The sequence below is a fragment of the Muscardinus avellanarius genome (assembly GCF_963383645.1).
Source record: "Muscardinus avellanarius genome assembly, chromosome: 22".
Classification (NCBI taxonomy): domain Eukaryota; kingdom Metazoa; phylum Chordata; class Mammalia; order Rodentia; family Gliridae; genus Muscardinus; species Muscardinus avellanarius.
This window is the reverse complement of record NC_137808.1, coordinates 5570506-5641941: the sequence shown is the minus strand read 5'-3', so window position 1 is coordinate 5641941 and position 71436 is coordinate 5570506. Positions and strand designations below refer to the sequence as shown.

At 49.7% G+C, this 71436-nt stretch overlaps 2 protein-coding genes across 2 annotated transcripts; one reads left to right on the top strand and one right to left on the bottom strand.

The window, feature by feature from the left end:
• Positions 1–43041: 43041 nt before the first annotated feature.
• CHCHD4 (coiled-coil-helix-coiled-coil-helix domain containing 4) lies at positions 43042–53059 on the bottom strand (the record flags this gene model as incomplete). The annotated part of the gene is made up of 3 exons (XM_080718091.1): positions 43042–43337; positions 47593–47691; positions 53038–53059. 3 exons carry the CDS (start codon positions 53057–53059, stop codon positions 43042–43044), a joined length of 417 nt encoding a protein of 138 aa, XP_080574217.1.
• Positions 53060–53562: 503 nt separating this feature from the next.
• On the top strand, positions 53563–70142 carry TMEM43 (transmembrane protein 43; the record flags this gene model as incomplete). Its single annotated transcript, XM_080718047.1, has 12 exons — positions 53563–53652; positions 58078–58221; positions 60134–60268; positions 61240–61334; positions 62623–62672; positions 62885–62954; positions 64241–64311; positions 65186–65307; positions 65584–65658; positions 66203–66304; positions 67858–67975; positions 69940–70142. 12 exons carry the CDS (start codon positions 53563–53565, stop codon positions 70140–70142), a joined length of 1275 nt encoding a protein of 424 aa, XP_080574173.1.
• Positions 70143–71436: the final 1294 nt, after the last annotated feature.

Sequence of the window (71436 nt, the reverse complement as noted above, 5' to 3'; positions counted from 1 at the left end):
AATCTCCACTAGATGGCAGTCTCTTCCCTGAAATGATCCCCAAAGAAAAGTATACTGCAATATAATAACCTCCACGAGAGGGCAGTCTTGTCGCTGAAATGATCCCCATAGAAATGTACAATGCAATAAAATAATCTCCACGAGAGGGCAGTCGCGTCCCTGAAATGATCCCCATAGAAATGTACAATGCAATACATGAACATCCACGAGAGGGCAGTCGCGTCCCTGAAATGATCCCCAAAGAAAAGTATAGTGCAATATAATAACCTCCACGAGAGGGCAGTCTTGTCGCTGAAATGATCCCCATAGAAATGTACAATGCAATACAGGAACCTCCACGAGAGGCCAGTATCATCCCTGAAATGATCCCCAAAGAAAAGTATACTGCAATATAATAACCTCCACGAGAGGGCAGTCACGTCGCTGAAATGATCCCCAAAGAAAAGTATACTGCAATATAAAAACCTCCACGAGAGGGCAGTCGCATCCCTGAAATGATCCCCATAGAAATGTACAATGCAATATAATAATCTCCACGAGAGGGCAGTCTCGTCGCTGAAATGATCCCCATAGAAATGTACAATGCAATATATGAACCTCCACGAGAGGGCAGTCTCGTCGCTGAAATGATCCCCATAGAAAAGTATAATGCAATATAATAATCTCCACGAGAGGGCAGTCTCGTCCCTGAAATGATCCCCAAAGAAAAGTATAATGCAATATAACCTCCACGAGAGGGCAGTCGCGTCGCTGAAATGATCCCCAAAGAAAAGTATAGTGCAATACATTAACCTCCACGAGAGGGCAGTCTTGTCGCTGAAATAATCCCCAAAGAAAAGTATACTGCAATATAATAACCTCCACGAGAGGGCAGTCTTGTCCCTGAAATGATCCCCAAAGAAAAGTATACTGCAATATAATAACCTCCACGAGAGGGCAGTCGCGTCGCTGAAATGATCCCCAAAGAAAAGTATAATGCAATATAATAATCTCCACGAGAGGGCAGTCTCGTCGCTGAAATGATCCCCATAGAAATGTACAATGCAATACAGGAACCTCCACCAGAGGCCAGTCTCATCCCTGAAATGATCCCCAAAGAAAAGTATAATACAATATAATAACCTCCACGAGAGGGCAGTCTCGTCCCTGAAATGATCCCCAAAGAAAAGTATACTGCAATATAATAACCTCCACGAGAGGGCAGTCTTGTCACTTAAATGATCCCCATAGAAATGTACAATGCAATACATGAACATCCACGAGAGGGCAGTCGCGTCCCTGAAATGATCCCCAAAGAAAAGTATACTGCAATATAATAACCTCCACGAGAGGGCAGTCACGTCGCTGAAATGATCCCCATAGAAATGTACAATGCAATATAATAATCTCCACGAGAGGGCAGTCGCGTCCCTGAAATGATCCCCATAGAAATGTATAATGCAATATAATAACCTCCACGAGAGGGCAGTCGCGTCGCTGAAATGATCCCCAAAGAAAAGTATACTGCAATATAATAACCTCCACGAGAGGGCAGTCTCGTCCCTGAAATGATCCCCAAAGAAAAGTATACTGCAATATAATAACCTCCACGAGAGGGCAGTCTCGTCGCTGAAATGATCCCCAAAGAAAAGTATACTGCAATATAATAACCTCCACGAGAGGGCAGTCGCATCCCTGAAATGATCCCCATAGAAATGTACAATGCAATATAATAATCTCCACGAGAGGGCAGTCTCGTCGCTGAAATGATCCCCATAGAAATGTACAATGCAATACAGGAACCTCCACGATAGGGCAGTCGCGTCCCTGAAATGATCCCCAAAGAAAAGTATATTGCAATACATTAACCTCCACTAGAGGGCAGTCTCTTCCCTGAAATGATCCCCAAAGAAAAGTATAGTGCAATACATTAACCTCCACGAGAGGGCAGTCTCGTCGCTGAAATGATCCCCAAAGAAAAGTATACTGCAATATAATAACCTCCACGAGAGGGCAGTCTCGTCCCTGAAATGATCCCCAAAGAAAAGTATAATGCAATATAATAACCTCCACGAGAGGGCAGTCGCGTCGCTGAAATGATCCCCAAAGAAAAGTATAATGCAATATAATAATCTCCACGAGAGGGCAGTCTCGTCGCTGAAATGATCCCCATAGAAATGTACAATGCAATACAGGAACCTCCACCAGAGGCCAGTCTCATCCCTGAAATGATCCCCAAACAAAAGTATAATGCAATATAATAATCTCCACGAGAGGGCAGTCGCGTCGCTGAAATGATCCCCAAAGAAAAGTATAATGCAATATAATAATCTCCACGAGAGGGCAGTCGCGTCGCTGAAATGATCCCCAAAGAAAAGTATAATGCAATATAATAATCTCCACGAGAGGGCAGTCGCGTCGCTGAAATGATCCCCAAACAAAAGTATACTGCAATATAATAATCTCCACGAGAGGGCAGTCGCGTCGCTGAAATGATCCCCAAAGAAAAGTATACTGCAATATAATAATCTCCACGAGAGGGCAGTCTCGTCGCTGAAATGATCCCCATAGAAATGTACAATGCAATACAGGAACCTCCACGAGAGGCCAGTCTCATCCCTGAAATGATCCCCAAAGAAAAGTATAATGCAATATAATAACCTCCACGAGAGGGCAGGCTTGTCGCTGAAATGATCCCCATACAAATGTACAATGCAATAAAATAATCTCCACGAGAGGGCAGTCGCGTCCCTGAAATGATCCCCATAGAAATGTACAATGCAATACATGAACATCCACGAGAGGGCAGTCGCGTCCCTGAAATGATCCCCAAAGAAAAGTATACTGCAATATAATAACCACCACGAGAGGGCAGTCTTGTCCCTGAAATGATCCCCAAACAAAAGTATAATGCAATATAATAATCTCCACGAGAGGGCAGTCGCGTCGCTGAAATGATCCCCAAAGAAAAGTATAATGCAATATAATAATCTCCACGAGAGGGCAGTCGCGTCGCTGAAATGATCCCCAAAGAAAAGTATACTGCAATATAATAATCTCCACGAAAGGGCAGTCTCGTCGCTGAAATGATCCCCATAGAAATGTACAATGCAATACAGGAACCTCCACGAGAGGCCAGTCTCATCCCTGAAAAGATCCCCAAAGAAAAGTATAATGCAATATAATAACCTCCACGAGAGGGCAGTCTTGTCGCTGAAATGATCCCCATAGAAATGTACAATGCAATAAAATAATCTCCACGAGAGGGCAGTCGCGTCCCTGAAATGATCCCCATAGAAATGTACAATGCAATACATGAACATCCACGAGAGGGCAGTCGCGTCCCTGAAATGATCCCCAAAGAAAAGTATAGTGCAATATAATAACCTCCACGAGAGGGCAGTCTTGTCGCTGAAATGATCCCCATAGAAATGTACAATGCAATACAGGAACCTCCACGAGAGGCCAGTCTCATCCCTGAAATGATCCCCAAAGAAAAGTATACTGCAATATAATAACCACCACGAGAGGGCAGTCACGTCGCTGAAATGATCCCCAAAGAAAAGTATACTGCAATATAAAAACCTCCACGAGAGGGCAGTCGCATCCCTGAAATGATCCCCATAGAAATGTACAATGCAATATAATAATCTCCACGAGAGGGCAGTCGCGTCCCTGAAATGATCCCCATAGAAATGTACAATGCAATATATGAACCTCCACGAGAGGGCAGTCTCGTCGCTGAAATGATCCCCATAGAAAAGTATAATGCAATATAATAATCTCCACGAGAGGGCAGTCTCGTCCCTGAAATGATCCCCAAAGAAAAGTATAATGCAATATAACCTCCACGAGAGGGCAGTCGCGTCGCTGAAATGATCCCCAAAGAAAAGTATAGTGCAATACATTAACCTCCACGAGAGGGCAGTCGCGTCGCTGAAATGATCCCCAAAGAAAAGTATACTGCAATATAATAACCTCCACGAGAGGGCAGTCTCGTCCCTGAAATGATCCCCAAAGAAAAGTATAATGCAATATAATAACCTCCACGAGAGGGCAGTCGCGTCGCTGAAATGATCCCCAAAGAAAAGTATAATGCAATATAATAATCTCCACGAGAGGGCAGTCTCGTCGCTGAAATGATCCCCATAGAAATGTACAATGCAATACAGGAACCTCCACCAGAGGCCAGTCTCATCCCTGAAATGATCCCCAAACAAAAGTATAATGCAATATAATAATCTCCACGAGAGGGCAGTCGCGTCGCTGAAATGATCCCCAAAGAAAAGTATAATGCAATATAATAATCTCCACGAGAGGGCAGTCGCGTCGCTGAAATGATCCCCAAAGAAAAGTATAATGCAATATAATAATCTCCACGAGAGGGCAGTCGCGTCGCTGAAATGATCCCCAAACAAAAGTATACTGCAATATAATAATCTCCACGAGAGGGCAGTCGCGTCGCTGAAATGATCCCCAAAGAAAAGTATACTGCAATATAATAATCTCCACGAGAGGGCAGTCTCGTCGCTGAAATGATCCCCATAGAAATGTACAATGCAATACAGGAACCTCCACGAGAGGCCAGTCTCATCCCTGAAATGATCCCCAAAGAAAAGTATAATGCAATATAATAACCTCCACGAGAGGGCAGTCTTGTCGCTGAAATGATCCCCATAGAAATGTACAATGCAATAAAATAATCTCCACGAGAGGGCAGTCGCGTCCCTGAAATGATCCCCATAGAAATGTACAATGCAATACCTGAACATCCACGAGAGGGCAGTCGCGTCCCTGAAATGATCCCCAAAGAAAAGTATAGTGCAATATAATAACCTCCACGAGAGGGCAGTCTTGTCGCTGAAATGATCCCCATATAAATGTACAATGCAATACAGGAACCTCCACGAGAGGCCAGTATCATCCCTGAAATGATCCCCAAAGAAAAGTATACTGCAATATAATAACCTCCACGAGAGGGCAGTCACGTCGCTGAAATGATCCCCAAAGAAAAGTATACTGCAATATAAAAACCTCCACGAGAGGGCAGTCGCATCCCTGAAATGATCCCCATAGAAATGTACAATGCAATATAATAATCTCCACGAGAGGGCAGTCTCGTCGCTGAAATGATCCCCATAGAAATGTACAATGCAATATATGAACCTCCACGAGAGGGCAGTCTCGTCGCTGAAATGATCCCCATAGAAAAGTATAATGCAATATAATAATCTCCACGAGAGGGCAGTCTCGTCCCTGAAATGATCCCCAAAGAAAAGTATAATGCAATATAACCTCCACGAGAGGTCAGTCGCGTCGCTGAAATGATCCCCAAAGAAAAGTATAGTGCAATACATTAACCTCCACGAGAGGGCAGTCTTGTCGCTGAAATAATCCCCAAAGAAAAATATACTGCAATATAATAACCTCCACGAGAGGGCAGTCTTGTCCCTGAAATGATCCCCAAAGAAAAGTATACTGCAATATAATAACCTCCACGAGAGGGCAGTCGCGTCGCTGAAATGATCCCCAAAGAAAAGTATAATGCAATATAATAATCTCCACGAGAGGGCAGTCTCGTCGCTGAAATGATCCCCATAGAAATGTACAATGCAATACAGGAACCTCCACCAGAGGCCAGTCTCATCCCTGAAATGATCCCCAAAGAAAAGTATAATGCAATATAATAACCTCCACGAGAGGGCAGTCTCGTCCCTGAAATGATCCCCAAAGAAAAGTATACTGCAATATAATAACCTCCACGAGAGGGCAGTCTTGTCACTTAAATGATCCCCATAGAAATGTACAATGCAATACATGAACATCCACGAGAGGGCAGTCGCGTCCCTGAAATGATCCCCAAAGAAAAGTATACTGCAATATAATAACCTCCACGAGAGGGCAGTCACGTCGCTGAAATGATCCCCATAGAAATGTACAATGCAATATAATAATCTCCACGAGAGGGCAGTCGCGTCCCTGAAATGATCCCCATAGAAATGTATAATGCAATATAATAACCTCCACGAGAGGGCAGTCGCGTCGCTGAAATGATCCCCAAAGAAAAGTATACTGCAATATAATAACCTCCACGAGAGGGCAGTCTCGTCCCTGAAATGATCCCCAAAGAAAAGTATACTGCAATATAATAACCTCCACGAGAGGGCAGTCTCGTCGCTGAAATGATCCTCATAGAAATGTACAATGCAATACATGAACATCCACGAGAGGGCAGTCTCGTCGCTGAAATGATCCCCAAAGAAAAGTATACTGCAATATAATAACCTCCACGAGAGGGCAGTCGCATCCCTGAAATGATCCCCATAGAAATGTACAATGCAATATAATAATCTCCACGAGAGGGCAGTCTCGTCGCTGAAATGATCCCCATAGAAATGTACAATGCAATACAGGAACCTCCACGATAGGGCAGTCGCGTCCCTGAAATGATCCCCAAAGAAAAGTATATTGCAATACATTAACCTCCACTAGAGGGCAGTCTCTTCCCTGAAATGATCCCCAAAGAAAAGTATAGTGCAATACATTAATCTCCACGAGAGGGCAGTCTCGTCGCTGAAATGATCCCCAAAGAAAAGTATACTGCAATATAATAACCTCCACGAGAGGGCAGTCTCGTCCCTGAAATGATCCCCAAAGAAAAGTATAATGCAATATAATAACCTCCACGAGAGGGCAGTCGCGTCGCTGAAATGATCCCCAAAGAAAAGTATAATGCAATATAATAATCTCCACGAGAGGGCAGTCTCGTCGCTGAAATGATCCCCATAGAAATGTACAATGCAATACAGGAACCTCCACCAGAGGCCAGTCTCATCCCTGAAATGATCCCCAAACAAAAGTATAATGCAATATAATAATCTCCACGAGAGGGCAGTCGCGTCGCTGAAATGATCCCCAAAGAAAAGTATACTGCAATATAATAATCTCCACGAGAGGGCAGTCGCGTCGCTGAAATGATCCCCAAAGAAAAGTATAATGCAATATAATAATCTCCACGAGAGGGCAGTCGCGTCGCTGAAATGATCCCCAAACAAAAGTATACTGCAATATAATAATCTCCACGAGAGGGCAGTCGCGTCGCTGAAATGATCCCCAAAGAAAAGTATACTGCAATATAATAATCTCCACGAGAGGGCAGTCTCGTCGCTGAAATGATCCCCATAGAAATGTACAATGCAATACAGGAACCTCCACGAGAGGCCAGTCTCATCCCTGAAATGATCCCCAAAGAAAAGTAAAATGCAATATAATAACCTCCACGAGAGGGCAGTCTTGTCGCTGAAATGATCCCCATAGAAATGTACAATGCAATAAAATAATCTCCACGAGAGGGCAGTCGCGTCCCTGAAATGATCCCCATAGAAATGTACAATGCAATACATGAACATCCACGAGAGGGCAGTCGCGTCCCTGAAATGATCCCCAAAGAAAAGTATAGTGCAATATAATAACCTCCACGAGAGGGCAGTCTTGTCGCTGAAATGATCCCCATAGAAATGTACAATGCAATACAGGAACCTCCACGAGAGGCCAGTATCATCCCTGAAATGATCCCCAAAGAAAAGTATACTGCAATATAATAACCTCCACGAGAGGGCAGTCACGTCGCTGAAATGATCCCCAAAGAAAAGTATACTGCAATATAAAAACCTCCACGAGAGGGCAGTCGCATCCCTGAAATGATCCCCATAGAAATGTACAATGCAATATAATAATCTCCACGAGAGGGCAGTCTCGTCGCTGAAATGATCCCCATAGAAATGTACAATGCAATATATGAACCTCCACGAGAGGGCAGTCTCGTCGCTGAAATGATCCCCATAGAAAAGTATAATGCAATATAATAATCTCCACGAGAGGGCAGTCTCGTCCCTGAAATGATCCCCAAAGAAAAGTATAATGCAATATAACCTCCACGAGAGGGCAGTCGCGTCGCTGAAATGATCCCCAAAGAAAAGTATAGTGCAATACATTAACCTCCACGAGAGGGCAGTCTTGTCGCTGAAATAATCCCCAAAGAAAAGTATACTGCAATATAATAACCTCCACGAGAGGGCAGTCTTGTCCCTGAAATGATCCCCAAAGAAAAGTATACTGCAATATAATAACCTCCACGAGAGGGCAGTCGCGTCGCTGAAATGATCCCCAAAGAAAAGTATAATGCAATATAATAATCTCCACGAGAGGGCAGTCTCGTCGCTGAAATGATCCCCATAGAAATGTACAATGCAATACAGGAACCTCCACCAGAGGCCAGTCTCATCCCTGAAATGATCCCCAAAGAAAAGTATAATGCAATATAATAACCTCCACGAGAGGGCAGTCTCGTCCCTGAAATGATCCCCAAAGAAAAGTATACTGCAATATAATAACCTCCACGAGAGGGCAGTCTTGTCACTTAAATGATCCCCATAGAAATGTACAATGCAATACATGAACATCCACGAGAGGGCAGTCGCGTCCCTGAAATGATCCCCAAAGAAAAGTATACTGCAATATAATAACCTCCACGAGAGGGCAGTCACGTCGCTGAAATGATCCCCATAGAAATGTACAATGCAATATAATAATCTCCACGAGAGGGCAGTCGCGTCCCTGAAATGATCCCCATAGAAATGTATAATGCAATATAATAACCTCCACGAGAGGGCAGTCGCGTCGCTGAAATGATCCCCAAAGAAAAGTATACTGCAATATAATAACCTCCACGAGAGGGCAGTCTCGTCCCTGAAATGATCCCCAAAGAAAAGTATACTGCAATATAATAACCTCCACGAGAGGGCAGTCTCGTCGCTGAAATGATCCTCATAGAAATGTACAATGCAATACATGAACATCCACGAGAGGGCAGTCTCGTCGCTGAAATGATCCCCAAAGAAAAGTATACTGCAATATAATAACCTCCACGAGAGGGCAGTCGCATCCCTGAAATGATCCCCATAGAAATGTACAATGCAATATAATAATCTCCACGAGAGGGCAGTCTCGTCGCTGAAATGATCCCCATAGAAATGTACAATGCAATACAGGAACCTCCACGATAGGGCAGTCGCGTCCCTGAAATGATCCCCAAAGAAAAGTATATTGCAATACATTAACCTCCACTAGAGGGCAGTCTCTTCCCTGAAATGATCCCCAAAGAAAAGTATAGTGCAATACATTAACCTCCACGAGAGGGCAGTCTCGTCGCTGAAATGATCCCCCAAAAAAGTATACTGCAATATAATAACCTCCACGAGAGGGCAGTCTCGTCCCTGAAATGATCCCCAAAGAAAAGTATAATGCAATATAATAACCTCCACGAGAGGGCAGTCGCGTCGCTGAAATGATCCCCAAAGAAAAGTATAATGCAATATAATAATCTCCACGAGAGGGCAGTCTCGTCGCTGAAATGATCCCCATAGAAATGTACAATGCAATACAGGAACCTCCACCAGAGGCCAGTCTCATCCCTGAAATGATCCCCAAACAAAAGTATAATGCAATATAATAATCTCCACGAGAGGGCAGTCGCGTCGCTGAAATGATCCCCAAAGAAAAGTATAATGCAATATAATAATCTCCACGAGAGGGCAGTCGCGTCGCTGAAATGATCCCCAAAGAAAAGTATACTGCAATATAATAATCTCCACGAGAGGGCAGTCGCGTCGCTGAAATGATCCCCAAAGAAAAGTATACTGCAATATAATAATCTCCACGAGAGGGCAGTCTCGTCGCTGAAATGATCCCCATAGAAATGTACAATGCAATACAGGAACCTCCACGAGAGGCCAGTCTCATCCCTGAAATGATCCCCAAAGAAAAGTATAATGCAATATAATAACCTCCACGAGAGGGCAGTCTTGTCGCTGAAATGATCCCCATAGAAATGTACAATGCAATAAAATAATCTCCACGAGAGGGCAGTCGCGTCCCTGAAATGATCCCCATAGAAATGTACAATGCAATACATGAACATCCACGAGAGGGCAGTCGCGTCCCTGAAATGATCCCCAAAGAAAAGTATAGTGCAATATAATAACCTCCACGAGAGGGCAGTCTTGTCGCTGAAATGATCCCCATAGAAATGTACAATGCAATACAGGAACCTCCACGAGAGGCCAGTATCATCCCTGAAATGATCCCCAAAGAAAAGTATACTGCAATATAATAACCTCCACGAGAGGGCAGTCACGTCGCTGAAATGATCCCCAAAGAAAAGTATACTGCAATATAAAAACCTCCACGAGAGGGCAGTCGCATCCCTGAAATGATCCCCATAGAAATGTACAATGCAATATAATAATCTCCACGAGAGGGCAGTCTCGTCGCTGAAATGATCCCCATAGAAATGTACAATGCAATATATGAACCTCCACGAGAGGGCAGTCTCGTCGCTGAAATGATCCCCATAGAAAAGTATAATGCAATATAATAATCTCCACGAGAGGGCAGTCTCGTCCCTGAAATGATCCCCAAAGAAAAGTATAATGCAATATAACCTCCACGAGAGGGCAGTCGCGTCGCTGAAATGATCCCCAAAGAAAAGTATAGTGCAATACATTAACCTCCACGAGAGGGCAGTCTTGTCGCTGAAATAATCCCCAAAGAAAAGTATACTGCAATATAATAACCTCCACGAGAGGGCAGTCTTGTCCCTGAAATGATCCCCAAAGAAAAGTATACTGCAATATAATAACCTCCACGAGAGGGCAGTCGCGTCGCTGAAATGATCCCCAAAGAAAAGTATAATGCAATATAATAATCTCCACGAGAGGGCAGTCTCGTCGCTGAAATGATCCCCATAGAAATGTACAATGCAATACAGGAACCTCCACCAGAGGCCAGTCTCATCCCTGAAATGATCCCCAAAGAAAAGTATAATGCAATATAATAACCTCCACGAGAGGGCAGTCTCGTCCCTGAAATGATCCCCAAAGAAAAGTATACTGCAATATAATAACCTCCACGAGAGGGCAGTCTTGTCACTTAAATGATCCCCATAGAAATGTACAATGCAATACATGAACATCCACGAGAGGGCAGTCGCGTCCCTGAAATGATCCCCAAAGAAAAGTATACTGCAATATAATAACCTCCACGAGAGGGCAGTCACGTCGCTGAAATGATCCCCATAGAAATGTACAATGCAATATAATAATCTCCACGAGAGGGCAGTCGCGTCCCTGAAATGATCCCCATAGAAATGTATAATGCAATATAATAACCTCCACGAGAGGGCAGTCGCGTCGCTGAAATGATCCCCAAAGAAAAGTATACTGCAATATAATAACCTCCACGAGAGGGCAGTCTCGTCCCTGAAATGATCCCCAAAGAAAAGTATACTGCAATATAATAACCTCCACGAGAGGGCAGTCTCGTCGCTGAAATGATCCTCATAGAAATGTACAATGCAATACATGAACATCCACGAGAGGGCAGTCGCGTCCCTGAAATGATCCCCAAAGAAAAGTATACTGCAATATAATAACCACCACGAGAGGGCAGTCTTGTCCCTGAAATGATCCCCAAACAAAAGTATAATGCAATATAATAATCTCCACGAGAGGGCAGTCTCGTCGCTGAAATGATCCCCATAGAAATGTACAATGCAATACAGGAACCTCCACGAGAGGCCAGTCTCATCCCTGAAATGATCCCCAAAGAAAAGTATAATGCAATATAATAACCTCCACGAGAGGGTAGTCTCGTCCCTGAAATGATCCCCATAGAAATGTACAATGCAATATATTAACATCCTCGAGAGGGCAGTCGCGTTCCTGAAATGATCCCCAAAGAAAAGTATACTGCAATATAATAACCTCCACGAGAGGGCAGTCTTGTCGCTGAAATGATCCCCATAGAAATGTACAATGCAATAATGAACATCCACGAGAGGGCAGTCGCGTCCCTGAAATGATCCCCAAAGAAAAGTATACTGCATTATAATAACCACCACGAGAGGGCAGTCTTGTCCCTGAAATGATCCCCAAACAAAAGTATAATGCAATATAATAATCTCCACGAGAGGGCAGTCGCGTCGCTGAAATGATCCCCAAAGAAAAGTATAATGCAATATAATAATCTCCACGAGAGGGCAGTCTCGTCGCTGAAATGATCCCCAAAGAAAAGTATACTGCAATATAATAATCTCCACGAGAGGGCAGTCTCGTCGCTGAAATGATCCCCATAGAAAAGTATACTGCAATACAGGAACCTCCACGAGAGGCCAGTCTCATCCCTGAAATGATCCCCAAAGAAAAGTATAATGCAATATAATAACCTCCACGAGAGGGCAGTCTTGTCGCTGAAATGATCCCCATAGAAATGTACAATGCAATACATGAACATCCACGAGAGGGCAGTCGCGTCCCTGAAATGATCCCCAAAGAAAAGTATACTGCAATATAATAACCTCCACGAGAGGGCAGTCTCGTCCCTGAAATGATCCCCAAAGAAAAGTATACTGCAATATAATAATCTCCACGAGAGGGCAGTCACGTCGCTGAAATGATCCCCAAAGAAAAGTATACTGCAATATAATAACCTCCACGAGAGGGCAGTCTCGTCCCTGAAATGATCCCCAAAGAAAAGTATACTGCAATATAATAACCTCCACGAGAGGGCAGTCACGTCGCTGAAATGATCCCCATAGAAATGTACAATGCAATACATGAACATCCACGAGAGGGCAGTCGCGTCCCTGAAATGATCCCCAAAGAAAAGTATACTGCAATATAATAACCACCACGAGAGGGCAGTCTTGTCCCTGAAATGATCCCCAAACAAAAGTATAATGCAATATAATAATCTCCACGAGAGGGCAGTCGCGTCGCTGAAATGATCCCCAAAGAAAAGTATAATGCAATATAATAATCTCCACGAGAGGGCAGTCGCGTCGCTGAAATGATCCCCAAACAAAAGTATAATGCAATATAATAATCTCCACGAGAGGGCAGTCTCGTCGCTGAAATGATCCCCATAGAAATGTACAATGCAATACAGGAACCTCCACGAGAGGCCAGTCTCATCCCTGAAATGATCCCCAAAGAAAAGTATAATGCAATATAATAACCTCCACGAGAGGGTAGTCTCGTCCCTGAAATGATCCCCATAGAAATGTACAATGCAATATATTAACATCCTCGAGAGGGCAGTCGCGTTCCTGAAATGATCCCCAAAGAAAAGTATACTGCAATATAATAACCTCCACGAGAGGGCAGTCTTGTCGCTGAAATGATCCCCATAGAAATGTACAATGCAATAATGAACATCCACGAGAGGGCAGTCGCGTCCCTGAAATGATCCCCAAAGAAAAGTATACTGCATTATAATAACCACCACGAGAGGGCAGTCTTGTCCCTGAAATGATCCCCAAACAAAAGTATAATGCAATATAATAATCTCCACGAGAGGGCAGTCGCGTCGCTGAAATGATCCCCAAAGAAAAGTATAATGCAATATAATAATCTCCACGAGAGGGCAGTCTCGTCGCTGAAATGATCCCCAAAGAAAAGTATACTGCAATATAATAATCTCCACGAGAGGGCAGTCTCGTCGCTGAAATGATCCCCATAGAAAAGTATACTGCAATACAGGAACCTCCACGAGAGGCCAGTCTCATCCCTGAAATGATCCCCAAAGAAAAGTATAATGCAATATAATAACCTCCACGAGAGGGCAGTCTTGTCGCTGAAATGATCCCCATAGAAATGTACAATGCAATACATGAACATCCACGAGAGGGCAGTCGCGTCCCTGAAATGATCCCCAAAGAAAAGTATACTGCAATATAATAACCTCCACGAGAGGGCAGTCTCGTCCCTGAAATGATCCCCAAAGAAAAGTATACTGCAATATAATAATCTCCACGAGAGGGCAGTCACGTCGCTGAAATGATCCCCAAAGAAAAGTATACTGCAATATAATAACCTCCACGAGAGGGCAGTCTCGTCCCTGAAATGATCCCCAAAGAAAAGTATACTGCAATATAATAACCTCCACGAGAGGGCAGTCACGTCGCTGAAATGATCCCCATAGAAATGTACAATGCAATACATGAACATCCACGAGAGGGCAGTCGCGTCCCTGAAATGATCCCCAAAGAAAAGTATACTGCAATATAATAACCACCACGAGAGGGCAGTCTTGTCCCTGAAATGATCCCCAAACAAAAGTATAATGCAATATAATAATCTCCACGAGAGGGCAGTCGCGTCGCTGAAATGATCCCCAAAGAAAAGTATAATGCAATATAATAATCTCCACGAGAGGGCAGTCGCGTCGCTGAAATGATCCCCAAACAAAAGTATAATGCAATATAATAATCTCCACGAGAGGGCAGTCTCGTCGCTGAAATGATCCCCAAAGAAAAGTATACTGCAATACAGGAACCTCCACGAGAGGCCAGTCTCATCCCTGAAATGATCCCCAAAGAAAAGTATAATGCAATATAATAACCTCCACGAGAGGGCAGTCTTGTCGCTGAAATGATCCCCATAGAAATGTACAATGCAATACATGAACATCCACGAGAGGGCAGTCGCGTCCCTGAAATGATCCCCAAAGAAAAGTATACTGCAATATAATAACCTCCACGAGAGGGCAGTCTCGTCCCTGAAATGATCCCCAAAGAAAAGTATACTGCAATATAATAATCTCCACGAGAGGGCAGTCTCGTCGCTGAAATGATCCCCATAGAAATGTACAATGCAATATAATAATCTCCACGAGAGGGCAGTCTCGTCGCTGAAATGATCCCCATAGAAATGTACAATGCAATACAGGAACCTCCACGAGAGGCCAGTCTCATCCCTGAAATGATCCCCAAAGAAATGTATAATGCAATATAATAACCTCCACGAGAGGGCAGTCTCGTCCCTGAAATGATCCCCAAAGAAAAGTATACTGCAATATAATAATCTCCACGAGAGGGCAGTCTCGTCCCTGAAATGATCCCCATAGAAATGTACAATGCAATATAATAATCTCCACGAGAGGGCAGTCTCGTCGCTGAAATGATCCCCATAGAAATGTACAATGCAATACAGGAACCTCCACGAGAGGCCAGTCTCATCCCTGAAATGATCCCCAAAGAAAAGTATAATGCAATATAATAATCTCCACGAGAGGGCAGTCTCGTCCCTGAAATGATCCCCAAAGAAAAGTATACTGCAATATAATAACCTCCACGAGAGGGCAGTCGCATCCCTGAAATGATCCCCATAGAAATGTACAATGCTATATAATAATCTCCACGAGAGGGCAGTCTCGTCGCTGAAATGATCCCCATAGAAATGTACAATGCAATACATGAACATCCACGAGAGGGCAGTCGCGTCCCTGAAATGATCCCCAAAGAAAAGTATAGTGCAATACCTTAACCTGCACTAGAGGGCAGTCTCGTCGCTGAAATGATCCCCAAAGAAAAGTATAATGCAAGATAATAACCTCCACTAGAGGGTAGTCTTGTAATCATCAGTGAGCAATGATCCATGAGCTACACACACAGACACACACACACACACACACACACACACACACACACACACACACACAAGCTTAAAGGGACAAAACTTGAAAACAAGCAAGAAAAAGATGAATAACATTCCCCAAAGACTGAAAATCCCTCCTCAGGATTAGAATGGAGGGAAATGCTTATGCCCCAGGCTCTATTGCTGGACCAATTACATGCAAGGTATTGGGCAAGAGATGAGACCCAGTAACTACTTCAGACAACAAAGCTCATAAAGATAAAAATAACAATCAAAAACAAAAAACAAAAAGTCCAAATGAAGTGCTTTCGATTGTCCACAGAGGACTCGATACCCGTGTCCCCCAAAACAAGAGATCATTTCAAATCCAGAGCAGAGCAAACCATCTCCCGAGGAGGGTCCTGAGGCAGAGATGATTAGCAGACACAGGCCACCTGCACGGGAGATCTTGACGGTCCTCGGGAATTCCAGTGAGGCTCTTGGATCATCGCTCCTGGAAGTCCTTCTACCTCCGAGCACTACCAGACCTATTTTATGCTTTTTTATTTTTGGAAAGGAGTGGTGATAGTGAGCATCCTTGTCTTGTTCCTGACCTTAGAGGAAATTCTTGCAGTTTTTCCCCATTTAGTATAATGTTGGCTTTGGGTTTACAGTATATTGCCTTCATGATATTGAAGTACTTTCCTTCTATCCCAATTTTCTGCAGTGTTTTTAACATAAATGGGTGTTGGGCCGGGCGTGGTGGCGCACGCTTGTCATCCCCGCGCTTGGGAGGCAGAGACAGGAGGATCACGCAGGTTCGAAGCCAGCCGCGCGTGCTGACTTAAGGAGACCCTGTTTCCAAATAAAAAAATGTAAAAATAGGTCTGGGAGTATAGCCCGGAGGTACAAGGGCTTCCAGGAACCCCAGTACCACACACACAAAAAAAAAATGGGTGTTGGATTTTGTCGAATGCTTTTTCAGCATCTATTGCTATGATGATGTGGTTTTTGTTCTTAGTTCTATTTATGTGGCGAATAACATATTGATTTGCGTATGTTGAACCAGCCTTGTTTTTCTGGGATGAAACCGACTTGGTCATGATGTATTATTCTCTTGATATAGTTTTGAATGTGTATAGCTAGTATTTTGTTTAGAATTTTTGCCTCTATGTTCATTAAGGATATTGGTCTGTAGTTTTCCTTTCTTGAAGTATCTTTATTTGGTTTGGGGATTAATGTGATACTGGCCTCATAGAAGGAATTTGGGAGAGTTCCATCTCTTTCGATTTCCCAGAACAAGTTCTGAAGTATTGGTATTAGTTGTTCACTGAAGGTTTTGTAGAATTCAGCTGGAAACCCATCTGAGCCTGGGCTTTACTTTGGTGGAAGAATTTTTATTGCTGTTTCTATTTCTTTGGTTGCTATTGGTTGGTTTAGGCTTGCTATATCCTCTTGGCTGAGTGTAGGTAGGTTAACTGTGCTTAGAAATTATCAATTTCTTCCATGTTTTCAAGTCTATTGAAGTATAAATTTTTTAAGTAGTTTCTAATAATCTTTTGAATTTCTTCACTATCTGTGGTGATATCTCCTTTTTCATTTCTAATTTTGATGATTTGAGTTGATTCTCTTTTTCTTTTGGTTAGGTTGGCCAGGGGTTTATCAATTCTATTAATCTTTTCAAAGAACCAACTTTTTGTTTTATTGATTCTTTGAATTGTTTTTTGTTCTCTATTTCATTTATTTCTGTTCTAATTTTTATAATTTCTTGCCTTCTGCTGGCTTTGGGAATAGACTGTTGCAGACTTTCTAGGTCCTTGAGTTGTGTTATTAGGTTCTTTACTTGGTGGTTCTCTGTCCTTCTTATGTGGGCACTCAATGCAATAAACTTTCCTCTTAGTACTGCCTTCATGATGTCCCATAGATTTTGGTAGGTTGTGTCTCTGTTTTCATTTGTTTCCAAAAATTTCTTTATTTCTTCCCTAATTTCTACTCTTACCCATTCATTATTCAATAGTGTATCATTCTTTTTTGCCGTTGGGCAGGGGAGTGGGAGGTGGGCTGTCTCTACCCTCCTGCAGCCTGCACAGGGGAATAGTAGGCAGGCTGTGTCTCCTGCCCCATTCTGCCCTGACTCTGTGCCCTCCATGGCCAGGGAATGTCAGAGAGCAGGAACAGGGAGGCAGGAAGGGAATTCTCACTGGCTCTCCAATTTGGAGACAGTGAAGGCAGAAGTATCTGTGGGTATGGAGGTGGCCCAACCCCTGATGCTTCCACCTAACCTGGAGTGCATCTCGGTCACCCCATTGGCAACATCTGGTAAGTAGCCACGGTGAGGTCAAATATTCTTTGGACACAGAGCCAGGTCCAGTGTGGGCTGTACTCCAGATAACATATGACCCTCAAGATCCTGGGGTTCAGGTGTATCAAAGCAGCTCATGAGAACTTGATGAATACTCACCCTGGCTGAGCCACAGGTGAGCAGGATGGGTTTAGTCGATGGCCTCTGGTTTGAGTCTACAGTGAACATCTGATAGATGATGTTTTGTGCAAAGGGAAAGGCGAGTGGGCACCTTGTATCTCCCTGCAGGGCCTGCTCCTTCAGCTCCTTGGAATTTGTGAGCAAACAGTGGAGGAGGACACCCAGAATCCAGATGTCCATCCCAGAACCTTTGTTGGTCCTGGCAGAACTCAGGATACAAAGTGGAGAGCACCACAGGAGGACTGCAGCTGCTGCCCAGCGGTGATCTTGTGACTCAGCCCAAAGTCCATGAGTTGGAGAATCTCACTCTAGCTGCTATTTGTCGGAGTCCACTGTGGTCAAAGGCAGGGTCCAGGGAACTGAGAAATAGGGTAATTAGAAGAAATTAGTCATCCCACAGTGACAGAGTTATCTAAACCATCACACGACAACCCAGAGAAGCATCCAATTGTGACATCATTGAAAGTGACATAAAACAGGCATATATGAAAGAAAATGCTAGAGTGCAGTATCTGCTTGGTGTCCATCTCAGCATCCTGCTTTCACTGAGACACCTTGTAAGTATGGAATACTTAATATTCAGCTCAGATGGGTTTGGCTGATGGCTTCTGGGTCTGGTCTATAGTGAACGTGCGATCGGTGATGTTTTGTGCATTGGTGGAGAGGTGAGCGGGCACCCCATAGCTCCCTGCAGAGCCTGCTCCTTCAGCAGGGAGGGAGTTTGTGAGCCAACATTGGAGGAGGAAGCCCAGGCCCCAGGAGTCCATCTTGGAGCCTTATGCTTGGTCCTGGTAGATCTCAGGGAGCAGAGTGGAGAGCGCCACACGAGGACTGCAGCTGTTGCCCAGCCGTGATCTTGCAGCTCAGCCCAAAGTGATGTGTTGGAGCTTCTCACTCTAGCTGGTATCTTTCAAGTCCACTGTAGTCAAAGTTAGGGCCCAGGGAGCTGAGAGATATGATAATAAGAAGTTAGTCATCCCACGGTGTACAGAGTTATCAAAGCATCACACTAAACCCCAGAGGTGCATACAATTATGACTTATCTTTTGAAAATGACATAATTATATATATAAGAAGACGCTGGAGTGCACTACCTGTTGGTGTCCCTCTCAGCAACTGCTTTCACTGGAGACTCCTTATAAGCATATAAGACAAGGCACTTCTGTTTCCTTTATACTGGATCTTTGGGGCCAGCAGGTAACAACAAGAGGTCCTTATGATCTGGGTCACAATTCTCCAGGTTACCTGCTTCCAGCCCTGATTGTTTTCCATGGTGGTGGCCACAGGTGCACAACAGGGTTAGGAAGTCTTTTTGTACCAATAGCTCCTGAGAATAGAAGTGGCCTGGGGGTGCAGAAAGGCTGTGCTGAAGGGCCAAGCTGGGAGTGGGGGTGCTCTAATTGGGACCTCACAGAGGAATAGCTGGCAGGCTCTGTCTATTCTTCTCCAAGCTATGCAGGAGAATGACAGGCAGGCTCTCTGTAGTCTCCTCTGGATGGAGCTGGAGAAAGGAGGTGAACTGGCTGTGTCTTTGCTCCCCAAATTCTCCATTAAAAACAAGACAGGTTCTCTCCTTTCCCCTTTTTGAGTCACACACAATGCTAGACAGTGAGTCTCCTCCAGCCTGGGCAGGGGAGTGACAGGCGAGCTATGGCTACCTTCCTCAACTGTACAGAGAAGGGGCGGCAGGCTGTGTCTCCTGCCCCCCTTTATCCCTGATTCTGTGTCCTCTTTGGGCAGTGAATACTCAGAGAGCAAGAATGGGGAGGCAAGAAGGGAATGCTCACTGGATCTCTGCACTAGGGAGAGAAGGAAGAAGTATCTGTGGGGATGGAGGCGGCCCAATGCCCTGATGCTCCTGCCTAACCTGCAGTGCACCCTGGCTCACCCCATTTGCACTATCTGCTATGTGATCACTGGGTAATCAATCATCTTTTGGACATAGGTAGCACTTCTGCTGTGGGCTGTACACTAGGCAACACATGGCCCTCAAGATCTGAGGTTCAGGTGTTTGGGGAGCAGCTCATGAAGAATCGGTGGATACTCACACAGACTAAGCCAGGGATGCCCAGATAAGTTTAGCCAATGGCCTCTGGATCTGGTCTCCATGAACATCTGATCAATGAGGTTTTCTGCATCAGTAGAAAGGTGAGCGGGCACTTCGTAGCTCCCTGCAGGGCCTGCTCCTTCAGCTCCTGAAGGAGAGGGAGTTTGTGAGCAAATGGTAGGGGAGGACACCCAGGACCCAGATGTCCATCTTGGAGCTTTATGCTTGGTCCTGGGAGAACTCAGGGTGCAGAGTGGAGCGCGCCACACGAGGACTGCGGCTGCTGCCCAGCGGTGATCGTGTAGCTCTGCCCATAGTCATGAGTTGGAGCATCTCACTCTAGCTGCTCTCTGAGTCCAAGTCCATTGTGGTCAAAGTCAGGGCTCAGGGAGCTGGGAAATATGATAACTAGGAGAAGTTAGTCCTCCCACAGTGTACAGAGCTATCTAGCCATCACAAACCCACAGATGCATCCAATTGTGATTTATCAATTGAAACAACATAATACAGACATGAATGAAAGAAAATGCTGGAGTGCATTTCCTGTTGGTGTCCATCTCAGTGGCCTGCTTTTGCTGGAGATAACTTGTATGTGTAAAATACAGGGTACTTCTGTTTCCTTTTCAATGGATCTACTTGGGTGGATCTGAGGCAAATCTTTGGGGCCAGCTGGTAACAGCAGGTCCTTATGATCTGGGTCAAATTCTCCAAGTTACCTGCTTCCATCCCTGATTGTTGTCCATGGTGGTGGCCACAGGTGCACAACAGGGTTGCCTGGTGGAGTGGAAATATTTTTGTGCCAATAGCACCTGGAAGGACAAGCTGGATTTGGGACTTAAGGCCATGCTTATAGCGGGGTGTGCTCACTGGGGCCTCACAGAGGAACAGATGCAGGCTCTGTCTACTCTCCAGGAGAATGACAGGCAGATTCTCTGCAGTCTCCTCTGGGTAGGGCTGGAGGAAGAAGGGGGCCTGGATGTATCTTTGTTCTCAAAGTCTCTCCTGGGGAACAGCAGGCAGGTTCTCTGTACTCTACTTCAGGGTTGGCAAGGTAGTGGCAGGCAGGCTGTCTCTACCCTCCTACAGACTGTCCAGGGAAATGGAAGGCAGGCTGTATCCCCTGACACCCTTCTTCCCTGATTCTGTGACCTCCTTGGTGAGGGAATGCTCAGAGAGCAGGAAGGAGGATTCAAGAAGGGAGTGCTCACTGGCTCTCCACATTGGAGGGAGAGTGAAGGCAGAAGTATCTGTGGGGATGGAGATGGCCAGATGCCATGATGCTCCTGTCTAACCTGCAGTGCACCCTGGCTCACCGGGTTTCACACTCTGGTAGGTGGCCAGTGGGTAGCCACTCATTCTTTTGGACATAGGTAGCCATTCTGGTGTGGCTTGTACCCCAGGCAATGCATGACCCTCAATATCCTGAGGTTCAGGTGTTTAGGGAGTGGCTCATAAAGAACTGGGGAATACTCACTCAGGCTAAACCAGGGATGCCCCAGGTGGGTTTGGATGATGGCCTCTGAATCTGGTCTACAATAAACATTTGATAAATGAAGTTTTCTGCATCAGTGGAAAGGTGAGCTGACACCTTGTAGCTCCCTGCAGGGTCTTCTCCTTACGTTGTTTGTGAGCAAATAGTGGAGGAGGAGGCACAGACCATAGATTTCTATCTTGGAGCCTTATGCTTGGTCCTGGTAGAACTCGGGGTGCAGAGTGGAGAGCACACAGGAGGATGGCAGCTGCTGCCCAGCGGTGATCGTGTAGCTCAGCCCAGTTATGAGTTGGAGCATCTCACTCTAGCTGCTGTCTGTCAGAGTCCACTGTGGTCAAAGTCAGGGCGCAGGGAGCTGAGAATACATTAATTAGGAGAAGTTAGTCATTCCACAGTATACAGAGCTATCTAACCATCATACTACAACCCGCAGATACATCCAATAGTGATTTATTATTTGAAAATCACATAAGTATACATGAAAGAAAACCCTGGAGCATTACCTGTTGGTGTCCATCTCAGCAGCCTACTTTCGTTGGAGACACCATATAATTATATAATATGGGGCATTTCCATTTCTTTTTTACTGGATGTTCCTGGATGGATGAAGAGCAAATCTTTGGGGCCCACAGGTAACAGCAACAGGTCCTTATTATCTCAGTCACAACTCTCCAGGTTACCTGTTTCTGCCACCATTGTTGTTATGGTAGTGGTCACAGGTTCACAACAGGGTTGCCTGGTGGATGGAGAGTCCTTTTCTGGCAATCACTCCTAGGAAGACAAGCTGGCTTTTAGGCCTCAGAGTCATGCTGTAGGGCCATGCTGGGAGTGGGGGTGATCTCATTGGGGCCTCACGGAGGAACAGTTGGCAGTCTCTGTCTACTCTCCCCCAAGATGTACAGGAGAATGACAGGCAGGCTCTCGGCAGGCTCCTCTGGGTGAGGCTAGAGAAAGAAGGGGCCTGTCTGTGTCACTGGGGAACAGCACATGGGCTCTCTCTACTCTCCCACAGACTGCCCAGGGGAATGGCAGGCAGGCTGTCTCTACCCTCCTGCAGACTGCCCAAAGGAATGGCAGGCAGGATGTGCCTTCTGCCCCATTCTGTTCTGATTCTGTGTCCTCCATGGCCAGGGAATGCTCAGAGAGAAAGAAGGGGGAGGTCAGAAGGGAACCCTCAGTTGCTCTCCACTTTGGGGGGACAGAAAATGCAGAAAGATCTGCTGGGGATGGAGCTGGCCTGATGGTTCCCCTAAACTGGAGTGCACCCGGGCTCACCAAGTTTGCACTATCTGGCAGGCATGGCCTAATAGTCTGAGTGTCCTGATATTCTGGTGACACAAACAGCCAGGTTCTATGCGTGACGTACCCCAAGCAAGGTGTGACTCTCATCATCGTGGGGTTTGGTTATTGGGGAGCGGCTCTGAGGAATTCATGAATGCTCACCTGGGTTCGCCCCCTCAGGAGTCGCAGGACTGGTTTGTCTGATGACTTCTGTGTCGTGTAGATGATGGCTTGCACATCTGCAGAAGGTCGAGCGGGCACCTCACAGCTCCCTGCAGGGCCCGCTCCTTCAGCTCCTCCCAGGTGGTGTCTTGAGGAGACAGTGTTTTTGAGCAAAAGTGGGGGAGGACCCCAGGCTCTCCATGTCCATCTCAGAGAGTTATGCTTGGTCCTGGTAGAGTTCAGGGTGCAGAGTGGGGAGCGCTACTGGAGGACGGCAGCTGCCGCCCAGCGGTGATCTTATGGCTCAGCTCAAAGTCATGAGTTGGAGCATCTCACTCTAGCTGCTGCTATCAGAGTCCACTGTGGTCAAAGTCAGGGTCCAGGGAGCTGAGACATACTAATTAGGAGGTTAGACATCCCACAGTGTGCAGAGTTATCTATCACACATACCCACAGATGCATCTAATTGTGATTTATCAATTGAAAGCAACAAAATACAGGCATACATGAAAGAAAACTCTGCAGTGCATTACCTGGTGGTGTCTATTTCAGTAGCCTGCTTTTGCTGAAGATACCAGGTAAGTGTATAAAACAGGGCACTTCTGTTTCCTTTTTACTGGATCTACTTGGGTGGATCCAGGTTGAATCTTTGGGGCCAGAAGGCAACAGCAAGCAGTCCTCATGATCTGGTCACAGTTCTCTGGGTTACCTGCTTCCAGCCCTAATTGTTGTCCATGGTGGTGGCCACAGGTGCATTTCATGGTTGCCTGGCAGAGGGTGAGTCTTTTTCTGCAATTTCTCCTCAGAGGCCTCAAGGTCATGCTGGAGGGCCATGCGAGGATTGGGGTGCTCTCACTGGGGCCTCACAGAGGGACAGCAGGCAGGCTCTGTCTACTCTGCTCGATGCCTCGGAGCTGCGCAGGAGAATGACAGGCAGGCTCTCTGCAGTCTCCTCTGGGTCAGGCTGGAAAAATAGGGAGCCTGGCTGTGTCTTTGTTCCCGAGGTCTCCACTGGGGAACAGTAAGCAGGTTCTCTCTACTTTCCTCCAGGCTGGGCAGGGGAGTAGCTGATGGGCTCTGTCTCCTGCTCCCCTTCAGCCCTGATTCTGTGTCCTCCCTGACCAGGGAATGCTCAGAGAGCGAGGAGGAGGCGGGAAGTGAATGCTCACTGGCTCTCCACTTTGGGGGAGAGATGAGGCAGAGGTATCTATGGGCATGGAGGTTGCTTGACGCCTTGATGCTCCTGCCTCACCTGGACTGCACCCTGGCTCACCCTGTTGTACTCTCTGGTAGGTGGCCATTGTGAGGTCAAATATTCTGGTGGACACAGCCAGGTCGGGATTGGGTCATACTCTAGGCGACACATGACTCTCATGATCAAGGGGTTTGGTTTTGGGGAGTGGCATATGAGAAATTGGTGAATACTCACGCTGGCTCAACCACGGGTGACCCAGGATTGGTTGGGCTGACGGCCTCTGGGTTGCGTCTACAGTGAACATGTGGTGGATGATGTTTTGCACATCTGTGGAAAGGTGAGGGGGCATCTCATAGCTCCCTGCAGGGCCTGCTCCTTCAGCTCCTCAAGGTGGTGTCTTGAGGAGAGGGAGCTCATGAGCAAAGAGTGGAAGATGATGCCCAGGTCCCGATGTCTGTCTCAGAGCCATATCATGGTCCTGGTAGAAGTCAGGGTGCAGAGATGGAGAACGTCACGGGAGGACCGCAGCTGCTGCCCGGTAGAGATCTTGCTGCTCAGCCCCATGCCACGGCCTTGTCTCCCTTGGAGTCTCCGTGCGTGACCCTGCACGCATGACGCGGCACAAACCTCAAGGAGGCAAGCCCTGAGGAAGCATGGTTCCTGGTCAGACTACTCTGTTCTTGAATGTTCTTTCATAGCTATTGTTCTTTTGGTAATGATTCTATTAACTTTCCACACAAATGGCTCCGGTGATATAAAACCAGGACTGTTGGAGAAACTGATTCCGTGGAAGATAAATTTTCTGGTAAAATGTTTGAGCTCAGACGCCCCTTGCCTTGCTCTGAGCTATAATAAAATTGGCTAGAGAAGACAGACGGGGGAAATGTACCAGTATTGGAAAGAGGCATCAAATATATTAATGTGCTGGTACTGGAGAATTGCTCTGACAATTTCCAAAATGTAAACTCTAGTTAGAGCTTAGGTGCTGGGCGAGCATTCAGGCAGGAAGTGATTACTCTAATCATTAACCTATAGTAAAAGCCTTAAGAGTCAGCTGAAGCCATTAGCCCTAAAACTACAATAGAGCAACCGGTGCCTCCTCTCCTCTGGGATTGGGCCTGGATATAAGAAAGATAAACTTTGTGTGTGACTTCAAAGCACCCTAGTTGATGAGCAACCAGTACTGCCCAATACAATAGAGCCAAGGGCCAGGTAGATTCATGACCTTTGCACTTAGTATGTGTACTGCCCCGAGACAAAGAGGCACCACCTGGCTAAGGAATAAGTATGTCAGAGACAAAAGCCTATCGCTTGTGTATTCCCAAGAAAACTCTCCCTCAGATACATTGGGGAGAGATAATTCTTTAAAACTGGCTTCAAGGTCATTAATCAGAAAACAGTTACAGGAATCAACTCGCCTGTGTCTTCTTCTCATGTTGCTTTTTGGCCCTGTCTGCTAAAATGTTGTGAGTGTTGTCTCATAGGATTGAAGCTTTCAAACATTAGACGGTGTTACAGACAGAACCAGACAGACATCTATCGAAGCCCTTTGGATGGCCACAGAGACGTACTCACTCATCTGACTCCCTCACCACCCATCTGCATGCCTGTACCCTAAAAGCCGGAGCCCCCAACTTCGTCCCCGTTGAGCTCAAAGACTCGGCGCCCTTGCTAAGGGGTGTCAGGAAGTTACTAGACAGAGGACATGGATAAAGCCTAAGGAACGGAAGCTTCTGAAAGAGTTAAAGGAGATTCTATGAGACTCTGGGTGTGACTCCTGTCCTTTCCAGAATTTTCCCTCTAAGGCCCACCTGTGAAGCCAGAGATCTGACTTTAATCACAAGGTCTGGGGCGGATCTTGATCACAAGACAAGTGATATCTCGGGTCTTCCTTTGGTCTTGTTTTAATAGCTCACTATTGTTCTTTGGTGTTTACACTTTTCTACTAGGAATTTCACTGGGGAAGGATATAAGAGTCTTGATTTTGGAAAATAAACTTTGTCAGTTGCATGAGAGGCAACTGTCCGGGTCAGTCATTTTCAGATTTAGTGCCATGAACAGGGACTTGAAGGAGGTATTTCATTAAGAGGGAGGAATCGCTGCAGAAAAAGCCGCTGCAGAACTAAGCCGAATCCTTGCCTATCTTCCAAGAACCCTGTCCCCAACAGTCCCAGTGTTCCGGCCGAGCTGGTCCGTTGCAGCCCAAAGTCAATGAGTTGGAGCATCTCACCTCAGCTGCTGTCTGTCGGGGTCCACTGTGGTCCAAGTCAGGGTCCATGAGCTGAGAGATATGTTAAGTATGAAGAGTTAGTCACCCACAGTGTACAGTTTTCATATAATTTCATAGAATTCATATAATTATGATTAATTCAAAATGACAAAATACAAACATAAGCAAAAGAAAACACTGTAGTGTGCCACCTACTAGTTGTGGTCCATCGCAGCAGCTGCTTTCACTGGAGACACCTCGTAAGTCTATACTACAGGGCCCTTCTGCTCCCCTTTGGCTAGATCTACTTGGGTGGACCCAGGGCAAATCTTTGGGGCCGGCAGGCAACCGCAACATGTCCTTGTGATCTGGGTCACTATGCTCTGGGTTACCTGTTTCCAGCCGTGACTGTTGTCCATGGTGGTGGTCACAGGTTCCCAACAGGGTTGCTGCATGCAGTGGGTGTCTTGTTCTGTCAGTCGCTCCTGAGAGGACAAGCTGGCTTGGTGGACCTCAAGGCCATGGTGCTGGGAGTGGGGTGCTCTCACTGGGGCCTCACAGAGGAACAGCAGGCAGGCTGTGTCTCCTCTCCTCTGAGCTGTGAGGAAGAATGGCAGGCCTACTCTCTGCATCTCCCCTGGGTGGGGCAGGGACAGCAGGAACCTGGCTGTGTCTTTGCTCCCAGAGTCCCTCCCCTCCTCCCGGCTTGGCTGGGGAGGGGCAGACGGGCTGCCCAGGGGAATGGCAAGCAGCCTGTACCTCCTGCTCCCTTCTGCCCTGACTCCATGCCCTACATGCTTGGTGGTTTCCACCTGCTTTCGCTGGAGACACCTTATTACCAAGCAGTCCAGGGCACTTCTGCTCGCCTTTCTCTTCAGCTCCTTGGGTGCATCCAGTCTGGACCTTTGGGCCATCAGGCAACTGCAGAGGCTCTCGTGATCCTGGTCCCAATTCTGCAGCTCACTCACCGCACGTGTGGTCAGGGGTGGTGGCTGCAGACTCAACGGGGTTGCCAGGTTGGGGCAGAGTCAGCCTCTGCCAATAGTTCCTGGGAGCACAGCTGGGCTGGGGCAGCTCAGTCTGTGCTGGGTGCCATGATGGGAGTGGGCGTCCTCTCACCGGTCTGCACAGAGGAACAGCAGCTGGGCTCTGTCCACTCTGCTGCGGGGGACTCAGGTAAATCACCACACAGAGGAACAGCAGCCGGGCTCTGTCCACTCTGCTGTGGGGTGAGTAGGTAAATCACCGCACAGAGGAACAGCAGCCGGGCTCTGTCCACTCTGCTGTGAGGTGAGTAGGTAAATCACTGCACAGAGGAACAGCAGCCGGGCTCTGTCCACTCTGCTGTGAGGTGAGTAGGTAAATCACCGCACAGAGGAACAGCAGCCGGGCTCTGTTCACTCTGCTGTGGGGTGTGCAAGTAAATCACTGCACAGAGGAACAGCAGCCGGGCTCTGTCCACTCTGCTGTGGGGTGAGTAGGTAAATCACCAGAGGAACAGCAGCCGGGCTCTGTCCACTCTGCTGTGGGGTGAGTAAAGGAACAGCAGCCGGGCTCTGTCCACTCTGCTGTGGGGTGCGCAGGTAAATCACCACACAGAGGAACAGCAGCCGGGCGGTCTCTGTCCATTCTGCTGCGGAGTGCACAGGTAAATCATCGCACAGAGGACAGCAGCCGGGCTCTGTCCACTCTGCTGCGGGGTGAGTAGGTAAATCACCGCACAGAGGAACAGCATCCGGGCTCTGTCCACTCTGCTGCGGGGTGAGTAGGTAAATCACCGCACAGAGGAACAGCAGCCGGGCTCTGTCCACTCTGCTGTGGGGTGAGTTGAGGAACAGCAGCCGGGCTCTGTCCACTCTGCTGTGGGGTGCGCAGGTAAATCACCGCACAGAGGAACAGCAGCCGGGCTCTGTCCACTCTGCTGTGGGGTGAGTAGGTAAATCACCAGAGGAACAGCAGCCGGGCTCTGTCCACTCTGCTGCGGGGTGAGTAGGTAAATCACCACAGAATGACAGCAGCCAGGCTCTGTCCACTCTGCTGTGGGGTGAGTAGGTAAATCACCAGAGGAACAGCAGCCGGGCTCTGTCCACTCTGCTGTGGGGTGAGTAGGTAAATCACCAGAGGAACAGCAGCCGGGCTCTGTCCACTCTGCTGTGGGGTGAGTTGAGGAACAGCAGCCGGGCTCTGTCCACTCTGCTGTGGGGTGAGTTGAGGAACAGCAGCCGGGCTCTGTCCACTCTGCTGTGGGGTGCGCAGGTAAATCACCACACAGAGGAACAGCAGCCAGGCTCTGTCCACTCTGCTGTGGGGTGAGTCCGGGCTCTGTCCACTCTGCTGTGGGGTGAGTAGGTAAATCACCAGAGGAACAGCAGCCGGGCTCTGTCCACTCTGCTGTGGGGTGAGTAGAGGAACAGCAGCCGGGCTCTGTCCACTCTGCTGAAGGGGGCTCAGATAAATCACTGCAGAGGAACAGCAGCCGGGCTCTGTCCACTCTGCTGTGGGGTGCGCAGGTAAATCATCGCACAGAGGACAGCAGCCGGGCTCTGTCCACTCTGCTGCGGGGTGAGTAGGTAAATTACTGCACAAAGGAACAGCAGCCGGGCTCTGTCCACTCTGCTGTGGGGTGCGTAGGTAAATCACTGCACAGAGGAACAGCAGCCGGGCTCTGTCCACTCTGCTGCGGGGTGAGTAGGTAAATCATCACAGAGGAACAGCAGCCAGGCTCTGTCCACTCTGCTGCAGAGTACATAGGTAAATTGCCAGCAGGTTCTTCACGTTCTTCTCTGCGATGGTCGGCAGAAGGGGGACTGGGCTGTGTCTTTGCTCCCTATGTCTCTGATGTGGAGCAGCAGGTGGGCTCTGCTGGGCAGGCTCTCGCTGGGCAGGCTCTTGCTGGGCAGGCTCTCGCTGGGCATGGTGTTGCTGGGCAGCTTTTGCTGGGCAGGCTGTTGGACTCTCCTCCATGCTGGGTAGTGGGGTGGCAGGTGGGCTGTAATGCTCAGGGGAACAGCTGGCGGGTTGTGTCTTCTGCACCCCTAGGTGTTTCTCACTGGCCTGTGTTAGATGGAGACACCTTAGCTCTGAATCTCTTAGGGCACCTCTTTGCTTCTTGGCTGGATCCAGGGCGAATCTTCTTGGCCATCAGGCAGCAGCAGCAGGCTCTCATGATGCTGCCCAGAAATCTCTTGCCAGCCTGCCTCCAGCCCTGGGTGACATCAGGAGATGCAGCCTCAAGGTCGTGCGGGGTTGCCATGCTGGGAGTGGGGGTCTTCCCGCTGATGCTGCACGGGCTCTGTTCACGCTGCTCAGGGGTGCAGACCTCAGGCACTGACACATCCTCCTCTCTCTCTGCGATGGTCGGCAGGGAGGGGGCCCAGCTGTCTTCTTTTTCCTGGCTCCAGAGCTGAGTAGTAGGGAGCCTGTGCCTTCTCAACTTCGGGCTCAGCAGGTGAACGCTGGGCAGGTTCTCCCTGAGCAGGATCTTGCTGGGTGGGCTTTTTCTGGGCAGGCATTCTTCTCTCCCCTTCAGGCTGAGCTGGCTCTCGCTTGGCAAGTTGTAGGCACTCTCCATCAGGCTGGCACAACTCCCTCCCACGCTGCCCAGGGGAATGTGTGGCAGGCTGTGTCTTCTGTCCCCCTTCTGCCCTGACTCTGAGTCCTCCTGGTCCAGGGAATGCCCAGAGAGCAACGGGCTGGTGGGACGGGCAGGCTCGCTAGCTCTCCGCGCTGGTGGGAGAGTGGAAGGGTGTGCTGGTGTTGGAGGCGGCACCCTGCCCTGATGATGTTTCTGCCTCACCTGGACTGCACCCTGGCTCATCCTCCATTGTACAATGAGGTAGGTGGCACACAGATGATCAAATCGTCTGTCTGACACAGACATCCAGGTGAGGTTTGGGTCATAACCCAGGCAACGCATCACCCTTAAAACCAAGGCGTTGGGCTCCTTGGGGAGAGGCTTGGGAGGAGGTGGTATGTCTTCGCCCTGGACCAGCCATGGGTGCCCTAGAATCTCATCAGCTGTCGGCCTCTGGGCTGGGTCTAATGTCAGCAGCTGCCTGATAATATCCTGAGCCTCCAGGGAAAGGCTAGTGAGCTCCTTGTAGCCTCCCTGCACGACCTTCTCCTGGATCTCCTCTTTGGTTTTACCCTTAAAGGGGAGAGTCTTTGTCAACATAAGGTAAAGGAGAACGCCCAGAGCCCAGATGTCCACCTTGGGGCCATATGCACGATTCTGGTAGAGCTCAGGGGCACAGAATTGGCGAGTGCCACAAAACATTTTTAGCTTCTGCCAAGGCTTGATTTTGCGGCTCAGCCCGAAATCAATGAGTTTCACTTTGCCCTCCTGGTCCAGCAGGATGTTGTCTGGCTTCAGGTCCCTGTGGACGATGCCTTTTTGATGGCAATAGCGCACCGCCCACAGGATCTGCCTGAACAGCCTCCGGGCCTCCTCCTCCCTCAGGCCGAATGGCAGTTGGCCCCCACTCACGAACTCCATGATAATATACATTGTGTTCGGTGTCTCCACCATCTCATAGAGCTGGACCACGTGTTGATGTTCCGCCGTCTTCATTATCTCCACCTCCTGCATAATGTAGGTGCGCTGACGCCTTGATTTTTCTAAAATTTTTATTGCCACCTCTGTCCCAGTGAGGATATGGCAGGCCAGGTGGATGCTGCCAAATGCGCCCTTGCTGATTTCCCTCACAATGGTATATTTGCCCTTGAGGTCCTCCTCCCAAGGATTGTTGGTGGAGACGCCTGGACTCGCCTCCCTCCTTTCTTCCTTACCAGCCATATTAAAGACAAAGCCAAAGTCCGAAATTCAAAGTCCTGAGTCAAAATTCAAACCTAAAGTCAAAAATCCAAATGTCCCCAATCCAAAGTTCCAACACTAAATCCAAATTCCAGAAGTCCAAAGTCAGAAATCAAAGTGAAGCCGAATCCAAATCCACACAAGCACCAAGATGCAGTCCGACAGGTCACCACACACGAGCTCCCTGTACTCAACGGACAAATGCCCAGTAACTGCCAGGCCCTTATATAGCCCGTGCCTGACGCCTCACAGAGGCTCTTTGTGAGGTCACGGCTAGCATGGGCCAATCAGGGTGAGGCACGGCCTGCTGGGGCTGTCTTACCTTTGGCCTCCAAGACCTTTCCTACTTTAATAACAAGAATGAGAAACTCTAGAAACTTCTTTGCCTCTATGTGTTATGGAGACTAACTTGTTTAGAAGTTAAAATTTAGAGTGTTTCAATGGCTTTTTCAATTTAAGTAAAAACAATTTGTAAGTGTTGGCTTTTAATCATAATTCGGTCATGGTGGCTCACACCTACATCTCAGTACTTGGAAGACTAAAACAGGAGGTTCACAGGTTGGACACGTACCTCAGCAAATAGTGAGACTCTCATCAACCTACTGAGATTCTATTTGAAGATAAAAGTTTAAAAAGGACTGGGGGTGTAGCTCAGAGGCAGAATGCCCTGGATTCAATCCCCAGTAATACACACACACACACACACACACACACACACACACACACACACACACAAATACAATGTTCATATCTACACTCAATGTATTCAATTTCTTTTTCTTTCACCTTGGGTCATTGGTATGAAAAGGATAGTAAGCCAGACATGGTGGCGAATGCTTGTAATCCCAGTACTTGGGAGGCTGAGACAGGAGGATTGCAGATTCGTAGCCAGCCTCAGATTCTTAGTGAGGTTCTCCACAACTTAGTGACATCCTGTTTCAAAATAAGGAATAAAAAGTAGGGCTGAGGGTGTAACTTGGAGCTAGAATGCCCTTGGGCTCCATCTCCAGTACTGCAAGAAAAAAAGTTCATTATGTTTCCTATTTTCTCTCTTCCACACATGAAAAAAAAATGTACAACCCTTGACTTTCTGAGACTGGCTGACCTCACTTAGCATCATAGTCTAGTTCCATCCATCTTCCTGCAGATGACATAATTTTTTCTTCCACATAGCTGAATAAAACTTCACTATAGGCAGACATCACATTTTCTTTATCCATTTATCTGTGGATGGACACCTAAGTTAGTTCCCTAATTTGGCTATTGTAAGTTAAACTGTCATGCATGTGGATACACATGTATTACACTAGTATTCTAACTTGAATTCTTTGGGAAAGATACCAAGGGCTGGTATAGGTGGGTTATATGGTAGTTCAATTCCTAGTCTAATTTAAAATCCCACCAATAGTCCTATTTTCCCCACATCCTTGCCAGCATGTATGATCGTATTTTTTTTTTTTTTTTTTGGCAGTACTGGGAATGGAACCCAGGGACATTATGCCCCTGAGCTACACTACCAGCCCTATTTTTTATCCTTATTTTGAAACAGGATGTCACTGAATTGCAGAGGGCCTCACCAAGTAGCTGAGGCTGTCCACGAACCTCCATCCTCCTGTCTCAGCTTCCTGAATTCTGGGATTACAAGTGTGTGCCACCACGCCCGGCTTGTATGATTAGATTCCTGATGACTGTCATCCTACCTGGCGTTAGACAGAGCTCAGTGTAGTCATTTTGATTTGCATTTCTCCCGATTGCTAATGTTTGTTGAAAATTATTCATATATCTATTGGCCATTTGTATTTCTTCCTCTGGAAAATGTTTATTCGTTTTTAATTTTATTTTTTGTCCTGGGGATTGAACCTAGATGATTTTTGCCTGTGAACTACACCTCAGCCTTATTTTATTCTTATTTTTTGAAACAAGGTCTCAGTAGGTTGATGATAATCTCACTACTTGTTAAGGCTGTCCTCGAACCTATGATCCTCCCATCTCAGCCTCTCAAATGCTGGGATTACAAGTGTGTGCCACCATGCCTAGCTGAGAAGTGTCCATTCATTTCAGTGGCCCATTTTGACTGTGTATGTACGTGCATGCATGTGTGTGTATGCGTGAACATGCATGTGTGTTTAGCATTCTTTTGAGTTCTTTGTATATTATAGCTCTTAGTCCTCTATGAGAGAAGTAGCTGCAAAGATTGTCTCCCATTCTGTTGGCTCTCTCTTCAGACTCTTGTTTCCTTTGTTTCCTGGAGTTTTTAAATTTGAGGGTTTTCTTGTAGTCTCTACTAGTGCCCATATATATTGAAGAGTTAGTCCTATGTTTTCTTTTGTAATTGCAAAGTTTCTGATCTAATTTCTAGGTCTTTGATCCATCTTGATTTTTGTGTGGGGTAAGAGATGAAATCTAATTTTATTCCTTTCTCTCTGGACATCCAGTGTCCCCAGCATCATATGTTGAAAAGGCTATCCTGTCTCTAGCACATGTTTTGGGCATCTGTGTCAAGAATCAACTGGCTCTAAGTGTGTGGATTCATCTCTGTGTCTACTATTCTGCTCCACTGGTCTGCATGTTTGTTTTCATGCCAATATCCTGCTGTTTCATTCCTACAGCTCTGTAGTATAATTAAAAATTAGGTATTGCGATGGCTCCAGCATGATTCTTCTTGTTCAGTGTTGCTTTGACTGTTCTGAGGCTTTTGTTCTTCCATATGAATTTTAGAACTGTTTTCTCTAGCTCTGTGCAGAATGCCACTGGTATTTTGACAGGAATGTCATCGAATCTGTATGTGGCCTTCAGTAGTCAGGCCATTTTGACAATATTTATTCCTCCTAGCCAAGAACATGGAAGGTGTTTCCATCTTCTAAGGCCTTCTTCAGTTTCTTTCTTTGGTGTTCTATGCTTTTCACTATACAGGTCTTTTGCCTCTTTGGTTAAATTTATTACTGAGTAGTTTTCTTTTTAAGGCTATTAAGAATGAAATTGTTTTCCAGATTTCTTTTTCAGTGGATTAGTGCTTGTGGCATAGAAAAATTATTGATTTTTATAAGTTGATTTAATATCTGGATACTTTAGTGCTGCATTTATCAGCCATAAGGTCCTCGTCACATTTCTCATCAGAAACCCTAAAACCCAGGAGGCAATAGGTCGATATAATTAAAGTGATGAATCCTTTGGCCATCAAAAGTGTCCTTTCCATATGAGGGGGGAATGGAGGTGTTCCAGATGCCTTGATTCTTTCATGCTGCTCTAACAAAATATCATAGGCTGGGTAATTGATTAAGAACAAGAGTCGATTTCTTGAAGTTCTGGAGGTAAGGGCAAGGACATTCAGCATGTGGAAAGGGAGAGTGGCTAGAACTCACCATATTAAGCTTTTTCTTTTCCCTTTCTCTTTTTTTGGCAGTCCTTGGGATTCTACCCAGTCTACCACTGAGCTACAACCCCAGACTTTATATTTTATTTTGAGACAGGGTCTCACTAAGATGCCAAGGCTGGCCTCAAACTTGCAGTGCTCCTGCATCCACCTCCTGACTAGCTGGGATTGCAGGCTTGTGTCACCATGAGAGTTTAGTAAATTTATTTTATGTGCATGAGTGTGTGTGTGTGGGGGGGGGGGTGTGTATGTTTAGTCCTGGAGTTCAAACTGGGGCCTTGTACATGCTCACTCTTTTTCTTTTTTTGGTGGTACTGGGGTTCCTGGAAGCCCTTATACCTCCGGGCTACACTCCCAGACCTATTTTTATATTTTTTAAAATTTGGAATCAGAGTCTCTTAAGCCAGCAAGGCTGGCTTCAAACCAGCGAATCCTCCTGTCTCCACTTCCCAAGTGCGGGGATTACAAGCATGCACTACCACACCTGGCATGCTCACTCTTTTTCTAAACGTATACATCCTGTCCAGGAAATTGGAGCTTCATAGCCTAACCCCTCCTGAAGGCCCCTCTCAACACTGATGCACTGGGGTTGAGTCCTCAACTGGAATGCCGGGGACACACACGCTCAAACCACAGCAGCAGATAAGCAAGAGCCGAGGGAGTTGGTCACTAGACCTGTCCTGTGTGAGAGAAGTTTTTTGGGTTGAACTGAAGGACATTAAACAGGACTCATAGCTGGATGAAGACACAGAGATCTCTGATAAAGCCAATACCATGACAGTTGGAAAAGTTAGTGTGAAGTCTGGCATAGTGGCATACCCTTTTTATCCCAGTACTTGGAGGGTAAGACCAGAGGATCTCAGGTTCAAAGCCAGCCTCATACATTCACTGAGGCCCTCTGCAATTTACTGAGACCCTGTTTCCAATAAGCAATAAAAATTGGGTTGATGTATAGCTCAGAGGTAGAATGCAAAACTCCAGGAATCACCTTTTGAACCTCCCTTTCTTCCCTCGGTGTGTATATGGGGAGGGCACTGGAGATTAAACCTAGAAACACTGTACCTCTGAGCTACACTCCCAGCCTTTTTTATTTTGAAAGAAGTAAAATAAGTTGTATGGCATGAATTTTTAGTTTCTGCACAGTAAAGGAAACAGTCAAGAGTCTGAAGACAGAGCCTATGGAATGGGAGACCATCTTTGTTGGCCACTCTTCTGATAGAGGACTAGTGTCTAGAATATACAAAGAACATAAAAGCCTCAACACTGACCCACCCAAAATAAAAATAGAAAATGGGCAACTGCCCTGAGGATGGTGGTGCACGCTTGTGATGCCAGCACTTGGGAAAGTGAGATAGGATTGAAGATTTCAGGCCAGCCGCAGCAGCTTAGTGAGACAGTTTCCAAATAATAAAACTGGGCTAGGGGTGTAGCTCAGAGGTAGAACATCCCTGGTTCAATCACCAGTAACACACACACACACACACACACACACACACACACACACACACAGAGTAAAAAACTTGTACTCACTGAAATACTGCAAATTCATAGGAAATTTTATAAATATCTCTATGCTAGGCATGGTGGTGCATGCCTGTAGGCCCAGCACTTGGGAAGCTGAAACAGGAGGTTCACAGGTTCATGGCCAGCCTCAGCTGTTTAGTGAGGTCCTCTGAAACTTATTTTCTTCTCAAACTATGACATTTAAAAATCAAATCTTAATAGTGGCTTATGCTTGTAATCCCACCATTTGGTAGGTGAGACAGGAGGATTGGGGTTTGCAGCCAGCCTCAGCTACTTAGTGAGGCCCTCCGCAACTTAGTGAGACCCTGTTTCAAAATAAAGAATAAAAAACAAGGCTGGGGGTGTGGCTCGGAGGTAGAATACCCCTGGGTTCTACCCCTAGGACCACACGCAAAAAAGAGAAATCAAATCTTAAGCATGGTGGTACACACTTGTCATCCCAGTACTTGGGAGGCTGAGACAGTAGGATCACAGGTTCAAGGACAGCCTCAGCAATTAGGGAGACCCTCAACAACCTAGGGAGACCCTGTTTCTAAATAAAAACATTTTTTAAAAAAAGGGCTAGTTTAAGCTCAAAGACCAACCTCCGCTCATACTTTTTTACTCACAGGTAACATAAGATAGCTTTCGTACTTCATTTTTTTATGCCAGGCTCTACCCATCTGGGATTAATGTGAGGCCTTATATTTGTTTGTTATAGTTGGTGTGTAAAGAACAACCCTGCTCATTAACCCTTGGAAAATGAGAAAAGTTTTCATCCAGATATGGATCGCTTAACCATTGTCTGTGATGAAAGAAATCTCTTCCTTTTTCTCTGGGGACCCCTTCTCTCTCTACTGTATGACAGGCACTGTCCCACTCAGATGCAACACACAGATCATCCATCCACGGAGAGCTGAGCTAAGGCCTCCTTCCCCCATCACTTTATCTTGGTTGCTTCAACTTGGATCTGAAGGAGAGGCGACAGAGGCAGCTCCTGGGTAGGCTTTGGAAGAAAGCATAGAAAAATAACTTGGCTGGGCGTGGTGGCATACGCTTGTAATCCCAGCATTTGGGAGGCTGAGACCGGAGGATTCCATTTTGCGGACAGCCTCAGCTACTTGGTGAGGCCCTCTGCAATTCAGTGAGACCTGGTTTCAAAATAAAGAATAAAACATAGGGCAGGGGTGTAGTTCAGAGGTCGAATGCCCCTGGCTTCCATCTCTAGACCCACAAAAACAAAAAGAAAAGAAAAAAAAAAAAAAGAAAAATATCTTGGAGCCAGGTGTGGTGGTGCACGCTTGTCATCCCAGCATTTGGGAGGCTGAGACCAGAGGATCGCAGTTCGTGGCCAGCCTCAGCTACTTAGGCCCTCTACAACTTAGTGAGACCCTGTTTCAAAGTGAAGAATAAAAAATAGGGCAGAGGATATAGCTCAGAGGTTGAATGACCCTAGGTTCCATTCCCAGACGTGCAAAAAAAAAAAAAAAAAAAAGAAAAAAAATATCTTGAACAATGACTCAAAATTCAGCTCTACAAGGTACCCTTAAACCGGCAAGACGTATTTTAAAAGGTCAAATTTGCAAATAAAGAATGTTATATAAGCCGTCATGGTGACCTCTGCTTGTAATCCCAGTACTTGAGAGGCTGAGCCAAGGAGGATTGTGGGTTCTCAGCCAGCCTCAGCTTCTTAGTGAGGACCTCTGCAACTTTGTGAGACCCTGTTTCAAAATAAAGAATAAAAAGTAGGGAAGGTATAGCTCAGATGTAGAATGCTCCTGGGTTCAATCCCCAGTACCTCAAAAAAAAAAGAAAAAAGAATGCTACAAATAGTTACGTATTCATAAGTAATTTATGATCTAAGCAAAGATAAACTTTAATTTTTTTTATTTTTATTTTTATTTTTGGTGGTACTGAGGGTGGAACCCAGAGGCTTTCTACCTCTGGGCTATACTCCCAGACCTATTTTATATTCTATTTGGAAACAGGGTCTCACTGAGTTGCTGAGAGCCTCACTAAGTAGCTGAGGCTGGCTTCGAACCCGTGTGATCCTCCTGTCTCAGCCTCCCAAGTGCGGGGATTACAAGCGTGCGCCACAGGAGCATTCTACCTCTGAGATACGCCCCAGCCCTTCTTATTTTTTGCTTTTGAAACAGGACTGCATTGGTTGCTGAACGTCTCGCTATGTTGCTAAGACTGTTCTCTAACCTGGGATTCTTCTCTTTCAGCCTGTCAAGTGCTGGAATTATAAGCAAGCATCACCGTGCCCAGGCAGAGGTCAGTGTCCTGAAATCCACCACATTCTATACGAACCATGTAAATAAACTCTGCCCAGGGTGAGATGGAGCTGGATGTTACAAAACCCTCTCATCTAGATTAATGGCACCGCTTTTATCTTTACCTGTTGACCTGCATTCCCAACTGTTGTGTGTGTATGTATTTTTTGTAGTACTAGGGTGTAGAACCCAGGGGCTTTCTACCTCCAGACCTATTTTATATCTTATTTGTAAACAGGGTCTAAGTTGCTGACAGCCTCACTAAGTAGCTGAGTCTGTTTTCAAACCTGTGTGATCCTCCTGTCTCAGCCTCCTAAGCGCTGGAATTACAAGCGTGCGCCATTACACCCGGCTTTTTTTCCCCCAATACTAGAGATGCAATCCAGTAACATTCTACCTCCGAGGTACACCCCCAGACCCACTTTTTTATTCTTTATTTTGAAACAGAGTCTGAGTTGCAAAGGGCCCCACTAAGTAGCTGGGGCTGTCCGCAAACCTCTATCCTCCTGTCTCAGCCTTCCAAATGCTAGAATTACAATTGTGCACCACCATGCCCGGTTCTCAGCTATGAGCCTTTAAGGTACTACATTAACTCTCCCAATCCAAAGTTAGAAGGGATAAATAAAAAATAATTAACATTTCTATTGTGTTTTATATATCAAGCATTTTCTAAATGTTTTTCATTTGTTCACTCCAACAATGTTACAGAAAAGAACTATCATTGTTGGGCACCTGGCACATGCCTGTAATCATAGTATTAGGGAGGGAGAGACAAGAGGATCACAGGTTTGAGGCCAGCCTCAGCAACATAGTAAGATGGTGTTTTGAAACAAAAAGGACCAGGGATGTAGCTTAGAGGCAGAGTGCCCCTAGGTTCAATCCCCAGTACCAAAAAAGAAAAAAAGGCTCTAGTTTTCTTCCTTTTACTCATGATGTTAACTGAGACCAAAGTAGTTCACTGAGTGCGGAATGCTCCCCAACTACTGAGTGGTGAAATCTGGTCTAAACATCGGCTACAGCAGGCTGTTGGGATTGTTTACCTAGAAGATTCTTAGTTCCACTTGTTCAAATTTTACATAAAGGTGAACAAATTATTTTTTATACTGGGGAATCAAACCCAGAGAGGCATTCTACCTCCAAGCTACACATCAAGCCAAGCTACATCTCAAGCCCTTTTTATTTTCTTATTTGAGACAGGGTCAAGAGCCGGACGTGGTGGCGCACGCCTGTAATCCCTGCGTGTAGGAGGCTGAGACAGGAGGATCACACAGGTTCGAAACCAGCCTCAGTTACTTAGTGAGGAGGCTCTCAGCAACTTAGTGAGACCCTGTTTCCAAATAAAGTATAAAATAGGTCTGGGAGTATAGCTCAGAGGTAGAAAAGCCCCTGAGAGTTTCATAGGTTCAAGGCCAGCCTAGGCAACTTAGTGAGATCTTATTTCCTAATAAAAATAAAATCAGGCTGGGGATATAGCTCAGAGGTAGAATGTCCCTGGTTCCATCTCCAGCACCACAAGCACACACACAGGAATAAGATCTGCTCGTGTTTATAGATAATTACTTTGGTTAAAATGATGATTCTAAAGTAAGGCATACTGGCTCACACCTGTAATCCCAGTACTTGGGAGGCTGTGTCAGGAGGATGGTAGGTTCATAGCTAACCTCAGCAACTTCATGAGGCCCTCCACAACTGACAGAGATCCTGCTTCGAAATAATAACATTGGGCTGGGGGTATGTTCCTTTCTGCCCATGAGCTGCATCCACAGGGAACTGTTTCTCACCGGATGACCTTCAGAGATCTCTTCTTCGTGGGGCTTATGGCTCTGGCCAGTGCTTCCATGATAATTGTCTTGCATGGGCATAAGCAGCGCTCCCAGCACCTGCACAGCTTGAAGGTCTAAGAAGCGCCGCAGAAAAGAGGGCCACCCAGAGCACTGTCCTGCTCTCCAGCTGCTTTGTGATCCTCTACTGTGCAGACACCAGCACCTCATTCTTCTCCATCAGCATGAAGGGACCAACAGCTCGGCCCTGGCATGCGCTCAGATGCGTGTAGCCAATGGGAATAGCTCGGTCAGTCCTCTGGTGCTCCTCGGGGCCGACACACAGGGAACAGCAACTCTGCAGATCGTGTAGGGGCAGAAAGGCCAGCGCTTGACAGAACTGATGCAAAGAATTTTCTCCACTCCTTTCTTTTCTTTTTTACTAGAGGTTGAAGCCAGAGGCATTCTATTCTGAGCTACAACCCCAGCCTTATTTTATTTTGGAAACAGGATCTCACTAAGTTCCTGAGGGGCCTCGTGTTGCCGAGGCTGGCCGTGAACCCGTGGCCCTCCTGTCCCGCCTCACTGATGGCCACCTCTTCCGCTTCCACTACTACTTTTCCCAGCACCAATGACATCACTTGGGCCTCTGGATCCACACCTGCCACCGTATGCCAAGGCCTTTGGCCGCCTGCACCTACCTCTCCCCTCGAGCAGCCCAGCACCGGCGCCACCCACCCCAGGAGCAGCAGGACCAGGCTGGAGCGGCGGTGGAGGAGATGGCAAGGAAGGCCTGAAACATGGCTCACAGGGGAGCTGCTGCACCCCTGGCTCCCTTAGTGCGGAGCCCCTTGAGTCCGAGGCGGCACAAGCAGATGCCCGGCGGCCCAGGTGAGAGCCGAGTTGGTGCTGGCAGCAGGAGGGGACACAGGTCCTGCTCCAGGCAGACTGACGCTGCTGAGCCTCCGCTACTCAAGCCTTCACACCAAGGGCGAGCTCAAAGGACACTGTGTCTGCACCTGAGGGTGAAAAGAAGGAAGAGGGGACCCACAGGTACCCTTTTGTGCGGACAAGGCCTTGGGTGGACAGAGCTCAGGGAAAGGGCCGGAGGGGGCTCAGGGGTGCATGCGGACAGGGTGCCTTGGAAGGGTGAAGAGGAGGCTGGGCGCGGGAGGTGCCCCACGCCAGGAGCCAGGCTTCTGGTGCTCAGAGCGCCGCCCAGGTTTCTGGCACCTGATGCATGGTGGCAGTGAAGCATGAAACCTTGGGGCCCCACCGTCCAGTGCGTGTGCTGCCAGCTTCAGGAGTTTGAGCAGCCAGCCAGCCAGCCAGGCCCGCCATGAGCACCCGCCCAGCACTGGTGCCTGTGCTGCCCAGGCACTCCTCCCATGTCTGCCCCTCCTGCGCCACCAGCTGCCAGGGCACACCACGAGGAACTGGACAGGACCCTCAGGCCCAGGCTGCAGCTGCCAACCCAACATTAAATTTTTAATTTACTTATTTTTATTTTCTTGCAGTACTGGGGATGGAACCTAGGGGCATTCTTCCTCTGAGCTATACCCCAGCCCTACATTATTTTTGAAACTTGCTGAGTCTGTCCTTAAACTTGTGATATTTTTGTCTCAGCCTCCCAGGTACCGTGATTACAGGATGCACCACCATGCCTGGTGTCAAGCTGCTAAGTTTTTGTTTGTTTGTTTGTTTGTTTGTTTTTGGGTGGTACTGGGGTTCCTGGAAGCCCTTCTACCTCCGGCCTACACTCCCAGACCTATTTTTACATTTTTATTTGGAAACAGGGTCTCCTAAGCCGGTGCATGCGGCTGGCTTCGAACCTGCTCGATCCTCTTGTCTCTGCCTCCCAAGCGCAGGGATTACAAGCGTGCGCCACCACGCCCGGCAAGCTGCTAAGTTTGAAGGTAATTTTTTTACACAGGAACAACCAATAAACTTGGGTCATATGTAGCATTACTATCCACCACAGCCTGAAAACAGCAGTTACCTGAACAAAGGGCTTCGTCAGTCCTTTTCTTCAAATGGGAAGAACTTTCCCCACCTGGCAGTTAAACTGCAATGTCTCTAAGGAAGGCATCTGTTCACAAAGAAAAACGACCTTGCTTTGAACTCAAATTGACAGATGCAAACTGATTTACCAAGAGGAATTTCCATGAAATTTCTCATAACTTTAAATTTTCCTTACATCGAGTGCATTTCAAACTTGTAAAAACAAAAGACACATTCAAATCAGGTAGAAATCACACGTTTTTATTGAGAACTTCATTCACACCGTTTCCTCTCTTGGCTGCTGCTCTGGCAACGCAGGTGCAACCTCTGGAGAACATGACATTGGACCAGACATGAGAGCCAGAGTGAACGCGGCCCCAAACCGGGCTTTCAGAATTCCTACACCTGCCAGGAACTGGACAGTCCAGTCTCCACCTTCTCAGTGTAGACAACCTGGAGCCCAGTGCGAACCTGGGAACAAGATGCACCAGAATGGGCTACGGTGCCCCTCTTCTGCACAGGGCAAGATGGATCAGGAAACCCAGATCTGACCACCGGCCTCCCACGCCATTGCTTCAGAAGGAAGAGGCTTTGCTTCTGTTTACCAAAAAGGAATCAAGTCTGCTAAAAGGGACACAATGGATCAGAATAAATCATCTCACTCACAAGAAACATTTCTCGATGATTTCTGGTTGCTGAGAATATCCAGCACATTGTGTCAAAGTGGCAAAATTCCAGACAATCTAATAAAAGAAAATTCACAGGTGGCAGCTGCGTTCACTGGTAGGTTCATGTAGGACATGATTCCTACACACCCCCATTTTTTCAGTGTATATGGAAAGGGCCAAGACCCCGATCATCAGAATAAGTTATTTGGTACATTACAGTGCACAGAATGATAGAAGGATAGACACTTTCTCGAAGGTGATTAAAAGGCTGTCTACCAAAGGTCCACGTCACTCTGGAAGGACTGCAGCCCAGGGCACAGGCCCTCATCAGCTCGGCCTCTCCTCCTCTTTGGTGGCGGTGGCCTCCGTGGGCACGGCTTCCTCTGCGTGTTCTGCTGGCTTCTCCTCGTCCTCCTCGTCGTCTTGTGGATAGAGGTCCGGGTATTTCTGCATGCATTCCTGCATGGCCCGGAACTGGTCGACACAGTCTGAGCCCTTGATTTCCTCTGTGCTATAGTGGAAGCAGGAAAAGGCCGACTTGAATTGTTCCCCACAGGGGCCGCTGGCCATTCCCCCCAGGCACGGGCAGTTCCAGTTTATGTCTCCATTTGGCAGTATCAACCCTGTTATAGGAAGATAGGCAGAGAGATGTTCTAAATGGGCACGGTGGCACAGGCCTGTAATGCTAGTACTGGAACACAGTCCAGTTGCCACAGAGCCCGGCAGGTCCTCCCCTGTGGACCTACCTCTGGATCTGGATCTGGGTCAAACACCTGGTACACACGCAGCATTCCTTGGCCAGGATGGACGGCAATGGCCACTGGCATCCTTCCCTGTGTGCTACACTGACCTATGTGCTAAGCTTCCCTCCGGTGCTATGGAGCTCTGCTCTGAGAATTAACTACTGGAAGCTATTTAATCCAAAGAACTAGTGGCATATCACAGCGCAACTGCATTCTTTAAAAATAAAGTATGATAGCTGGGCGTGGTGGCGCACGCTTGTAATCCCCGCGCTTGGGAGGCAGAGACAGGAGGATCGCGCAGGTTCGAAGCCAGCCGCGTGCGCTGGCTTAGGAGACCCTGTTTCCAAATATAAAATGTAAAAAGAGGTCTGGGAGTGTAGCCCGGAGGTAGAAGGGCTTCCAGGAACCCCAGTACCACCAAAAAAAAATAAATAAATAAAATAAAAATAAAAATAAAGTATGATAGCCGGGCATGGTGGCGCACGCTTGTAATCCCCGCGCTTGGGAGGCTGAGACAGGAGGATCGCACAGGTTCGAAGCCAGCCTCAGCTACTTAGTGAGGCTCTCAGCAACTTAGTGAGACCCTGTTTCCAAATCAAATATAAAATAGATCTGGGGGTGTAGCCCGGAGGTAGAAAGCCTCTGGGTTCCACCCCCAGTATCACCAAAAAATAAATAAAAATAAAAATAAAATATGAGGGCTGAGTTCAGTGAGAGAAGGCTGGCTCAGTATACACGAGGCCCTGGGTCTATCCAAGCCGTGTCACAAATAAATAAATAAACCACTAACCAAACTACTATGTGTATATATGAACTGGGAAGGAAATAAGGCTATACATAGGTTTTCATTTTCAATTACATGAGCCTCTTTTTAACTTTCGTTCTTTATAATCCTTGACTTTTGTTCACATCTAAATATATCCTGGTTTTCCAAAAACCCTGTTAAGATGGCATCTTCATTTTCAGAAGTTTCTTTTCTCTCTTTTCTTTCTCTCTCTCCCTCTCCCTCCCCCCACCCCTCTCTCTTTGGTACTGGGGAAAGGAGCCAGGGGTAGTCTACCTCTGACCTATACCCCTAGCTCTTTTGTCTTTCCTTTGGAAATAGGGTCTCGCGAAGTTGACGCCGCATACAGAGGTCAGAAGTCTCCCACATGTGTCCTCTGTGGAGATGGAGCGCACTCTGCAAGGGCCTCTAAAATCGCACACGCTCCTCAATGCCGGCGAGGCGCTCTGTGCTGCTATCTAAGGTCCTGCGCGGAATCCCTCCTACTCCGCCTTAGGAAGCTCACTGATCCACAATCTCCTGTTGCTGCCCCTCATCTTAAAAGTGGGATCACAGTGGAGTGCCAACTGGTGCCGGCCCCTGGCAGGCAGCTCGCCACCACCATCCACAGCTGCACAGCGAGCTTGCGCACCCAGCCCCACCTGCGCCTTGAGAAATCCTTCTGCCAGCCTTCTGTCGGCCGGACTAACTCCTGTGACGCTTGCAGCTTCTGGGTTCATGGGGTCTAAGTCAGGACCCCAGCCAGGGCCCACGGATCTGAGCCAAGCCCTTCCCCCACATCTCAGAGACCTGTGCTCAGAACAACTTGTGCAAATGCTGACCCCTGGAGGTTCAAATCTGTAAGCAGCCTGCAGTTTACCGAAGAAATACTGCAGCCGTCTAAAGATTATGGCTCAGTCTGCATAAGTTCTTTCATTATTTCCAGGGGACAGGGAGCTGGAAGGAGACAGGGCCTGACAGTGATGGTGCCAATGTGCATCTCAGGCACACAGTGTAAACCAACCTGGATGGATTGAACCCAGGGCATTCTACTTCTGAGCTACACCCCCAGCCCTATTTTATTATTATTTTTTATTTTGAAACAGGGTCTATGTTGCTGAAGGCCTCACTAAGTTGCTGAGGCTGGCTTTAAACCAGTGATTCTTGTCTTAGCCCCTCAAGCACTAGAATTACAGGTGTGCACCCCTCACCATGCCCAGATAGATGGATGCATTTTATTTAATTTTATTTATTCATTTATTTATTGCAGGTCTGGGGATGGAACCCAGGGGCATTTGACCTCCGAGCTACAACCCCTGCCCTACTTTTTATTCTTTATTTTGAAACTGGGTCTCACTGAGTTGTGGAGGGTCTCACTAAACAGCCGAGGCTGTCTGCGAACCGTGTTTCTCTGGTCTCAACCTCCCGAATGCTGGATAACAAGCGTGTGCCACCATGCCCGGCTAGATGGATGTATTTTAAACACTGAGAGGCAAACAAGACAAAGTGATTTGTTCTGCAGCTCTCCAGAATCCATCAATTAACAATATATGCTTAATTAATTTAGACTTAGAGGCAAAGTACTCAAATTTAGTTTTCTTTTATTATTCTTTATTATTATTCTTTCTCTATTAATAATAATAAAGATTATTCCTATAGCTGTCCTCAGAATGCTAATACTTTGTATGTCGTCTGTGCATTTTGCTGGACATGGTGGTACACGTCTGTAATCCCAGTATTTGAGAGGCTGAGACAGAAAAATTGCAGGTTGGAGGACAGCCTCAGAAACGTAGTAAAACAGAAATTTAGAAATGGGCTAACTTTGGGGTGTAGCTTATAAGCAGAATGTCCCTGGGAACAATCCCCAACACCAAAGTAAGTAAATAAATAAACCTGTACTCTCCACTGTTCCCAAGAGGGTAATACATATGCACCCTTGCTTTCCTCTAAGTAAAGGAAATAGTAAGGATAACAACTAAGGTTTCCTGCCAAGGAATTGATTTTTGTGCATGTGGCACTAGGGATTGAACCCAAGGGCATTCTGCCTCTGAGCTCCACCCCAGACCTATTTTGTTTTAATCTGGAAATGGTCACACTAAGTTTCTGTGGTCTTGCTAAGTTGCGAGGGCTGGCCCCAAGCCTGCGACCCTCTGCTCAGCCTCCCAGGTGGTGGGATGACAAGTGTGCCTCCACGCCTAGTTGGGACATACACTTTAGACAGTGTTAAATCCCAGCCTGGAGCCCTCACTCCAATGGCGCCTGCTCCAAGCTCTTAACACACTTATCACCAACTAGCACCCAGTCTTTCTTAGTTATCATCATGGCCACCAGAAGCAGATTTTGAGCTGGGCATGGTAATGCAGCCTGTAATCCCAGTACTTAAGAGGATGAGACTGGAGGATGACAGGTTCAAGGCCAGCGTCAGTGACCTAGACCTAGTGAGACTCTCGGCAATTCAGCTCGACCTATTTCCAAAATGAAAATTTAAAATAGCTAGGGGTATAGCTCAGAGGTAGAATGCCCTGGGGTTTAATCTCCAGTACCAAAAAAAAAAAAAAAGGCTTTTGATTGGAGAACCAGGTAAGTCTCTGATGAGTCTTGTAGAACAAAACCTTTAGAAACTATGTCGAGCCGGGCGTGGTGGCGCACGCTTGTAATCCCCGCGCTTGGGAGGCTGAGACAGGAGGATCACGCAGGTTCGAAGCCAGCCTCAGCAAATTAGTGAGGCTCTCAGCAACTTAAGTGAGACCCTGTTTCCAAATAAAATATTAAAAAATGGGTCTGAGAGTATAGCCCGGAGGTAGAAAGCCTCTGGGTTCCACCTCCAGTACCACCAAAAAAAAAAAAAAAAAAAAAAACCAACCTATGTCGAGTGAATTTTTTTGCGTATTAGGTGATTGGTGATTGTAGAGCACTTAAAAGGAGAGAGCGGGGACACCAGCAACCTCACAGGACAATCCACACGACTGCCACGGCCTGCTTGGTAACCGAAGTGGATGTCGCAGAATTTGGTTTTGGAACCTGACTGTGCAGATGGATTACTGTCCCCTTAACCTACCTGTGACTGCCGGAATCCTCAAAGTCACCCTTCCAACTTAATCTCTATGATAGGTTAACCCATGGCTTAGGTCAATGAAGACTCAGGAGAGAAGAGGCAGAAGGGTTTCAACAAGGAGAAACTGCCCTGCCCAAAGGCTCAGCCCAGCCTTAATAATACTTTGGAGGGAGATAAGACTCACCGTATGCAGAGAAGACCCATGGCTGATGCCGCCTCAGACCCAGCCTTGGCTGAGACAAAGTAGGGAAGGAATCGCAACTCCGAGCCTCCCCCAGGATGCGTCTGTGGGTGCAGGGGAGGCCCGGGCCACTCACCGTGCTCTTCATAAGGATCACTGGGGTCGTCAGCCACCAGCTCTGCATTGCTGGGAGTTTCGTGATCTTCTTTGGTCACAAATATGATTCGATCCTTCCCTAGTGTTTGGAGAACAGAGAAAACACTTCCTTTGAGAACAGTGAACAGCCTTCAGCCCCAACGGTCACAAAAACCCATTGTGAAGACTGTCCCCCACACAGGCCCCCAGTGAGGGGATCTGCCGACCGCTCCCCCCAGCTCACTCTGCAGGAGGGTCTGGCAGCCACGCATGCTCAACACCTACAGCCAGATCAAGTCCTGCACTGGGGTCGTGTGCCAGGAGGAAGCCTCACACCCCGCCTTCCAAGTGTGTCCTCCAATGGAGCCTCCAGGTAGGAGATGAGGGGAGAGCCCCAGAAAAGTGTGACCCCAAATTTGCTAAGAGTCCTCGAATGCCAGTCTTTTCCTTGGCTCATCAAGAAACAGCACCAGAGAGAGAAAGGAAGGGCACGGTCCCTTCTCAGAACTCCCACCACCTCTTGCCCTGCCTCCCAGGGACCCGCCGGGATCTCAGTCTTTAGATCAGCCTTGAGAATGGAGCGGTGGGGATGCTCCACTGTGACCTGAGCTCCCGCTCTCGTCACACGGCTGCTCTCCTGTGTGAAGCGTGAGCCTAACGAAGGATGCATTCTCGTGTCCTCAGGATTTACCCACGGGGCTCAGAATGCAGAAAAAGTCTAAGACTGAGAGCTGGGAGGCTTGAGGGCACAGTGATAGGGGGCGCCACCTTCAGTGCACACCGCGAAGCAGTAACTGGGTCTCTGGGAGCAGAAGATGTGGGCAGGACGAGACTTAGGAGGAGGTCTAAGATGGCCGCCAGAGTGCCCCCAACTCTAACTTCATTAACTCACGACTCTTCTGCCCTTCATTATTCCCTACGTTTATTGTTTACTTTGAAACAGGGTCTCACTAGGTTGCAGAGGGCCTAAGTAGCTGAGGCTGGCCACAAACCTGCAATCCTGTCTCAGCCTCCCAAGTGCTGGGATTACAAGCGTGTGCTACCACAACTGGCCCTACAGCCCTTTTAAAAATGTTATCTATTCATTGTTTTTTTGGCACTAGGAAATGAACCCAGGGGCATTCTACTTTCAAGCTTAGGAAGGGAAGGAGGTAATCAAACACTGTGGGAGTTTCTTGGGCAAAGCTGGAAGGCAAAGGTGGTTCTTTGGGGTCATGACATTCTGAAAAAGGTTTTGGCAAAGTAGCACTTGAAAGGGTCTCTTAAAGCCAGGGAGGCATTCTGACCCTGCAGAGACTTCCGTTATGTTACCCTAGTGTTTTCTTCAAATTACCTGTTCAAGTTTATAATTGTCCATTAGCAGGGTGCGGTGGTGCGTGCCTATAATCCCATACTTGGGAGGCTGAGACAAGAGGATCACAGGGTCAAAGCCAGCCTCAGCTACTTACCCAGACTCTCAGTAACCTAACAAAACTGTTTCAAGAAAATAAAATCAACGAGGCTGGAGGTGTAGCTCAGAGTTAGACTGCCCCAGGGTTCAATCCCTGGGACCACAAAGACAAATAAATTATCCATTCATCTGGTAATATTTGGAAAACAAATAACAGCAACAGCATGATATTGACAGCGAAGTGTGGGAAGCCCAAGGCCAGAGACTGAGGCTAAGCCCACACTTCAATGCCAGACTGTGGCCTTTAACCTGAAGGCCGGGTGGGGGAGGACCTCTCAAGTAAATGTGTATAAGAGTGATTCACTGGGAACAAGGGCAGGCATGTGCATGGCTTCACTCCATAAGGACCTGGCGCCTACTGTAACACGGGCCTTGTGCTAGTCCTCGGCAGGTGATAGATGACAAAAACTAAACATGGCAATTTCCGAAAATTTAGCATGTGAAAGGCACAAAGGATCCTGGGAGGCCTTTCTGAGGTCACGTTTGAACTGGATCTTAAAGGAACAGAGAGTCGACAAGAAGAGCTAGGAGGAAGCAGTTGGTAAAGGGAATAAGCCAAGAGGCCTCAGGGGCTGAGCAGTGGCATGTGGGAAAAGAGGCTTTCAGCTATTCCTCAGTGAGGCCCTCTGCAACTCAGTAAGACCCTGTTTCAAAATAAAGAATAAAAAATAGGGCAGGGGGTGTGGCTCGGAGGTAGAATGCCCCTGGGTTCCAGGCTGGAGGGCCCAGCAGGTGTGATCACCTACATTCTCATCTAGCACGGAGTCTGTGCTCATTTTCCTATGTGTGTGGCACTGGGGATTGAATCCAGAGGCATTCTACCCCCAAGCTTCACCCTCAGCCCAATTTTACTTACTTGGAAACGGTCTCACTAAGTTGCTGAGAGCCTAAGTTGCCGAGGCTGGCTGTGAACCTGCGATCCTCCAGTCTCAGCCTCCCAAGTACTGGAATCACAAGCATGCCGCCAGCGCACCTGGCTAAAAGTTGGAATTTTTTTTTTTTTTTTTGCAGGTCTGGGGATGGAACCCAGAGTAAAAGTTGGAATTTTTTTTTTTTTTTTGGTGGTACTGGAGGTGGAACCCAGAGGCTTTCTACCTCCGGGCTATACTCCCAGACCTATTTTTTGGAAACAGGGTCTCACTAGGTTGCTGAGAGCCTCACTAAGTAGCTGAGGCTGGCTTCGAACCTGCGCGATCCTCCTGTCTCAGCCTCCCAAGCGCGGGGATTACAAGCGTGCGCCACCACGTCCGAAAAAGTTGGAATTTTTAAGGGTACGGAAAAGACAAAAACTAAGGAAAGCGTAAAAGCGAGTGTTTTCACTTGCCATCTCATCTAGGAAAGGGAGAGATTTTTTGAACCAGGAAGAGACTAGATGCCAGGCAGTGGTGGCAGATGGATGCAGCCATTTTCCCTGAGAACCAAAGGTGGCTGATCTGTACTCATTACTCCACAAAGCTCAGAATGCATTTACTAAAGGAGTAAATTAGAGGCCCAGAGACAGAAAACAAAAACACAGGATGAGAGACCTACTGTCTAACACAGTGGCAGAAACAGTTGTTTATAGCACACAATAAGTAGTAATCATGTAAACCGTACTTACTAGAGACATCAGGGAGTTATGACCTAGGGAAGGAGGCGTTCTAGAGGGAGGCTGTGGAGTGGGAAAAAGGCTCGGCATTTTAGACTGAACGCTAACTGATGTTTGATCTTGGGAGGCTGAGAAAGGAGGATGGCAGGTTCAAGGCCAGCCTCAGCCACTTAGGCCCTCTGCAACTTAGTGAGACCCTGTTTCAAAATAAAGAATAAAATAGGCTAGGGTGTAACTTGGAGGCAATAAAGGCCCTGGGTTCCATCTCTAGCACTAGGGCCTCGGAGGGGTTAAGTGGCAGCTTAGTGGCACTTAGAGCCCATGAGAGAGAGGGGAGCCCGCCACAGACCTGCAGCCTGCATTCTTCTAAGTGGCTGGGTAGAGGTAACAACAGGGAAACAGAAGTGGTGGAGCCCAACTTTGCTGGGGAGGGAAGAGGGAAGTCCTTCTCAGCGGGGGCTCCGGAGTCAAGACTGCCATGTTTTGGGTTATTAATCAGTTAATGTTGTGGTACTGGAGATTGGACCCAGAGGTATTCTCAGACCTATACTCGCAGCCCTAGTTTATTTTGGAACAAGGTCTCCAGAGCTGTAAAGCTGGAAGCCGGGCAGAGCGGCGCACACTTGTAATCCCAGTACTTGGGAGGCTGAGACAGGAGGATGGCGGTTTGTGGCCAACCTCAGCTACTACTTAGTGAGGCCCTTGGCAATTCAGTGAAACCTTGTTTCAAAATAAAAAATAGGGCAGAGGGTGTAGCTCAGAGGTAGAATGCCCCTGGGTTCCAGCCCCAGACCTGCAAAAATAAACTAGGGCTAGGAGTGTAGCTTGGAGGTAGAATGCCCCTGGGTTCAATCCTCAGTTCGGCAAAAATTAAAAAAATAAATATTTAAAAAAGGGGGGGCTGTACTCGCAGCCCTCTTTTACTTTAGTTTATTTTTTTTGTGTGTATGGCACTGTGGATTGAACCTAGAGGCATTTTACCTCTGAGCTAAGCTCCCCATCCCGATTTTACTTCTTATTTGAAAACGGTCTCGCTAAGTTTCTGAGGGCCTCACCGATTTGTCGAGGCTGGCTTCAAACCCGCGATCCTCCTGTCTCAGCATCACAAGTCCTGGGATTACAAATGTCCACCACCACCTCAGGCTTCTTTATTTTGAAACAGGGTCTCTCTAGGCTGCAGTGGCTGGTATTGAGGCCCGCAACCCTCTGGGTCTCAGCATCCCAGGTAATTTATTGTCTAATAAAATATGGCCCATAATTGAGCCTGAATCAGAAAGCTCGCTTTGAGGTCAACGAGAAAAGCTGTATCAAGTTTAAAAAGTGCCTGGTATACAGAAAGAGCTCAGTAAATGCTCCCGTTTGTGGTGCTTCCACCACCCCACAGAGGAATGTAGTCTTGCTCCAGTGGCTACTCTGGGACAGTTAAAAAACTGCAAGCAGCCGGGCGTGGTGGCGCATACTTGTAATCCCTCGCTTGGGAGGCGGAGACAGGAGAATAGCAGTTCAAGGCCAGCCTCACCTAGTTAGTGAGGCCCTGTTTCAAAATCAAGAATAAAAAATAGGAGCCGGGCATGGTGGCACACGCTTGTAATTCCAGCATTTGGGAGGCTGAGACCCGGAGGATCGCGGTTCACGTACAGCCTCAGCTACTACTTAGTGAGGCCCTCTGCAACTCTGTGAGACCCTATTTCAAAATAAAGAATAAAAATAGGGCAGGGAGTGTAGCTCGGAGGTAGAAATGCCCCTGGGCTCCATCCCCAGAAGAAAGGAAGGAAGGAAAGAAAGAAAGAAGGAAAACGATGTATACCCTGCTGCTAGGAAAACCCGAGTTTGTGCAAACTGCCTCACCTAGAGCACGGGGACTTCCTGCCTCCCCATAACCTTGGGGTCAGCTGGAGAAAGGCCGCGCGGGTCAGGGTGCCGGGGACACCCGGTTTTATACAAGGGAGAAGGAGCCGGGCGTGGTGGCGCACGCTTGGAACCCCAGCACCCGGGAGGCCGAGACCGGAGGATCGCGGTTCGCGGACAGCCTCAGCTACTTAGTGAGGCCCTCCGCAACTCAGTAGTGAGACCCTGTTCTCAAATAAAGAAGGTGTAGCTCGGAGGTCGAACGCCCCTGGCTCCATCCCCAGAATCAAAAAAAAAAAAAAAATCCGCGTGCAAAGTGGGGACACGTGGGCCGCGGCGGAGCGAGGGCGACGGGCCCCAAGGCGCCCCTGCCGGCGTCGGGCGCGCGCTGCTCGTGCCCGCCGGGCTCGGGCGCCCCACGTGCCGGGCCCTCCCGGGTTCGAGCCTCGGCCTGACCTTGGCCGGCCCCGCTCCCCCAGCCCCGCTTCCTGCGCGACACGCGCGGCCATCGGCCCCCCGCAGGCCCTGAGGCCAGTCCCCAGGGCACCCGCCCTACCCACCTTCCTGCCGGCAGTAGGCCATGGCTGCGGCCCGGCTCTCCGACCTCGCAGAAGCTGCAGCGGCGGTTGCGGCCGTTATCCCCACGCCGTGACCTCTGCGCCGGGGACCCGGCCGAGCGGACCCGCCCCCTCCGGGTCTGCCCGCCGCGCGCCTGCCTCCTCCGCTCCGGCCCGGAACTACGACTCCCAGCAGGCCGCGCGCTGGCCGGGCCGCTCTCCACAGCGGAAACTACATCTCCCAGAAGCCCCCACGCCGCGCAGGCGCGCCAGCGAGCCTTTGGCAACTTGGCGGCGGAAGCGCCTGGCTTCGGACTACATTTCCCAGGAGGCACCCGCGGCGCGCTGGCGTACAAAAGTTCGGTCCCCACGGGGCGGTAACTCGGCCGCAGGTCCCGCCTGGTCCTGGGTCCACGAGGATATTTGCAGCGCTTGGGTGGGCAAGTGGCCATCGGGTTCGGCGCTCCGGTCTTCTGCTCAGGTCCTAGCTGCGCAGAGCGAGGCGGCGGCGGCGAGCCGGGTCCCACCATGGCTGCGAACGTGAGTGTCTCCCCGGCTGCCCGGCCACACCCAGACTTCCCCATCACCCCGACCCGCCCCGGTCCTGGGGCTGCGCAGGGCCCTTTTGTGGTCCAACCCGCGCAGACGCGGCCCGGGACCTCCCTCCGCACGGCCGCGTCTGTGAGCCTTCCCGCAGCTCATCCGTCGGCTCGCCTCTCCCTATCCCGACTCCTTTTGACCTTATTCTTTGGGTACAGAGACTCACAAGGCGTCCCTTCCTCGCGCTGGGATCCATAGGCGCGCGGCTTCTCCACGCAGCCCCTCCTTGCATTCCCAGTCCCCGCCTGGGCCTTTGGGGTGCTGAATCTTGTGGAATTTGGGGGAGTCAGACAGTAAGTCAGAGAATGAATAGGTCCATCGGGAGGGCGGAGACGCCGAGGCCGCCCATTGGCGCTGTCCAGCAATAGACGACGTGAGCTCCCCACCCTAGGGGGAGTGTAAACCGAGAGTGTGATGCTGCAAATGGGCTCAGCCCGAGCGGGAGCAGAGGTGTTAGGATTCCAGGGAGAGAGATTGCCCTGCCGCTGCGCCTGCCCCTCCTTCTTCTTGGAGGCTTTGGGTAAGGGTCCTGGCTGAGCGTGGTTACTGCACAGCTGCTGGCCTCCTCTGGCTCCAGCCAGTCTTCCTTGGGAAACTTTCTATTTTAGCGCAACGTTCATTCAACGTACAAGCAGCACCGCGTACCAGGGTATTGGGTGTGGGAGAAGCTGGTGACTCACCACTTGCTGCTTCTGTGAAAGTGTTTCTGGAGCCCGCTGGGAGCATCGCCAGCCCCAGACACGCCCTCCCTCCTCTTTGGTGGGGAGGCCCAGTGGCCCTCCCCGGGCCTGTTACACTTGCTTTCCAGGCCCCACCTCTGTCCCCAAGTTACTGCTCTGCTTCCCACGTGTCCTGAGAGGCCAGGGTTTGTATCACTCACAACCCTAGCTATCTCTGCATGAAGTGCTGTTAGGTTAATAGACCAGCTGCCCCCTGCTCCCATCAGCACTATCATCATCTTTTAGGGATGGGGAATTTCCCAGAAGGCACCTGTCCAGGGTCTCTCAGGCAGCTTGGCATGCCAGGGCATGGAGTCAGGCAGGCCTGAGGGCAAATCCAGAGTCAGCTGTGTGGCCTTCGTCTTCCCTGAGTTTGTTTGGTCTTGTGGTGTTAAGGCAGGCAGCCTGCCACCAAGCCTGGTGCGTGGTAGATACTGAGTCACGGATGAAACAAAGTCACGGTCTAGCACAGAGGGTCCAGGTGGCAGAGACCATCTGGGTATGTTGGGATCTGACCCCTTCCCAGCCGAGGAACATAAATGCACTTGAGACTCCTCTGCTGCGGAACCTTGCTGGGCACACATTTTTGGCAGCTAGCGGGCTGGGTGTGGTAGAGAGAGGCAGCTGAAGTCAGCATCCCAACAGCTGTCCTGTGATGTGCCAGCTGTTAGTATCAAGCGAGTTAACAGGACCATAGCTTACCAGGTATGGCTGGGGGGATGTTGAGTTAAAATAGGGGGGCCAGCCGGGCGTGGTGGCGCACGCTTGTAATCCCCGCGCTTGGGAGGCAGAGACAGGAGGATCGCGCAGGTTCGAAGCCAGCTGCGCGCGCTTTCTCAGGAGACCCTGTTTCCAAATAAAAATGCAAAAAATAGGTCTGAGAGTGTAGCCCGGAGGTAGAAGGGCTTCCAGGAATCCCAGTACCACAAAAAATAAAATAAAATAAATAAAGTAAAATAAAATAAAATAGGGGGCCATGGATGTGCCCAAGGGGAGTCAATGCCTTCTTTTCTGAAAGAAGACAGTAAGCCAGACATTGAGGAACTGCCTTAGAGGCAGATGTCTTTCTTAACCACTGAGCCTTGGTTTTCTCATCTCTGAATGGGGTAGTGAGGGCACTCATCTCCTTGGGCTTCCCCGTGTGCCGGGGGCCATCTTGTGACAGTTGGTGGTCACCTCTTTGTCTTCAGTGACTACTGATATTTTTTCTTTTCTTCTCCTCTTCTTCTTCTTCTTCTTCTTCTTCTTCTTCTTCTTCTTCTTCTTTTTAAATATTACTGGGGATTGAACTCAGGGCCATTCTACCTCCGATCTACCCCTCCAGCTCTGTGTTTTGAAACAACTCTTTATTTTGAAACAGGTGTCACTAATTTGGGAAGGGCCTCACTAAGTACCTGAGGCTGGCCGCGAACCTGCGATCCTCCTGTCTCAGCCTCCCAAGTACAGAGATTACTAGCATGTGTCACCACGCCGGGTTCCACTGATGTTTCTGAACGGCATCACAAGTCAAGAGCATTTCTGGGTGCCGTAGACATTGGGTTTCTCGCAGGCCTGGGCTAGTGGTATTCAGGGACACTTAAGACATGGTATTTGTTCAGAGACTCTGACTCGACTCTCCTCTGACCCCCCAATGCCAGGAGGGGGCCTGGCTCAGTTGGAGCACCCATGTGGGAACCATTTTACATCCATGTGACCCACTGCCTGGGTGCCAGCCCTGGAATCCATCACAGAGAAACCTGATAACATTCCTGCTAGCCACCAACCACCCAGATGGTGCTGACCACTCCCTAGCCGAGCTGTCTAATAAGTAGGACCTTTGGTTTTTCCCACAACCCTCTGCGTTGGGTTCTTATCCCCATTTAACCAATGGAGAAATGGTGGGCACTGAAGGTTTTATACACATACCCAAGAGCCAGTGAGTTCTGTGTGATGGAACCAGAAATCACAGCCAGTCCTTCTGCCCTTCAAAGATGAGAGTACTGGGGATTGAACCTTGGGACATCTGCCTCCGGGCTATTAGCCCAGCCCTTTTCATTTTGAAGCAAGGTCTCAAGACCCTTGAGTTGCCCAGGGTCTCACTAAGTGACCGAGGCTGGCCTTGAACCAGTGATCCTCCTGTCTCAGCCTCCTAAGGACTGCGATTACAGGTCAGTTGGAGCCCCACCACACTTAGCTAAGATGACATACTCCAAGTCATGGCTCTTGGTCCTGACTGGCCCTGGAGTTTGAGGCCTGCCCAGAACCTGCCCAGACATGCCTGGCTGCCTCCTCTGCCCACAGGACTTCTACGACCCAGAACAACTCTTGCTTCTACACCATTGCCGTTGCGCCCACAGTTTCCCTGCTAGGGATGCTCCCCCCCCCCCCGCCCGGGGCCTGCCTCTGACACCCCTCAGTGCCTCTAGCGAGTCTCCCCTGATGCCTCAGGTGGCAGGTGGGCTCCAGCACTGGGCCTGCCTCCCTCATTACACGCTCAGATTGACCTCCTGCTGCCGACGTGGCTAAGACCTGATGCCCTCAACACTTGCAAAATGTAATTGAAACACACCTCTAGGCCGGGCGTGGTGGCGCACACTTGTAATCCCAGCATTCGGGAAGCTGAGACCAGAGGATCGCGGTTTGCAGACAGCCTCAACTACTTAGTGAGGCCCTCTGCAATTCAGTGAGACCCTATTTCAAAATAAAGAATAAGCTGGGCGTGGTGGCACACACTGGTAATCCCAGTGCTTGGGAGGCTGAGACAGGAGGATCATACAGGTTCAAAGCCAGCCTTAGCAACTTAGTGAGGCTCTCAGCAACTTAGTGAGACCCTGTTTCCAAATAAAATATAAAATAGGGCTGGGACTACAGCCCAGAGATAGAAAGCCTCTGGGCTCAGCCCCCAGCAGCATAAATAAATAAATAAATAAATAAATAAATAAATAAATGAATAAAGCTGGACATTGTGGTGCACACTTGTAATCCCCATGCTTGGGAGGCTGAGAGAGGAGAATCACGCAGGTTCGAAGCCAGCCTCAGCTACTTAGTGAGGCTCTCAGCAACTTAGTGAGACCCTGTTTCCAAATAAAATATAAAATAGGTCTGGGAGTGTAGCCCAGAGGTAGAAGGCCCCTGGGTTCCAACCCCCATATCACACACAAAAAAAAAGAATAAAAATTAGGGCAGGGATGTAGCTCAGATGTCAAATGCACCTGGGTTTCATCCCCAGACCTGCAAAAAAAAACAAACAAAAAAAAAACCCTGAGCCAGGCGTGGTGGCGCATGCTTATAATCCCAGCATTTGGGAGACTGAGACAGTAGGATTGTGGTTTGAGACCAGCCTCAGCTACTCTGCAAGTCAGTGAGACCCTGATTCAAAATAAAAAATAAAAAAATAGGGTTGGGGGTGTAGGTTGGAGGAAGAATGCCCCCGGGTTCCATCCCTAGTACCGCAAAAAAAAAAAAAAAAAAAAAAAAACCAAAACAACTAAGATCTGCTTTGCCAAATAGTTTGGAAGTTAAACATGTCCCTGTGATCCAGTAAGCCCACAGCTGGTCCAGTCCTTCCATGTCCAAGGGGAATTGGCTCCAGGACCACCTCCCCGAAACCAAAATCACTGTCAAAACCTCCCTCGTCGCACCCTTTGTGTTTGTACGATTTTACTGTATATAAGTAAAACTGAGTGTAAGCAGTCACAGTCAAGCCAACTTCCATTCCGGTTTTTAAAATACGCTTTTTATTCAGTATTCTACTACAGGTTCCAGGCGAGAACATGTCAAAGTCACCTCCCAGCCGGGCTTCCTGGAGCGGCTGAGTGAGACCTCGGGTGGGATGTTTGTGGGACTCGTGACCTTCCTGCTGTCCTTCTACTTGATTTTCACCAACGAGGTAAGACGTCCGGGTCTTTTGTGCGGTGCAGGGGTCCTCAGAGCGCCAGGGAACAGAGTCTATGATCCAGAGGCTGGATGTGGAAGTAAAGGGCATAGGTTTTACCAACAAGAAAGAAGACTGACGAGCCAGCTGGAATTCTTTGTGTGACCACCTCTGTGCTGATAAAAGCTGGAAGGGGAAATGGATCGGATCACACAGCTGCAAATGCTTTCGGCATGGCAGAACCTCGGCGTTCATGCTGGGTCACCACGAATCTCCCTTTCTTCATCTCTTGCCTGTTTTTCTTGGGTAGGGTCTTCCTTGGGCAGGGTGGCAAAGGTGGCCCCAGAAACTTCAGGCTTACATCCAAGTAGCTTCAAGAGCCTAGAGAAGCCAGGCATGGTGGCTGCCACTTATAATCCCAGCATTCGGGAGGCTGAGACAGGAGGATCGCGGTTCATGGCCAGCCTCGGCTACTGAGTGAGGCCCTTTGTAACCCAGTGAGACCCTGTTTCCGAGTAAAGAATAAAAGCCGGGCGTGGTGGCGCACGCTTGTAATCCCTGCACTTGGGAGGCTGAGACAGGAGGATCGCACAAGTTCAAAGCCAGCTTCAGCTACTGAGTGAGGCTCTCAGCAACTTAGTGAGACCCTGTTTCCAAATAAAATACAAAACAGGTCTGAGAGTGTATACCAAAGGTAGAAAGCCTCTGGGTTCCATCCCCAGCACCACAAAAATAAATAAATAAATAAAATAAAGAATAAAGAATAAAAAGCCAGGCTTGGTGGTGCATGCTTGTAATCCCGGCATTTGGGAGGCTGAGACAGGAGGATCACGGTTTGTGGACAGCCTCAGCTACTTAGTGAGGCCCTCTGCAACTTAGTGAGATTTCGTTTCAGTAAAGAAAAATAGGGCTGGGAGTGTAGCTCATAGGAAGAATGCCCCTGGGTTCCATACCCAGTACTGCAAAAAAAAAAAAAAAAAAAGTAAAAAGTAAAAAAGTAAAGAATTAAAACTAGGGATGGGCCAGGCATGGTGGCGCATGCTTGCATTCCCAGTGCTTGGGAGGCTGAGACAGGAGGATCGCACAGGTTCGAAGCCAGGCTTAGCTACTTAGTGAGGCTCTCAGCAACTTAGTGAGACCCTGTTTCCAAATAAAATATAAAATAGGTCTGGGAGTACAGCCCGGAGGTAGAAAAGCCCCTGGGTTCCCTCCCCAGTACCACAAAAATTAAAAAAAAAAAAAGAAAAACGAAAGATCCTACAGAAAAGAGGAACCACCGCTCTCTAAATGAATTTAGCATAGCCGGGCGTGGTGGCGCACGCTTGTAATCCCTCCGCTTGGGAGTCTGAGACAGGAGGATTACACAGGTTCGAAACCAGCCTCAGCTGGCTTAAGAGACCCTGTTTGCAAATAAAAAATATAAAATAGGTGCCCCTAGGTTCTATCCCCAGTTCCATCAAAATAATAATAATAATAGTAATAATAATAATAGTAGTAGTAGTAATAATAGTCATAATAATAATTGAATTGAGCAGAAGTTGCGGAGCGATCTCTCAGGGCCCTGGTTTGGGTCTCAGCCCTCTGAGCCAGTGCTTGAGGCCTGGGTCACGTGACTTGGGGAGCAGTTCACATCAGCCAGTGTCAACTAGAGGAGAGTCAATGCAGAAGGAAACGGGAAAGGTTGGAGGGCGGCAGAAACCCCCGAGCTGTTCCCTGCCTGAGGACAGGTGGGGACCAGTGGGTGGTGGGAGCAGTGTCCCCGCAGGCAGGACTCCCGGGTCCAGTTCTGCGTCCCTCAGTTGCCAGGCCTCGGTTGGCCAAGGGGAGAACGCTGTGTCTCGGCGCTCCCGGAGGCGCACCCTGCCCCGACACACCGCAGCAAGCAGGACGATGTCTAGCCAACCTGAGGCGCAATCCTTGTTCACAGGGCCGCGCACTGAAGACGGCCACCTTGCTGGCAGAGGGCCTCTCGCTCGTGGTGTCCCCTGACAGCATCCACAGCGTGGCTCCAGAGAATGAAGGGAGGCTGGTGCACATCATCGGGGCCCTGCGGACGTCTAAGGTGGGTGTTGTGGTGGTCGCTGACCCGCCAGAGGCTCAGGACCTTGGAGACAGACGTGTGGGTGATTTCCCACTGCCGTGTTCACCTGTCACTTTTCAGTATAAAATGGGAACGATAGCCGGGCGTGGTGGTTCACGCTTGTAATCCCAACATTCAGGAGGCTGAGACAGGAAGATTATGATTCGCGGACAGCCTCCGCTACTTAGTGAGGCCCTTTGCTATTCAGTGAGACCCTGTTTCCGGAGGCTGAGACAGGAGGATCTCAGGTTCAGAGCCAGCCTCAGCTCCTTCATGAGGCCCTCTGCAACTCAGTGACCTGTTTCAAAGTAAAGAATAAAAAATAGAAGCCTGACGTGGTGATGTACGCTTGTAATCCCAGCATTCGGGAGGCTGAGACAGGAGGATCGGGGTTCAAGGACAGCCTCAGTTACCTAGTGAGGCCCTTTGCAACTCAGTGAGACTCTGTTTCAAAATAAAGAATAAAAATAGGGCTGGGGGTGTAGCTTAGAGGTAGAATGCCCCTGGGTTCCACCCCCAGTACTGCAAAAAAAAAAAAAAAAAAAAAGAATAAATGAATAAATAAATAAATGTTAAAAACTTAAGACAGGCTGGACATGGTGGCACACATCTGTAATCTAAGTATTTGGGAGGCTGAGACAAGAGGATCACAGGTTTGAGACCAGCATGTCATACCTTAGACCCTGTTTCAAAATAAAAAGGGCTGAGGGTGTAGCTTAGAGGTAGAAACCCCCTGGGTTCACTCCTCAATGCTGCAAAACAAAACAACGGGAAAGAACTTGGGGCGAGCAGCCCCGCGCAGGTCGGCGCTCCACGCGAAGCAGCTGTAAACCCGCTCCATTCTTCCTCATTCTCTGTATTTCTCTTCCAGTCTGGCTTCCCCCGAGCCGGGAATTGTGGGCCGGTGCGGAGCCCTCACTTCATTTCTTTGGTTTGTTTGATTCTTTTTGAAGCTCTTGTCTGATCCAAACTACGGGGTCCACCTTCCGGCCGTGAAACTGCGGAGACACGTGGAGATGTACCAGTGGGTGGAGACGGAAGAGTCCAGGTGAGGGGCCAGGGGTGAGGGTTCAGCTGAGGGCAAAGGCATTGGGGTAGATGCAGCGGATTTTACGTGGACTCCTCTGAAGTCCAAAGTGTAGGACTTCTCCCATCATAAAAATGGCAAATTGTCCCCAAGTTAACAACCAGTGATCAGAGGTGGCAAAATCTACTGCATAATGGCGCAAAGGAGAAAAAGGGAGCTGGGTGTGGTGGCACACCCTTGTAATCCCAGCATTTGGGAGGCTGAGACAGGAAAACCACGGTTCATGGCCAGCCTCAGCTACTTAGTGAGGCCCTTTGCAACTCAGTGAGACCCTGTTTCAAAATAAAAAATCGGGCTGGGGGTGTTGCTCGGAGGTAGAATGCCCCTGGGTTCCATCCCCAGTACCGAAGGAAGGAAGGAAGGAAGAAAGAAAGAAAGAAAGAAAGAAAGAAAGAAAGAAAGGGAGGGAGAGAGGGAAGGAGGGAAGGAAGGAAGGAAGGAAGAAGGAAAGGGGAATCCAGATTGGGGGGCGCACACCTGTAATCCCGGTACTTGGGAGGCTGAGACAGGAAGACCGCAGGTTGCAGGGCAGCCTCAGCAACTTAGGTGGCCCTCAGCAACTTAGCGAGACCCTACTTTAAAATCAAAATGAACAGAGGGCTGGGAGTGGAGCTCGGAGGTAGAACATCTCTGGATTGATCGGCTAGGGCCCTCGTCTGGGACATCAAGCGATGCTCAGGCTTGAGACGTGACTGGATCCAGGCTTCACGTGGTGTCCTCAGCATCGAGTGGGCTCTGCCGTTGCTGGTCTCTGTACCCAGCTTTCCTGCGTGGGCCCCGTCTCTCCCATCCTGGCAGGGGTGGGCTTCTCGCTCGTATCCTATCAGGAGCTCCCAGGCTGGGTCCTGTCTCAGCCACCCATATGCTAGGATTATAAGTGTGTGCCACTGGTCAGGGGCTACTTGGTAACAAGGGTGAGCTGAGCCCGCCCCAAACACGTGCTGTGAGGGAGAGGCGGGGCAGCTTCAGAGGGCCCCCAGGGCTGCCCTGGAGCAGCAGCAGCCAGCTCAGTGGTGTTAAGTCAGTCCGGCCAGAGAAAGCACCTTCCTCTCCTCTGGCCCTCAAGGAACAGAGCCGGCTCTGTGCCCAAGGTGAGCGCCCACTCTCTGGGCCGGTGCCCAAGAGGCTTCTGCCATGTTTAGAAGTGTGACCCTGTAGGCCAGAGGTCACGCTGTCTGGGAATACCTGGATTCCACGATGCCTCGTGGCGGCAAGGCTGACTCCAGGCCGGGCTGTGTTTACTCTGCAGAGACTACCAGGAGGAGGGGCAGGCGAAGACGGAGACGAAGTACTCCTACAGTGAGTACTGCATTGGCCTGAGACGGAGGCGGGGCGGGGGCAGAGCCGCAGGAAGCTGGGGGGCACTCCGTGGAGCCCTGCATGCCCTCTCTCCCACCGGGGAGGCCTCAGGAGCGCTCCTCCGGGCCCCCAGGTGTCACGGGCTGTTGAAAGGACCTCGGCTACGGGGCCTCTTTCACCATGATTCTGAGTTACTCCCTCTCCCCGAGCAGACACTGAGTGGAGGTCGGAAATTGTCAACAGCAGAAACTTTGACCGAGAGATTGGCCACAAAAACCCCAGGTGAGAGCTGGGCCCGAGAGCCGGGCGTGATGGCACACGCTTGTAACCCCAGCATTTGGGAGGCTGAGATGGGAGGATAGCAGGTTCATGGCCAGCCTCAGCTACTTAGTGAGGCCCTTTGGACTCAGTGAGACCCTGTTCCAAAATAATGAATAAAAACGAGAGCTAGGGGTATAGCTCAGAGGTAGAATGCCCCTGAGTTCCATCCCCAGTACCCCCCAAAAATAAAAAAAATAAATATCTGGGCGTGGTGGTGAACACTTGTAATCCCCATACTTGGGAGGCTGAGTCAGGAGGATTGTGGTTTGGGGAAAGCCTCAGCTACTTAGTGAGGCCTTTGCAACTCAGTGAGACCCGTTTCAAAATAAAGAATAAAGCCAGACTTGGTGGCGCACACTTGTAATCCCAGCATTCGGGAGGCTGAGACAGGATTGTGCAGGTTCGAAGCTAGCCTCAGATACTTAGTGAGGCCCTTTACAACTCAGTGAGACCCTGTTTCAAAATAAAGAATTAAAAAAAAAATAATGCTGGGGGTGTCGCTGGGAGGTAGAATGCGCCTGGGTTCCATCCCCAGTACCAAAAAATAAAATAAAATAAAAAACTGGGTTAGGGGTGCTGCTCGAAAGTAGACTGCATCCTCGGTTCTGGAAAAAAAAAAAGAGCTGGGCCCGAGCGTCCGCACAGCCAGCCGCTGGGAGAGCCCAGCCTCGGCTCCTTCATCTGAGTGAGACATCGCGTTAACTCTGGGCGCTGCAGCGTGTGAGTTTGAGATCAAGCCGTGTTCTGGGCACCGGGTACAAAGAGCAAGATCTGAAACAAGCAGGTCTCCCTGTGGGGCCGGAACCAAGGACAGTGCAGGAAGCACTGGGCGATGGCGGGCCGCCCGGGCTGTCGGGAGCACGCAGAGCATTGGGGCTGTGCCTCCTGGGGGGCAGCGGAGGGGCTAGCTCAGGGCGTGGGGTGAGCACTGCTGGGACCTGGGCGCTGTGCAGCAATGGCCACGGCCCCGTCAGGAAGATGCTCAGGGTTTGGATGGCCGTGAGGCTGGGGGGATACAGGGAGGGGTAGGAATTCCAGGAGAGATCCAGCGGACTGGTGGGCGGGGTGCGATGCTCTGGGCGGCTGGGAGCAGGGGCCCAGGGGTGGTGAAGGTAGCCTGTCTTATGCCCAGGCTCGACTTGTCGGAGCGCCCCTAGCTGGGGACCCTGTCTAGCACAGACCACCCCCAGGGATGTAGACGGCTCCCCACCTGGTGCCCCGCACTGACAGCTTCCCGTCTCCCACAGTGCCATGGCCGTGGAGTCCTTCACGGCGACAGCGCCCTTTGTCCAAATCGGCAGGTTTTTCCTTTCGGCAGGTAAGTCTCAGCCCCTCCCGATGAGCTGGTGGCGGCCCGGAGGCCCTGTTCCTCTCGGCCCCCTTCTGGGGGCTGGAGGCATCAGCCACACCTCAGCGTTCTGCTTTGGGCTGGGGCCGGAGGGTAGGCAAGTCCCCAAGGGTGAGGACTCTTGGGGCGTGGAGCCCCCCTCTGAGCCAGCCAGGTTCCTCTGGAGCCCGGGTCGACCTGAGAGCAGCTGCAGGCACCGGTCCCCATCCTGCTGCTGCGCCTGCCCATAGTGCCGGGCGACGAGAGCCCGCCTCGGGCAGCTCAGGCCCTCGGTGGCCACGCGGCCATGCTCGCCCTCTCTGGCTCCCTGCGGTGCCTCAGAGGTTCACCAGTTGGCCAGCCCGGTGCCAGGCAGGTGGCACAGCCCATATCCCTCCAGTGACCCCATACGGAGGCTGCTAAGGATAAGGCGGCACCATCAGCCGCAGCAAACCTGGGACTGTCCCTGGCCTGGCCAGTAGAGAGGACAGAGGACACTTGGGGCCCAAAGCAAGGGGCGAGGCTGGGTACCTGGGCTCACCCTGCCGCCGTATCCGCCGCGAGGGGTGGGCGATGTAAGCAGAGTGGGATGGTTAAAGCGCCATGGCCATTCTCAGCAGCTCGGTGGGGAGAGAGCACGGGAAGCTTTCCTGGAGGAGATGGTGCCTGGGGTGGGGCTGACCTGGGGCACAGGGGCGCTCTGGAAGAGATGGGGTCAGAAGAGGAGGCTGCGGGCTAGGGGCTGTGTGCAAAGGCCCCGGGGTGGGGCTTGGCGGTGAGGGCCGCAGTAAGGTGCCGGGCCGCTGGGCTTGCAGATGGGGTCCTCAGTGGGTACCGAGCTTTCTAAGCCCTGTGCCTCTCTCAGGCCTCATTGACAAAATCGACAACTTCAAGCCACTGAGCCTGAACAGGCTGGAGGACCCTCATGTGGACATCATTCGCCGGGGAGACTTTTTCTACCACAGTGAAAACCCCAAATACCCGGAGGTACGGGAGAGGCGAGGGTGGGCGGCCGGCAGAGACCAGGCCTTGGGGAGCGTCCCCAGGCACCGCACCCCTGGTCCGCCAGGTCCCGTTCGGTGGAACCCGTGGCTGCCCTTGGCAGATGGAGTCGGAGGGGGAGAGGCCTCGAGGTGACCAGCTGCCCTGGGCCCCAGCGTAGGGGTGGGCGACAGTGAGCTGCCCGGGGTTTGATGGTGTCACGGCCCTAGGCCAGGCTGGCCCCTTCCCGACTCGGCCTCCCCACCCCTCTTTCACCCCCAGGTTGGAGACCTGCGCGTGTCCTTTTCCTACGCAGGACTGAGCAACGACGACCCTGACCTGGGCCCCGCTCACGTGGTAACCTGGCTTCCCCCGGGGTAGACGCCAAGTCGGGGCTCCCCGGGCACAGCCCCCCGGGAGAATGTCCCCCTCAGATGTCCACAACTCCCAGACTCAGGACTGTAGAAGGCTCTCAATTGTGCCTCATGAGCACCATTGCAATCCCACTGAGCCCTTCCCTATCTTGTCTTTTATCTGTAAATACTTGGTCTTGGTTCCTGACCCCCACGTGAGGCAGGACACTATTGTACCCTCAGCCACAGAAACCCTGGGCTGGACCCAGGAAGGCGGCAGGACAGGTAGCCCAGGTGAGTGAGGAGACGCCGGTGACCGGGGCTGGGCCCGGTGGCTGTGTGCCGCGTTGCCCAGTGGATGCCCATTGGGGCAGCCATCCCAGGACAGCCCGGCCCTGCTCTGCCCAACACCTGCGTCTGCCCGAGGTCTTGGAGCGCATGGTGGAAGAAGGGGAAGGAAACCCCGGGGTCTCTTCCTGGAGTCCTGGGGAGAGGCCAGGGCCCCTCTGGTTACCCTCCTCAGCTCTAGCACTAACTCCTCTGGCCAGGTCACCGTGATCGCCCGGCAGCGGGGCGACCAGCTCGTGCCGTACTCCACCAAGTCCGGGGAAACCCTGCTGCTCCTACATCACGGGGACTTCTCGGCAGAGGTGAGTGCCGCCACCCGCCCCGTGACAGGCACATTGTCCTGCCCTCCTCTCGGTGGCCATTTCAGAATTCCCACCATCCGAGGTCCTAGCCAGTGCAGTGCAGCAAGAAACAGAAACAGAAGGACTGAAAGCCTCAGAAGGACTGAGGACGCAGTGTTTCAGAGGGAAGGCCACTCTACCGTAACGGACTTCTGGCAGCCCGGTTTCTGCGGTGGCCAGGGACCCTCTGATGTGCCAAGGTGCACACGAACAGAAGGGTCACCTGTAGAAGAATCGGGTTGGTCTGGGGTTCAGACAGGAAGGGGGTCACCCCTTCGCGGTGCCCTGGAGTGCAGTGTGGGCCGCAGGGGTGCTCCGGAGGGGAGGTGTCGTCGCCTCCTCTGAGGGCATCGGGAACAACGAAGGGTCTGAGCCAGAGCATCCGAGCCAGGTGGGTGAGGGCAGGTGCCCCTCCGCAGGTCCCCACAGCCATTTGGGTCCCCCTTCTCTGTCTGAAAATGGGGAGGTCGCGCCTCCCCAGGGCCTCAGGGAGGATGCAGAGCTGTGCTGAGCTGACTGGCCTTAGGAGTCTTGGAAGGGTGAAGGCAGCCGCAGGGCCTCGGCCGCCACTGTCCACCCATCCCTGCTGCCTCCTGCCCCTCCCAGCGCTTGTACCTGGCCAGGGAGGGTGTGGTAGGCGGGGCACAGGAACAGGTTACCAGCGGCAGGGTGGGGCGGCCTCCTCCCAGCCCGGTGGGCCATGAGTCACCCTCGGAACTTGCTAAAATTAGGGAGTTTTCTACAGCCAGGCCCGTGCAGGCCTGGCCTATGCCCCCGGCTCTCACGCAGCCCTGGCTCCCAGCCTTCTCAGAGCTGCCCCCGAGAGGGAAGGTGGGGTTCTCGGCCTTCTCGGAGCTTCCCCGAGAGGGGAGAGGGGAGGTGGGGCTCGTGGCCCCCCCGACTGCAGGTGGGGGCGCTTCCTCCTCCTCAGCCCCAGCCCCGTGCAGCTCAACTGTCCCCACCCGGCTTCCCCACAACACCAGGGCTCTGCCAAGTAGGAGGAGAGCCCTGAGCCAGGCAGAGCGCGGCCTGAGGAGAACCCCGGGCCTGTAGGGCAGTGTGCCCGGCTCCACCCGGGGCAGGGTGGACATTACACACGGCCTCAGCCTGTGTAGAATGAATATCTTAAAAAAGGGTATTATTGCCGGGTGTGGTGGCACACGCTTGTAATCCCCGCGCTTGGGAGGCAGAGACAGGAGGATCGCGCAGGTTCGAAGCCAGCCTCAAATACTTAGTGAGGCTCTCAGCAACTTAGTGAGACCCTGTTTCCAAATAAAGCATAAAATAGGTCTGGGAGTATAGCCCGGAGGTAGAAAGCCCCTGGGTTCTACCCCCAATAACACCAAAAATTAAAAACTGGCTGGGATGTAACCCAGTGGTAGAGTGCCCTGGTTTCAACCCCATGCACTACTAAAGAATCAAGGGTCGTGCTTCAGTGTGAAGGAGAGTGGCATTTATCCCAAGCGCCAGCGCTGCCCTCTGAGTCCTGACACCCGCCTCTCCCTGTCTTCCAGGAGGTGTTTCGTCGAGAACAAAAGAGCAACTCCATGAAGACCTGGGGCCTGCGGGCCGCCGGCTGGATGGCCATGTTCATGGGTATCAACCTCATGACACGGATCCTCTACACCCTGGGTAGGTGTGGAGAGGGGCTGGGGGTGCAGCAGCGCCTGCCCGCCCCCGTGCCGCCCCGCGCTTGGCACAGCACCCTGCCAGAGCCTCGGCCTACTCTGTGTCCTCATCTGTAGCTTTGGAATGAGTGAGCAGAGGAAGGCAGGGGAGGGAGGAGCAGGTGCTTCCGTGACCCAAAGGTCTGGTCCTGCTCCATCACTCCTTCCATGGCCCACAACTGGAGTCGTGGCGAGGCGGTGGCGCCCCTGGAGCAGCTGGCTGCTGTCAGCTCTGGATACTCAGCCTGGGCGCACTGCCTTGGAGTTTCGTGATGTGTGTGGCAAAGAAGCACACAATGGCTGCCGCGCTTCCCCCCTCGCTCCAGGGCCGAGCGAGGCTCAGGACAGCCGGCAAGTTGGGAGTGGAAGGAGGGCGTGGCCTGCTCCCTTGGCCTGGGTTGGCACCCCAGCTCGGTTTGAGTGCCTGGGGTGTGGAGTCCGTTGTTGGCTCAGGAAAGAGGTTCCTCCGGGGATTTTGCATCCAAACCTTTACCCCAGTGCGTGCCGGTGCAGCCTTCTCTGAGCGCAACAGAAATCCTCGCCCCACTTACAAGTTAGGGAAAGGTCTGGCTGTGGCACATCCCAGAACGTCAGAGTTGGAAAACCGCCTCCCTCTCTCCCGGGGGTGGGGGGGGGGTGTCCTCTGGGGCTTTCTTTGCACAGCTCAGTTGTGCTCCAAAGACCATCTACTTCAGCCGGGCATGGTGGCGCAGGTTTGTAATCCCAGCGCTTGGGAGGCTGTCAACAGGAGGATTGCACAGGTTCGAAGCCAGCCTCAGCTACTGAGTGAGGCTCTCAGTGACTTAGTGAGACCCGGTTTTAAAATAAAATATAAAATAGGGCTAGGAGTATAGCCCGGAGGTAGAAAGCCCCTGGGTTCCACCCCCAGTAACACACACAAAAAAATTAAAGACCATCTACTTCTTGGGTACATTAGGAGAGATCAGATTTTTTTTTTTTTTTTTTTTTTTTGGTGGTGGTACTGGGGATGGAAGCTAGGGGCTTTCTACCTTCAAGTTACCCAAGTTACACCCCCAGCCCTATTCTTTTTTTTTGGTGGAACTAGGGGTGGAACCCAGGGGCTTTTCTACCTCCGGGCTATACTCCCAGACCTATTTTATACTTTATTTGGAAACAGGGTCTCACTAAGTTGCTGAGGGCCTCACTAAGTAGCTGAGGCTGGCTATGAACCTGTGCGATCCTCCTGTCTCCCAAATACCGGGATGACAAGTGTGCGCCACCACGCCCGGCTTGAGATCAGAATTTAAACAAAGCCACCTCGGCTCTGTGACCATAGGCCCGGTCCTCTCTGGCGCCTCAGTTCCCATACCTTCTGTATGCTGCCCTGCTCTGGAGTTGGGCTCTGTGATGCCGATCCTTCTACCTGTGGGATTCTGGTGTTCAGGACCAACGCGGAGCGCGGTGGCCCCGCGGGAGCCGCAGCAGGAGGCGCACGTGCCTCCTGTCTCCATCACCAACCACCAAGCTCTCGCCGCCTGCCGGCACCGGGCAGAGCTGTGAGCAGGACCGACGAGGCCGCATCCTCCTCGGCTTGGCGCAGTGGCTTGGCTCAGACTCTGCCGGCAACCTGAGGCACAGGCCCTGGCTTTGTGAGCATACAGGAAATGATATTTGCCGGTGTTACAGGAAAATGTCTTTATATTGACCTCAGACTGAGGCAGCATGGAGTCGTAGGTTTACACAGTGCTCCCACGTCTCCTCCTCTGCGACTGGGAAGCGCAGGTGGATCAGAAGGGGCGCCCACCTGCACAGCTCCAGCGCAGATCCGAGGCAGTGTGAGGCTGTTTGCCCTCTGCCCGGCTGATGGTCCTCTCCGTAGGTGGCATCAAGGGCCCGTCCGCTTGCAGAGGCAGGAGTGTGGCGGGCGCATGGCGGGCCCAGAGCCTCACGCCTTTCTTTTCCCCACAGTGGACTGGTTTCCCGTCTTCCGGGACCTGGTCAACATCGGCCTGAAAGCCTTTGCCTTCTGCGTGGCCACCTCGCTGACCCTGCTGACCGTGGCTGCTGGCTGGTTCTTCTACCGGCCCCTCTGGGCGCTCCTCATCAGCTGCCTGGCCCTGGTGCCCATCATCATCGCCCGGACCCGGGTGCCAGTCAAAAAGCTGGAGTGAAGGCCGCCCTGGCACCTTGCGTGACCTCAGGGTCTGGGCCACCTGCGCACCGGGTGCGTTTTGGACTCTGCGCTCCTTCTCTCTCCAGAAGGGGCCAGACGTAGCAGCGTGCACATCATCAGGTCTGGTGTTCCTCTGTTTGCTTCTTTCCCGCCTTTTCCTCCCAGTAAGCAGCTTTGGTGGTCAGGAGTGGCGCGGGGACGGCGACCCATCGAGCATCGTCCTGTTATTCCTTCTGTTCTCTTGGGACTGAGTGGGTGTGCCAGAGCGGCCACAACCGCCAGCGGCACCCATGACCCTCAGGCAGCCTCACAGCGAGGCTGCCCTGGATCTCCCAGACACACCTGGGCCTGAGCAGCCGGTGCCGCCAAAACCAAGGCTGCGGGCAGAACTCGCTTGGGCACTTAAAAAAAAAAAAACACTGAAGAGATCATGATGAAAAAGAAATGAACAGTTGGACAGTTCTTGGTTTTTATGTTTATCTTATGGTCTAGAAGCAATCTTTCTAGTGTACTAGAAACGGGACCTCCAAAGGGCCTATTTTTCTTTGTCCTTTCGCTTCATGTATACCTTCCTATCCCAAGGAGCTAAGATTAAAAACAAAATTTTAAGAGACCTCCTGGATGATCAACCTTTCACACTGTTACCGAAAACACCTTTAACTCCGTCAACTGAGATTAACTCAGATCACAGAAAGGGGTTAAAAGGGGGTAACTTTTTTTTTAAAGATACCTTGGATCACTGAGCAGTTCCTAGTTGCTTTTGAAACATGTTAGCAAAGCAATTTTTTTTTTTCACTCCATGAGGAGACAGAGCAGCTCAACAAGGCCCCGGGAAGAATTTCCTTTCATCCTTTGGCATCAGAAACTGACTGTTCAGTTGAAGCTGGTTCTGAACTTTCTGGTCAACCATTAAAGCGGTTGGCAGCTTTGTGTCGAGTAGGCTCCCTCGTGCTGACCCCAGTCACCCAACACCAAGGATCAGAGGATGAAGACTCGCTCCAGGATGCCCACGCCGGCCCTGTCCTCCCGTGAATGCTTCCAACATGGGCGCCCCAGCCTCAAGCAGCTGCTCCTGAGTGGCTTTTGTGCGTCTCTAGCTTTACCTGCCCAGCTTTACCCACAATTTCGGAATTTCCCAACTACTGTTACACCCCTTAAAATATGTTGTAACCTTCATGTGTTAACTCTGTGCATCCTTTATCTTGCTTATACTAGTGGGATGGGTTTGCCTGTGCTGGGAGTGGTTGCTTGGCAACAAGGTAGGAATTTGGTAGCTGAATAAGGGGCAGGAC